The sequence below is a fragment of the Vanellus vanellus genome (genome assembly GCF_965231255.1).
Source record: "Vanellus vanellus genome assembly, chromosome: 2".
NCBI classification, from domain to species: domain Eukaryota; kingdom Metazoa; phylum Chordata; class Aves; order Charadriiformes; family Charadriidae; genus Vanellus; species Vanellus vanellus.
This window is the reverse complement of record NC_138906.1, coordinates 170,665,018-170,720,787: the sequence shown is the minus strand read 5'-3', so window position 1 is coordinate 170,720,787 and position 55,770 is coordinate 170,665,018. Positions and strand designations below refer to the sequence as shown.

The following is a 55,770-nucleotide window of genomic DNA, read 5'->3' as shown; positions in this document are numbered from 1 at the left end:
CCAGAGGAAGTCCTGGGACAGCATCTGGGGGCAGGGAGTACTTGGGAGCCCTAGGGCAGGGTTTGGGGGAGTCTGGGTCAGACTTTCAGGGTCCTTTTGCAGCATCTGAGGGTGTTTCAGGGTTGTTTGGAATGTTGGGGCAAGGTTTTGTGGGTGCTTGGGGGACCTGGGCTGGTTTTAGAGGAGGTTTTGGTCCTGTGGTAGCTCTGTGGCAAGGTTTGGGAGTGTTTGGGGCAGGGTTTAGGGTTCCTAGAACCGGGTTTGGAGGGTGTTTGGAGGTGTGGTGGCTGCCAGCTGGCAGCTAAGCCCCCACCCAGTTGCTTGTTCGCTCTCCCACAGTGGGGCGTGGGAGAGAATCAGAAGGGCAAAAGCAAGGAAAACTCACTTGTCAAGATAAAGACAGTAAGTGAAGGGACAAAAAGAAATGAAAAACAGTGATACAAATGCAATCACTCACCACCAGCAGAACAATGTCCAGCCAGTCTCCAAGCAATGGCTAATTTGGAACCACATACCCCCAAACCCCTCCAATTTTATTGCTGAGCCTGCCATTATATGGCATGAAATATCTCTTTGGTCAATTTGGGACAGCTTTTCCAGCTATGTCCCCTCCTAGCCACTTGCCCACCTCCAGCCTGTTTGCTGGGCTGAGGATGGGGGGGGGCACACTGTAAAACAGAGAAGCTCTTGGCTTTGTGCAAGCAGGGTTCAGCAGTAGATGAAACACTGGTGTGTTATCAACACGGATTTGGTCACAGATCTTAAAGCACAGCAGCACAGGAGAACGAAAGTTAACTCCATCCTAACCAGACCCAGTACATGGGCTCAGTGAAAGATTTGGGGCAGGGCTTAGGGTTTTAAAGGTTTGTCCTGAGTTATTATTGCATAAAGCAGTTAGACCTAGCAATGCAAGACAAAGACAAGTTAGGACACAAATAAGCCTTCTAGCTATAAAAAATGGTATTTTAGGCATTACTGGTTGTTCCAGGTAAAAAGACCAAAATAAACTTCATTAAAGGCAGGTGAGACTTCATGCAGATATTGGGGCCCTGCTGGCAATGGCAATGCCGTATTGACTCAACTACTGGTCTCTGTTCTTCTCCTGTGCTAGTCCATGAATCATGGGTTATTACTCACAAGTCCAGTAAGGACATTTAAATCCTCCTATGACTCCAGGCTTCTAACCGGGATCAAGCCAGGAACCTTCATGGAAGTGTTTGTGTTCTCCTTGTCACTGTGCTAACTCGCAAAGGTCTGAGGATGGCAGTCTGTAGTTCTCCACGTATAGCTCTTCCCTGATGTTTTAAATGCCTAGGATTAACACAATTTATAAACACACTTTATAAACTATTACTGCAGGGTGTAAAGCCAAGCTAAGATTTCTGCAATTGATTTGTGCAAAGGTCAACTCTGTTAGACCTTTCTGAGTCTTACAGAGTGAACCATATATGGGTCGAGTTAAGGTCAGGGAGATCACTCAGCAATTACCATCATGGGCAAAACAGACTCGCCTTGGGGAAACAAGTTTAGTTTAGTGCCAACCAAAATCAGAGTAGGATTATGAGTAATAATAATAAATTTAAAAACAGCTTCTCCCCACCCCTCCCTTCCTGGGCTTAACTTCATTCCTTACTTCTCTACCTCCCCCCCCCGCCCCGAGCCGTGCAAGGGGATGGGCAACGGGGATTGCGCTCAGTTCATCATGCATTGTCTCTGCCACTCCTTCCTCCTCACACTCTTCCCCTGCTCCAGTTCTTCACGAACTGCTCCAGCATGGGTCTTTTGCACGGGGTGCGTGGAAAAGGAACAGGAACAGACTGCTCCAGCATGGGTCCCCTGTGAGGCCATAGGTCCTGGCCAGAAGACCTGCTCGTGCGTGGGCTCTTCTCCACAGAGCCACAGCTCCTGTCAGGAGCCTGCTCCATCGTGGGCCCTTCATGGGGTCACAGCTTCCTTCAGGCACATCCATCTGCTCCGGCATGGGGTCCTCCACGGGCTGCAGGTGCATGTCTGGTCCACTGTGGACCTCAATGGGCTGCATGGGGACAGCCTGCCTCACCATGGTCTTCACCACAGGCTGCAGGGGAATCTCTGCTCTGGCACCTGGAGCACCTCCTCCCCTCCTTCTTCACTGACCTGGGTGTCTGCAGAGTTGTTTCTCTCACATATTCTCACGACCCTCTCTCAGCTGCTGTTGCGCAGTGTTTTTCACTCCTTCTTAAATATGTTATTATAGGTATCACCATTGCTGATGGGCTCAGCTTTGGCCTGTGGTAGGTCCTTGGAGCCATCTGGAACTGGCTCTGTCTGACATGGGGCCAGCGTCTGGTGTCTTCCCACAGAAGCCAGCCCTGCACCCCTCCCTCCCCCCCCCCCCCCCCCCCCCCGCAACTTGCCACATAAACCCAATATGAGTGCTCTAATTTGTCAGGAAACCACCTACAAATCAGTAAACTCTGAAGCTGTAAAATTGAAATTAGAAAATAAAAATTTTACTTTCAGGCATTTTCGATTATTCTTGTATTCAAGTTTAGATGCCTTTCTAGAAAGTTGTACTTTAGTGACAAATAGCCAGGTTAGATGAAACTTAGTGACAAATAGCCAGGTTAGATGAAACCAGTGAAACTCCATGCCCTGTGCCACAGAGGTGCCACATTTATACTGTTAAAACACCTAGAGAAACAAAATTTCTCATGTATGAGGATCAGCTTGTTTTCCCTACAAAATGCAGGAAGTGCCTCCCAAACTATTAATTTCCTTTCCAAAACAAGAAACCCCTCCATAAATGAAGGCTGCATTTGCAAAAATCCTTTCAAATGTCACAAACATTCTCATATACGCATACCCTTTCCTAACTTTGTGGGACCTGGGACTGCTTGCCAACGCATTGAGAAGAAAACCCAAATACATGGACCAGAAATGCTTGAGTAGATACTAGCAGCTAATTCCCAAGGAGGACCATGTCTTAAGTCATACCTTTTCCTTCAGCACATCCTAATAGCTAGCTGTGGCTGTTTCCCTAGTAATATAGTGGCCACTATAAATCATGCTCTTATAAGCCAAACTGCCCTTGTGTTTCTGCTTAACTGAAGCCAATAGGTAACAAAGCATGTCACAATCAGGCCTCACAACCAAGCTGGGAACTGAAGAGAGTCTTGCTGCAGAGCTTCTCTTGTGACATCACCTGTTTCATCACCATGGACACACACAGTTTACAAACACCACCATTCTTCAGAGATCACAGTTTGGCTATCAGCAAATGCTGTTCAATAAACCAGGAACTGCAAGCCAGAAGAAGCTATTTGGAAAATCTGTGAAGACCACAGGAGCAGGAAAGGTCAGTGTTTTAAAAAAACCCCACATTTTGTAGAATATCAACTTTATTTCCATGCAGACTTAGTAATTTCTCTAACATTCATACAGCTCTAAAATTGCCTTTCCCCAAAACTATATAATTAGTATTAATTCAGTTCTACTACTCGTGTGTTGTGACAGCCTTCTAGCTCTTCAGGTCTGTTTCCCGAAACACAACTGCACTGATTTCTATGCAGATTCTTATGTCTCCCTGTACCTAACTACTTCTGATGCAGCTGCCACGTTGCCATCTTGTAACCTGTTCTGCTATTACTATGACAGGCAATTTTAGTATATTTATTCTTTTTTGTTCACCTACCTACTTGAATTTTGCATATTTTCTTTAAAAAGGGTCACAAGTTGTATTAGGATACAGTAACTTTTAGTTACAAATGTTCATTAAAACCACTAGACTTATCAGACTTCTCTCCAGTTCTAAATCCTTGATTGCACTGTTCCTCTTTCGAATAAGTAGTTTAGAAATTCGGCACACAATTTACTATTACACTATTTACTTCTTTATTTTTTGATTATGTCTGCAAGAATCATTAATACTGATGCATTTTCCTTCCTTTAGTATTGACTGTGGACTTAACTGTGCCTCTTATATTGCAGGTATTTCAGCATTTTTAAAACATAATGTTATATGTTAAAAGAACTGAATGTCCTCTTGAAATGAATGCTTAAAAAATTAGCAAATTCTTAATGTAGGAGTGTAGGCATAGCGCTCACGCTGCCTAAATATATATTCCAATAATTATATTACCACTTACTGTTATTTCAACAATTCCCTGACTCATTCAAATCTATTGTCTTTTAATAACTTGATATATACAGAAGATGGATTTTTAAAGGCACAATATAGGGTATTGACCATTATTCCATCACCTTCACTTGGTATCTCACAAATGCTACAAAACATGTCTTCTAATTTACTTCTCAAATTCAGGAAGTGTTTAGCTATACTTACCAGTGTGAACCTGTGCCACACAGACAAGACGACCAACAAAACCAATATTCTGAACCTAAAGGAAAAAAAACCTGGATTTCAGACATGTACAGCTTCTATCTTGTTGCTGGGCTTCATCATTTGTTATTCAGTAATGTTTGACCTTCTGGAAAACAATCCTGTGCTCTAAAGGTGCATCTTATTGTGGCCAATTTTACTAGGAACTTGGTCTTACCATTGTTTGCACTACATGTGTTTCTTCACCTGAGGCTCTTATCTGGGATGTCATTCTCTTGCTGTGGAAACCCAGGTGTACATCTAAGAATAAGCACAGAGGTCCTATCCTCACGTGTATGGTACCCATTCCAGAGCTGGCTCTCCCTGCCACCTGCAGCCCCAACCTGTCTGATCAAAGTTATCTCATTGAGTCTTTTGCACTCCGTTACGTGTTACCCTCATAATTTCCAGCAGAACAGACAGCTCTGGCACACTACAAGTTAGCTGCTATGATGCATGTACATGAGACAAGGATCTGGGGCAGCGTTATCGTCCTTTCACAGAATCCTGGAATCACTCTGGTTGAGGTTGGAAGGGACCTCTGGAAGCCATCTGGTCCAAAAGTCCTGCTCAAGCGGGGCCACCTAGAGCAGGTTATCCTGGATCATGTCCGGACAGCTTTTGAATATCTCCAAGATATTTCAGTATTTTTATTCTTGCTCTCTGGGCCACTGAAGTTTCCCAGGATCCAGTAGGGGTATCCCTTCCATAAATGTTCAGTTTTCAGATGTAAAATAAGTGGGGGTTTATATGCAATACTGTGGGGGTTAGGAGTGCCTTTGCTACTGAGTTCACTTCCCTCCCTCCTCTCCCAGTTTACAGCTGTTTATCAGGTCAGGCAACTCCTAAGTGGATGCATAATGCTGGGGAGGGGGGAAGACACGAGAACTGGAGAAGGGTAACTGCCTGTGTGCACTGACAGTAGCACCCACTCAGCTGTGGTGAGGCCACACCTGTGGTGTGTCAAGTTCTGGGCTCCCCAGTACAAGAGACATGTAGCTACTGGAGAGAGTCCAATGAAGGGCCACAAATGTCCAATGAAGGACTGGGGCATCTCTAATCTAAGGAAAGGCTGAGAAAGCTAGGACTATTTAGCCTGGAGAAGAGAAGGCTTGGGGGGATCTTATTAATGTATATTGATACCTGAAGGGAGGGTGCGAAGAGGACAGAACCAGGGTCTTTTCAGTGGTGCCCAGTGACAGGACCAGAGGCAATAAAACACAGGAGGTTACACTTGAACATCAGGAAACAGTTTTTACTGTGAGGGTGACCAAGCACTGGAACAAGTTGCCCAGAAAGGTTGTGGAGTTTCGCTCCTTGGAGATATTTTAAAGCTTTCTGGACATGGTCCTGGGCAGCCTGCTCTAGGTGCTCTGCTTGAGCAGAGGGGTTGGACCAGATGACCTCCAGAGGTCCCTTCAAACCTCAACCATTCTGTGATTCTGTGATCTTAACACTAGCCAGACATGGTCTTCCTAGACCTTACACTATAAAATTACAGCTAGCTTTCCAAACACTTTTTCCATACCAATATTAAAAAACTCCATCAAGCACTTCTGAAGGTGTAAAGGAAGCAGCAGCCTACAACAATGAAGTCGATACTGCAAACATTAGCAAGATGCCAGTTCCTGAGGGTTTATAACCTTATGGTGAGCCAGCAAAAGGATAATATGATCTCTACCCTGCAAAAGTGCAGGCTTGGCTGAAACTTCTGTGTATGACACTGTCGTGGTTTGGCCCCAGCCAGCAACAAAGAACCACGCAGCCGCTCGCTCGACTCCCACAGCCGTGGGAAAAATCGGCAGAAAAGGGCAAAACTCGTGGGTTGAAATGGTGTAATTTAACAGAACAGACAAAGGGAAGAAGAAAGAAAAACAATAACAGCGATAAAGGAATATAGGAACGCGCTTACAGTACCACCATGTAGCACACCCACCGGACCCGCACCACCACAGCCCCGTCCCGAGTGGCGAGTGGCGAGTGCCTCCCCCTCCCCGGCTATCGCCTCTTATAGCTGGGCATGGGTCACTGGTATGGAATACTTGCCTCCCCTGCCAGCTCCTTGGGGAAATTAACCCCATCCTTGCCGGAACCAGGACATTATCCACCCCTTATTCCATACCATCTATGTCATGCCCAGATTTTTCAGTTCCCATAGTCTATGAGCCATCCCTCAAAAATGTCCATTAAGCTCACTTAGTCCATGACGGGCTCCATTGGTGAGAACAGTCTCTCAGGGCACATAAGATGGTGTGTAGTGCTGAACTGGTGGGTGCTGTATTTGAAGCTCGTGACTGGGGTACCCAATGCAGTCCATGCCCACAGTCCACAGGTTGAAGACGTCAATCTCAAGGAAACTGCTGGGTGCCAGCTGCTGAGGCTGGTGTACCCGATGCAGTCCATGCCCACAGTCCGCAGATTGAAGATGTCGATCTCAAGGAAATTGCTGGGCGCCAGCTACTGAGATCAGTTCTTATTACATCATCACTGCACTTTACTCAGTCTCATCAAAGTCCATCTGCCATTGATTTGGGTGATTCTTCTGTAGTACCATTGATAGCAATAATAATGATAACACACCAGCAAGGTTATTTAACATTTAACATCATAAAATTTATTTATTGGCTATTCTCACCCAAAATTAAATCCCCATGAGGTACACATCAGACCTCCCCATCCTCTCGCATCACCCACCAAGTGCACCTGGGTCCTTGTGCAAAAGCAATCCCACGGATGGGTTTGCCTTTGCCTGAGGCAGGGCTAACCCAGACTGTCTTCCCTAACGTATTCTTCATATGCACTACAGGGACTTTATCCCCTTCTACTGTAGATAGAAGTTTTGATTGGGCAGGGCCAGCTCGATTGGCAGATCCCCTGGTGTTAACTAACCAGGTGGCTTTTGCTAAATGGGTATACCAATGTTTGAAGGTCCCACCCCCCATGGCTCTCAGGGTAGTCTTTAGCAGTCCATTATATCGTTCTATCTTACCTGAGGCTGGTGCATGATAAGGAATGTGATATACCCACTCAATGCCGTGCTCTTTGGCCCAGGTGTCTATGAGGCTGTTTCGGAAGTGAGTCCCGTTTTCCAACTCAATTCTTTCTGGGGTGCCATGTCGCCATAAGATTTGCTTTTCAAGGCCCAGGATAGTGTTACGGGCAGTGGCATGGGGCACAGTGTATGTCTCCAGCCATCCAGTGGTTACTTCCACCATTGTGAGCATGTGGCGCTTGCCTTGGTGAGTTTGTGGGAGTGTGATATAATCAATCTGCCAGGCCTCCCCATATTTATATTTTAGCCATTGTCCTCCGTACCAAAGAGGCTTTAATTGCTTGGCTTGCTTAATGGCAGCACATATTTCTCATTCGTGGATAACCTGTGCAATAGTGTCCATGGTCAAGTCCACCCCTCGGTCACGAGCCCATCTATATGTCGCATCTCTTCCTTGATGGCCTGAGGCATCGTGGGCCCACTGAGCTATGAATAGTTCACCCTTACGTTGCCAGTCCAGATCCACCTCAGCCACTTCAATTTTAGCAGCCTGATCTACCTGCTGGTTGTTTTGATGTTCCTCAGTGGCCTGAATCTTGGGGATATGGGCATCTACATGATGTACTTTCACAACCAGATTCTCAATCCGGGCAGCAATATCTTGCTACAGTTCAGCAGCCCAGATGGGCTTACCTCTGCGCTGCCAGTTGTTCTGCTTCCACTGCTGTAACCACCCCCACAGAGCATTTGCCACCACCCATGAATCAGTATAGAGGTAAAGCACTGGCCATTTCTCTCGCTCAGCAATGTCCAAAGCCAGCTGGATGGCTTTTACCTCTGCAAACTGGCTCAACTCACCTTGTCCTTCAGTGGCTTCTGCAACTTGTCGTGTTGGACTCCACACAGCAGCCTTCCACTTTCGATGCTTTCCCACAATACGGCAGGACCCATCAGTGAACAGGGCATACTTCTCATTTTCTGGCAGTTCATTATATGGTGGGGCCTCTTCTGCACGCGTCACCTCTTCCTCTAGTGATATTCCGAAATCTTTGCCTTCTGGCCAGTCCATGATCACTTCCAGTATTCCTGGACGACTGGGGTTTCCCATTCGAGTTCGCTGTGTGATCAGTGCAATCCACTTACTCCACGTAGCATCAGTTGCATGATGTGTGGCAGGGACCCTTTCTTTAAACATCCAGCCCAGCACCGGCAGTCGAGGTGCTAAGAGGAGCTGTGCTTCAGTGCCAACCACCTCTGAAGCAGCTCGAACCCCCTTGTATGCTGCCAATATCTCCTTTTACGTTGGGGTGTAGCGGGCTTCGGATCCTCTGTATCCCCGACTCCAGAACCCCAGGGGTCGACCTCGAGTCTCCCCTGGTGCTTTTTGCCAGAGGCTCCAGGTAGGGCCATTCTCCCCGGCCGCAGTGTAGAGCACATTTTTAACGTCTTGTCCCGTCCTGACTGGCCCCAGGGCTACTGCATGAACTATTTCCTGCTTAATTTGTTCGAAAGCTTGTCGTTGCTCAGGACCCCACTTAAAATCATTCTTTTTCCGCGTCACTTGATACAGAGGGCTCACAATCAAACTGTAATTCGGAATATGCATCCTCCAAAACCCCACAAAACCTAAGAAAGCCTATGTTTCCTTTTTACTAGTCGGTGGGGACATAGCTGCTATTTTGTTGATCACATCCATTTGGATCTGACGGCGTCCATCTTGCCATTTTATTCCTAAAAGGTGGCAAAAGGCCTCCACCAAAGACCAAGATGCTCCTTACAAAACTCAAATGTAAAAATGAAGCATACAAGAGGTGGAAGCAGGATCATAGAATCATAGAATCATAGAATCAGTGAGGTTGGAAGGGACCTTTAAGATCATCAAGTCCAACCATTAACCTACCCTGATAAAAACACCACCACTCCTAAACCATGTCCCTAAGCACCTCATCTACCCTTTTCTTAAACACCTCCAGGGATGGTGAATCCACCACCTCTCTGGGCAGCTTATTCCAATGTTTAATAACCCTTTCAGTGAAAAAATGCTTCCTAACATCTAATCTAAACCTGCCCTGACATAACTTGAACCCATTTCCTCTTGTCCTATCACTTGTCGCCAGGGAGAAGAGGTCAGCTCCCATCTCTCTAAAACCTCCTTTCAGGTAGTTGTAGAGGGTGATAAGGTCTCCCCTCAGCCTCCTCTTCTCCAGGCTAAACAACCCCAGATCCCTCAGTCGTTCCTCATAAGGTTTGTCCTCCAGACCCTTCACCAGCTTTGTAGCCCTTCTCTGGACACGCTCCAACACCTCAATGTCCTTCTTGTAGTGAGGGGCCCAAAACTGAACACAGTACTCGAGGTGAGGCCTCACCAGTGCCGAGTACAGGGGGATGATTACTTCCCTAATCACACAGCTCAGGAGGAATACAAAGACACTGTTCGAGTGTGCAGCAATGGTGTTAAGAAAGCCAAAGCCCATCTGGAATTGAATATGGCAAAGGATGTGAATGGCAACAAGAAGGTCTTCTACAAGTATATTAACAGCAAAAAGATGACTAGGGAAACATGGCCTCTTAGCTGAAAGGGGCAGGGTTAGAGACCTAGCAACAAAGGATGCCAAAAAGGCCTCTCAGCACATGCCAAAAGGCTTCTCAGTGCATTCTTTGCATTTATCTTTACTAGTAAGACTGACCTTCCAGAATCCCAGGTCCCTGAGGCCGGAGAGAAAGTCTGGAGCAAAGAAGAGTTGCCCTCAGTGGAGGAGGATCAGGTTAAGGAACATTTAAACAAAATGGACATACACAATTCTACTGGACCTCACAGGATGAACAGGATGAAAGAGAAAACTTTTTTACTATGGAGGTGGTCAAACACTCAGAAGGAACATATTGCCCAAGGTGGCTGTGGGGTCTCCATCCTTGGAGATATTCAAAACCTGACTGGACCTAGTCTTAAGCAACCTGCTCTGGTTAACCCTGCTTTGAGCAAGAAGCTGGACTAGACAATCTCCTGAGGTCCCTTCCTCCCTCAGCTATTTGGTGGGGTTCTGTGAACCTGTCCTATCAGTGGTAAATGAATAACACAGACTGAGTGGGATGTATCAGACCAGAATTCTCAAGTGCATAGTGTGAAGTGGTGTCTATTTGTACACCATGTGGACAAGCTGAAGCAGGATGCATGCTAGAAAGTAATTTCCCGTCAAAGACAAAAGAATGTGGCATAGTGCTTCCACTGCAAAGCACTCCTGCGAGCCCCCAGTATGGACATGATATCGCCACCTAAAAAGTCCCTGAAACCTTGGCAGTTCAAAAATAAAACCAGGTCATTGTATTTGACCTGCTATGCAGTGCTTTTTCACATACCTACCACAGGCAGTAAATACATGGCCTATTGCAGATAATATTGTGCTTTGCAATCATTGGACAAGCATAAATAGGAAATTACAGGGGCAGAAAGAGAAGCCTCTCATTCTGCCTCAATTAAACTGTCTTTATTAAAGGACTGTTATCTTCTCAGCAAGAGAGGACCCAGACAGAACAACTCCTAACAGCACAGAAAACCAAGGCATCAGCTCGGGTACCGATGTACTCTGATAGAGCCATAACATCTCTTTCTTGTAACAGAGTAAAACATTTTGCCTTAATTTGGCCAAAACACCAAAGCAAATTTCAGGTTAATCACCTATAACAAAACCAAAATGGAACACAGATAAAGCAGCCCAGATGAATACTCTTCAAATGAATAATCCGGCATGGTCTCAACAGATTCTGAATTGATGTTCAGCCCATAATGTTCTGTACCTGTCTCCCACCCACCATCTCTGAGGGAAGAAGGCAGCCCTAGGCAACTGGGAAGATCATACCTGCATGGCACATTCAACATTCTAACAAAAACCATGGCACACATTCCATGGCTGGACCTGGGAGGATGTTTCTTTAGCCATCACCCCCTTTATGGTCATTCTTTCACTTTCTCTGTATTCATAAATATTTAGTTATCTGTGTTGTATCTCAAATGGCATTATAGTTAAGATGATGTCCAAGAAGATACCAGTTCATGTTACCCCAGGCAGTGGCAGGATAAGAATGGGGTCAGTCTTCAAAGTGAGTAAATACCTTGATTTATCATTGAAGCCCTAGGTTAAAACTGGTTACAACATTTCCTTTTCTCCTCTCATTTTGTAAGACAATACTGACTTAACTTTCTAAATCCAGGAAAAGGATGCAATTGTCTCTTCAAATACAAATACAGGAATCTAACTTTGATGGAGGAACAGGGCATAATCTGTACTACTGCCCCTAACATTTTCTACAGGTAGCTTCCAGTCCAGCGTGATGACTTAGCAGGTATATTTTAGAATTTGCTTTATGAATTTTTAAGTTTCAGGCATGCCTCTATTAGCACTTCAGTACTTACTTGCTGCTGAATTTTTATGGACAAGATCTACTGGCTACAGAGAGACAGTACACAAGGTACAGCCGTAATAATTCGCCAGTGGAATTTGACTTTGTACTCCAAACTACAGAAATAACACAACATTATATGACAAAAAAAGAAATCTTAAAAATATGAGTATTTTTAGATTAGCAGAATTACTTCATCTTAGCTAACTAGGAATGTAAAAATGCAAATACACCTATGTGCACGTGTGCTTCAACTAAAGACATAGGCAAGAAATTAAAAATTTTATGTCAAACATTTTAGCTGCCAGAATAAGCAGTTGAAAACATAAGAAAATAAGAGGGCATGACTGGGGAAAAAAAGCAACTGTCATACATGTGGCATAAATGCTCACTTAGAATTTGCAATTTTTCATTCTGTTACAGTTTGCCAGAGTTTGATACCACCAGTGTGGAATATGGCATCCAAGACAAAGCAGATGAAACAAGACACCATGAGTGCTGGGAAAAATAAACAAGAAGTAAGAACCAAGAATGAAGATATAGCCAAAGGAAAAAATGACATGGAAATACTTGTCAAAGAGAGGAAATCATACTTGCAGAAGGAATACAAGATTCTCACTGAACACCTGAACACATACATGGGAAGAGTGGAGCGTTTCCTGCAGGAAAATAAATTCCTAGAAAAGGAAGTCCACCGAAATCAGGAAGAGAGCAATGCTTATCTCTCTTACATAACAAAACACAGCCAGAAGTGCCAGAATCTGATAATAACATTAAATGACCAGAATCACACTGATCTGTCTCAAATCTGGACGCAGAAAGAGAAGCTAATCTCACAGTATACAGAAAAAGAAAAGGAGCTAAGGAGCTCGCTGATGAATATGGAGACAAAGTACTCTCTTATGAACAAGGAGGTTGAAGACCTGCAGCCTTTCAGAGATCCAGCTGTTCAGCAGGAACAGATGAAAAAGATTAAAGAGCTGGAGAAGGAATTGTTGGTCACAAAGATACAGCATTCAGATGAAATGCACAAAATCAAGAGCAGATTTCTGCAGGCCAAGGCTGACTGTGAGACGGACTTTCATCAGAAGATCCAGGTTCTCACCAAGACAGCAGAAGCAGCAGCAATACAATCTCTAATTCAGTATATCAAACAAGTAAAAGCAGAGAATTGGCATCTACGCCAGGAATTGCTCAGACTCATCCAATACTCAAAAATCCTTAAAGAAACCAAAGTTCAACTGAGAGAGCAGCAGGAACAGCTTTTTCGTGAGAACCAATACATTCAGGCCATGGCACACAGGCGCCACCGGTTACACCAGCATGAGGCACACAATGTAAATGGCAAAACCTACAGTTCTCACAGCCTGTTCAGATGTGTCCATTCACCTAAAAAAACCCCACTTCTCCACTCCTCGGTCATGCCGATACATCAGTAGACACAGCTGGACTACCAGTTGTTGCCACTATTAGTTAGGTAACCAAGTATACAGAAGTAAATATTCTGTGGGTGGATGAAAGGATTGATTGACATAGCTCATGCTCAGCACAAAATCCAGACAATAGATCTTAAAAGTAACCTCAGCTTTAAGTTTCATGACATCTGCATTAAGACATTAGAAACTGCAATCCCTTCACATCCCAAAATAAACAATGACATTTTGTCTTTGAGATCAGACTTTGATGTTCCATTATTAGTAATTTTCCATGGGCAAATTATATTCTTAGACATAGTGAGGCAATCTCAATGTTACTTTTCACTGCAAACTACATCTACTGGTACCATAGTATGAACCAATGTAGGCTAGCTCTTACTTTCAGCAACATTCATTTTCCAAAATCTCCTACATGGCAAAGACTTTATTTTACCTTCTGCTAGTCTCCAAAGAAGAGAAAACAAATATGGAAGCAACCAAATCCTTTAAGGAATATAAGCTGTTGAGATATTTGACCCTTGGTCCTAACTATCGATAAAATATATTCACTGAATATATTAATATCAATTTTTACTTTCTCCTCATTCTTTTCTTGCTTTAGTGTTTCACTTGAGAAGCAAGAGGTAGAGAGTTCTGTTTCTAATAGACTGCATTCACTTTCCAAGCTGAACACTTCTGGATTTCAACTACTTCATCAACAATGGCACCAGAGGTCATTCTTACTCTAAGTTTTAACATTCACGCAGGGATATTTTATGCAGAAGCAGACCTTAGTTGAGATTGGAAGAGACCTCAAAGGAGGATCAACCAGAGTGGGGCCATTTTCAGTGGCTTTTGAGTTACTTCCAAGGATGGAGACTCCACAGCCTCTCTGTGCTGCCAGGTCCAGTGTTCGACCACACTCACAGTAAAAAAAAAAAAAAAAAGTTTTTTCTTACTTTTAAAGGGAATTTCAATTTCATCACAAATTTCAATTTCAGAACAGTCTGGCTCTGTCTCCCCCCCCTGCTCCACCTGATATTTAAACACATTAGTAAGACCCCCTGAGCATTCTCCAAACTAAGCAATCCCAACTCTCAGCCTCTCCCTGTATCACAGATGCTCCAAGTCTTAATCATCTTTGTGGCCCTTTGCTGGACACAGTCCTATATGTCCATGCCTGCCTTATACTGGGGAGCCCAGAACCACACGAGATACTCCAGGTGTAGTCTCTCAGCGCTGAGTAAAAGGGAAGGATTACCTCCCTCAAACTGCTGGCAAGGCTCTTCCCAGTGCATCCCAGCATGATGTTAATGAAGAAGCCAAACAATACTGGCACCTGTGTTGACCCCTGGGGCACACCACTAGGACTGACCTCCAGCTGGACTGGTGACAAACCTTTGGCTCTGGCACTTTGCAAGTTTTCAGTCTGTCTTACCATGCACTTAACTAGTCTGTACTTCCTCAGTGTGTCAACAAGGACGTTATCAGAATCAGAGCATGCTGATAGCATTGATACCGTAAAACTCAGTCAAAGAAAACCCTCTAAGACTTGTTTGAAAGTTTTAGAAGGTGGCATTCTTTATTGCAGCACTGGATGCACAGGGGATCATTCCTCCTGGCGTGCACACCACATGTTGCATCAGACACAGCTTATATCATTCTGTTACATACATATGTATTACATTTCCCTGAATGATCATACAAGTTCATTCTATTTTCTGGCACTAATTATAATATTTGCCTAGTGATTGCATATGTGCCTTGAGTCTCTTAGGGTCTTCTGCGGGGGTCTTTGGTGATCTTCATGGGCCTCTAGCGGTCTTTTGGTGTCCTTTCTCTCGCTGCAACCCCACCTGATCTGCTTCCAATGCCTCAAGATACATCCCAAAGGTGATTTCTTTAAAATACCAGCCTTAGATGGTCCTGTACCCATCTTAATTCCAATAGACAGGCAAAAACACAGACAAAAAAAATACAAATAATAAGAACTCAGATTTTCAATCAAACTGGGGACTTGAACCCCTTACCAAAACCAGGGCGTTCCTCAGACTTTCGTCCTGTGGACCTTAACACCTGGGGATGCAACCCCCTTGGGTACCACACAGCCTACATCTGGGAGGCTTTTGCCACGTCTTATGGGCAGACGACCAAGTTCCATAAAAAAAGCCTTTCCCAGGGGCCGTGCTTCGAGCTCTTCCGTCCGGGGATCGGAGGTTCTCCCCAAGAATCCCCCAGTGCCGGCTGGAGGCCCCACGATCCCACGGACCCGTCAAAGCCCAGCAGTGGTGTCCCACCCGGGTCGCCAAAATGATACCGTAAAACACGGTCAAAGAAAACCCCCTAAGACTTGTTTGAAAGCTTCAGAAGGCAGCATTCTTTACTGCAGCGCTGGATGCACGCTAGGAAGAAACAGAACCGTTTTATGGTATCAGCAAGGGAAGCTCTGCGTACCGCCACAAGCGGTCACGCGCAGCAGAGCGCGCAGCGGGAAAAGGGCGGGGGAACGGCCGCGCGCGGGTTCCGGCCCCACAGGCGGCACCTCACTCCGCCGCGCGCAATACACCCAGTGTCACGCCGTGCGCCAACGCGGCCGCGAGCCGCTCTGCGCATGCGCCATACGGCGGGGCCGTTTCCATAGCAGCAGACACGCAACGGCGCGGCCCAGCGCGCCGTGCGGTGCGGGCCGGTCCGCTGGCTGGGCGCGTTGCCCGCCGCTGCGGCCTGCCCGTCATGAGCGAGCCGGAGGTGGAGACGCTCGTCTCCCAGAAGTACGAGATCAAGAGGCGCCTGGGCAAGGGGGTGAGTGCCTGGGGGGGCCTGGGGAGCTCGGGGAGCTGGGCGGCGGGGTCCGGCGCTGCCTGCGGGCCATCCCGGCGGCGCCTGTGGCTGTGGCCTCCTGGTCCCTGCCGCGTTCAGTGCTGGAGGTCCAACAGTTTGTATAGTTGAAGACAAACTGGACTTTGAAATATTTATTATGCCTAATAGGGAAAAAAAATCATAAATCGTGGCCCAATAACTTCCTATGACTTCTTATAGTTGTTTCACAACTAAATTTCAGAGAAAGGTGTTATGTTGTAGCGTGTTAAAATGAACATACCTTTAAATTCTCCACGAGGTTTTTTTTTTTTCCTGTAGCTTACTAGAGAACAACCACACAAAGCACCGACCTTGCATGTACACCTGGTTTATAGTAAAATGAATCTGACTCTCAAAAAATATTTTGGTTTTGCTTGCCTAATTCTTTCACATTTACTGTAGCCCCATTACTTCAAGTATTATGCCACATCAAGTAATTTTTCCCCACGAAATTACTTATTTTTATATGTGAGCCAACTCAATTTCTAAGATCTAGTAGTCTCTAAACCCTTCCTGAGTATCTGCTTTTCTGTTCTGGCTGCTCTTTGCCATTGTTTAGCTGTGTTGATACTAGTAGTTGAGTTGTGCAATTACAAGGGGGCACTTGAGGAAGGCTCATTTTCTTCATTATCCTCTAAGACAATGTTTTGTTTTTCTCCTTTTGAATTCACACTGATCTTTCTTATGGCTATATTTAATTCTGAGTTTGCCTCTGACTTGAGGTTTGCTGACATCTTGTTATTAGTTATCAGCTTTCTCCCTTTGACTGAATGTAATATATTACATCTTTTAACATGCTAGGTTATTTGAACAGAATGACATTATTCTTTCATCTGAAATATCAAAGAGGGTTCTATTTAGAGACTGTTCCACAAACATGACTAAATACATTCAGGTATTTAAAGGACTTAAGTGGCTTCAGGTACATCATCTAGGTATCACTGACATTATCAAAAGTACTAGTTGAGCTCTTAAGTCAAGTGGTTCCAGTCTCCTAAATACCTGTGTTTTCTGCCTCTTGGATGCAGAAAGTTCTGTATGTATTGTGTATGTACACAGCTGATGTACTTACCTAAGCACTTAAAAGGCTGTTGGAGTCCCTGAAACAGATGAGGTCTGCCCCAAAAATAGAGCAGAGAAATGCAGCAGCAAGGGAGATAAGCTGATCCTGTACAGTGACGGAAATCAAACAGTTTTTTTTGTTTTGTTTGGTTTGGTTTTTTGTTGTTGTTGTTTGTTTGTTTGTTTTTTTAATTAAAATCTGTGTTATCTACTAAGGGAACGGAAACTTCTACCTGAGTTTTCCCTATTCTAAATGACTGTATGATACTTGCAAATGGTGATTACTCAGCCTCCATTGTGGTACAGATCCAGTTTTCTTATTTTTAGGTCATAGATTTGAATCTTAACTTTCCACATTCTGGGAGATGTCTTACATCTGCACAATGGGGTCATTTCTCACTCAGAAATGCTCAGTAAACATTTAAATACTCATACAAAGTAAAACAGCTGCAATATGTGATATTGAGTGATTGTCATGCTGAAATACTCAGAGACATTGAAGCAGACTCCCCAAGAATATGTGTGGTCCTGGAGTATGGGTTCAGGTCCTTTGCTGTGCATCAGGAGGTGGAAACAGTTGGAGTGTAAGTATCTCGGATAAGTGCTATAATACTACACTGTTGGCAATTGGGATGTCTCTTGTCTCTTTTCTCTTTTCCCAAGTAACAAGTCATAGGATGAGAGGAAACAGCCTCAAGTTGTGCCAGGAGAGGTTTAGTTTTGATATTAGGAAAAATTTCTTCACTTAAAGGGTTGTCAAGCATTGGAACGGTCTGTCCAGGGAAGTGGTTGAGTCACCATCCCTGGAGGTATTTAAAAAATATGTAGGCATGGTGCTTTGGGACATGGTTTAGTGATGGACTTGGTAGTGCAAGGTTAAGAGTTGAATATGATCTTAAAGGTCTTTTCCAACTGAAATGATTCTAGGATACTGACGCTGCAGGTAACAAGTTTCTCTCCAGATTTCTTATAAGTGCCCTTTAAGCTTTAAAAGGCCAAAATAAGTTCTCCCTGGAGTCTTCTCTTCTCCAGGCTGAACAACCCAAATTCTCTCAGCCTTTCTTTGTAGGAGAAGTGTTCCAGCCCTTGGACCATTTTCATGTCCCTCCTCTGCACCCACTCTAACTGGTCCATGTCTGTCTTGTACTGGGAACCCGAGAGCTGGAGGCAGCACTGCAGGGGGGTCTCCTCAGAGCAGAGCAGAGCAGAGCAGAGGGGCAGAATCCCCTCCCTCGCCCTGCTGGCCATGCTGCTGGGGAGGCAGCCCAGGATGCCTTTTTGGGCTGCAAGTGCACATTGGCAGCTCATGTCCAGCTTCCCCCCCCACCCCCCCGAGCGCCCCCAAGTCCTTCTTGGCAGGGCTGCTCTCCATCCCTTCACCCTCAGCCTGTGCTGATACTGGGGGTTGCCCTAACCCAGGTGCAGGACCTTGCACTTCATGAGCACGTACATCTGCTATTGGCTGCTTTAGGGGCCAGGGTGCTTGACCTTGTGGACCTTCGGTTGGACTCAGTATAGATGTTCTTAGTCCTTGACTCAACCAAATATTGCTCATTGGCCTAATCTCTATTTCTTCTAGGTAGCTGGTGATGACCTCTTCTTTCAATCCCTCTGTTAAGTACATTCTACTTCAACACTGAAGGTCTGAGCTGTGCTTAAGACATCATAGTACACTGTTCATCTGTCCTTTTTTCTTCCTAGGCTTATGGCATTGTATGGAAAGCAATTGATCGCAGGACAGGAAAAATAGTTGCTGTTAAAAAGATTTTTGATGCTTTCAGGAACAGAACAGATGCTCAGGTGAGAAATTATTGTTCTAACGTGTCCCGAAAGATGTGGTGGGAGTTCATAGATATTTTCCGGATTTATGTCTCTGAAATATGTTAGTTATTTGACAATTATGCAAGTAATAATGCAGTGTACAGCTGTATTAGGATAAAAAGGAGCAATAAATGTCAAGCCTTGTATATCATGGCACCTACAAAATCCTGTTTGATATCCCTGAGGAAAAAGTGTCTTCATAGGCACGCCCAATTTTATTCTCCCTTATGTTGTTATGCTATAGTGTCTAAGCACAGAGATAGCAACTGAGTTTTTCCTAGCAGTGTTTCCTCTGCTTTAGAGACTGGAATGGGTTTAACCCTCTAATTGGAAGTCTATACTCTGTCATTCTATTGAGGTGATAATAAACTTCTTTTGTTTATTTCTAGAGAACATTTCGAGAGATTATGTTCCTGCAGGTAATGTCCATTTTTCTCCGCTCCTCTCTGATTTTTAATTATCTCTAATGTTGGTCATGTATTTTCTTCCCATTCTTTTTCAAAATGCAATGATCAGTGTTGACAACTCTGTTCATTTCTTTTCTGCACTATCTTAGCAAACAGTCTTCCCATGACTGGGCAAAAACACCTGAATGAAACAGAGAGTTGCTCTTGTTTTTCCTTTGAGACATGCCCTGTTCTTTCACCATTTTTAGCAATGTGTCTACTCTAGGATCACCATATTGGCTTGGACTTTCTGTCGTTTCTTTCTTCTTTGTGGACAGAAAGTGTTTTTCTTAAATTTTAAATGCCATGATTCAGAGGTGAGGCTGGGGTGTGGAAGAGATTTACGTGCCAAAATTTTTTTTCTCTGTCATGTGAGAAGCAACTTAACCACTTAAAATAATCAAAGCAAAACAAAAAAGGAAGCTCTGTATGGAAACACTTAAGGCTGTTTTGATGTGGTTGACCACACACTACGCCTAATTACCTTATCAGTGGCAGTGGCATTATCTGTCCATTCCTCCACAGACTTACCATGTAGAAACATCAATGTTTTTGAATAGGGATAATGTTGTTATAACTATGATTTTTCTAAGGACACAAGCAAGGCAGGGCTCATAGGAGGAGATATTTCCTAAGGCTGTCAAGTTTATGTAGGAAAGAGATGAGATTTTTACTTTTTAATCATTCTTTAAGCCTGAAATAGAAGCAGCAAACTTAAGAGCTAAAGCCATATGAGAAGTTAATTACCTGTAAATTAGATAATCTCTGAAAGTATAGCACTTCTGGACTAAATGGGCGGAGGAGGAGTTGGGAGAAGAAAAAGAAGGGTATTTCTCCTGAAGGAAAGAATTTTTGGGGGAGGGAGGTTAATGTGCCATGACACCCTTACTTTCATGACTTTTGGTGCTCAGTAGACTTAAGAATTTTAGTTTCCTCCTTCTATTTTTGAAGGTATTTTATAGCTCTTTCTTTAGGTTCAGGATTGAGAGATCAGAAAGGGAAAGACGTAAGAAATAGTATTTCATTGGAAACTGGATGTTTGTCTTAATTTGCTTGTATGCAGATTCTTTCCTGTGCCTAACGATTGCTTGGTTTAATTTGTATGTTTATCATAAGGGCATTTGATGGACTGGATGAAGTTTATTGTAACTGGGAAGTGTTGATGTAGAATCTGGGCATTTTGATGATTCTCTTCTGGGTGATACATAGTATGCTGGTCATTATGCTGCTTGCAGGTTTTATTTTTATTGTTCGGTATAGTTGTAGATCTGTTTGGTGCATTTTGGGCCACATTTTAGAATGTAATTTTTGGCAATTACTTTAGTGAGACCATTGTTCTTTAAGCAAAGATAAGTAGGACTGCCTCTGACAAGATTTTTTTCAAGGTAGAATGTTTTTTTTTAGTATGGATTGAACCTTTTTCATAACTTTCCGTTATCAGTTCAGGGGAAGAGAGTGTGAGACAATGGGGTTTTTCTTCATTGTGAAGTAAGTTCTTAAACAGTACTCAAATAATGCTGTCAAGACTGATCTGCATCTTTAGTAAAATATCCCTTTTGGGTCAAAACTTTCTTTAGATTATTTGGATGGGTATTCTGAATATTGTCCTCAGAATAATCACAAGGCTGGCTGTATAGTACTGATTTGTAAGTGTATTTTCATGGGTTGCTGCAGGTGAGCGTGTTGGTTTGTGATTTTTTTTTTTATATGTTGTACATTATAACCATTTTTTCTATTGGCCTCAAGAATTCACCTCCAGTTTAAGATATCTGTATTTAGGTATCGCTTTGTATGCTGACTGTCTGATCTCCCATTACAGTTAGTTCAATGAGTGCAGCCTGTAGAGTGTTTCAGCCAACCCTCAAATAGACACTTACCGGTTGGTTGGGGTTTTTAATTATGAATGTTGATGGCAACTTTGTTCTGTTTTCACTGCCACAATAATTCTTTGCCTTCAGTAGGAAATATGAGGTGCATAAAGTTTACTGGATTGTATTCACAAATGGTATGGAGGGATTTTTTAGAATTAATGTCTCAGACAACTTTTTTTTTATATATTACTTGGCTGGTTTCATACTGTGGAGCAAGCTTAAATCCTTTTTTTATTTATTTCAGTAGAAGCATAATGGAGGAAATAGCATGTTCATGTTTATTCTGGACAATAATGCAAAATGAGATAGGTTAATGTCCTTTTTTATGATTCACAAGCAAGACACTTGATTTTGACAGTTTGGCCTCTTCCCTCTGCAGGAATTTGGAGAACATCCAAATATCATCAAGCTGCTTGATGTTATCCGAGCTCAGAATGACAAGGACATCTACCTCATCTTTGAGTCCATGGGTGAGACTTAGCATTGCATCAGCCGTTTAAATCCAGCTTTTCTTATCAGTTATTTTTGCTCCTTACTTTGATAGTATTGTGCTGATGATTTACATGAATATTCATGTAAGTAGACATCTAAGTAGGAGCAGTACAGAGTTTATATATGTGTATCTGTTGTGATTAGATGGGAATAGCAGTGAAACTTTAAAGGGAGTAATAATTACATGAGAACAGGCTGGTTGAGATGATGGAAAGATGGCAGAGAGCAACAAATTAGCAGGCTTGTAGAGACAGATATGGAAGAGACTGTGCAATTTTATTATAACAAATATGTTATATGTATGTTATATGTATGTATGTTTTATTATAACAAATATGTATGCAATAATAGAACTGTTACTGTAGCATAAGCTGCAAGTCAAACTGATAATACAGAGAGATTTCAGTACTATTAATAATTACACTGCTAACTTCTGTTGAGGATGCACCTGAAAGATTACAGTTTGGACAATGATCTATTCTGGCCTTGCTTTGAGGAATTTATATTCACAACTTGGTAATCCTTTGCTGATGTAATATATTACAGAGACAGATTTGCATGCTGTGATTAAGAAGGGGAATTTGCTGAAAGATATCCACAAATGTTACATTCTCTACCAACTCCTGAAGGCAACTAAATTCATCCACTCAGGAAATGTTATTCACAGAGATCAGAAGGTATATTTCCCATTCACAGTTTTTATCCTTCACTCAAGTTTTCTGTTAAACACTAAATGGAAATGTATGAAAAGAATAAGACTAGTAAAAGAACCTTGATAATAATCTTCTGCCATTCAGAGAGTAAAAAGCTTGTTAATTCTCCTTTGTTCAATTCAGCCTTCAAATATCTTGCTGGATGCAGACTGCTTTGTTAAACTTTGTGATTTTGGGCTGGCCCGTTCTTTATGTCAGATGAATGAGGACCAAGGTAATCCTCCTCTAACGGAATATGTGGCAACACGCTGGTACCGAGCCCCCGAGATCTTACTTTCCTCTAGAAGGTAACAGCTTAATATGAGCGAAGGGATGGGATTCTATAATTTCTTCGCCACTGCGAAAATTTATTGTCTAAAAGTCTTAAATCTTTTCATTTTAGATGTCACTAGATGCAGTGTCATGTCAGCAGTCCATTTTCTCAATATGCATTTAAACTTCGGTTCTGCAACATAAAAATCTATTACATGTACATTTCCTTCCTCGCTTCTTAGATTGTCTGTTTACATATATTATCAACTCATCTGTTTGTCATCCTTTCTCCCACTATGCTTACTCTTTATCCCATTAAATCTGCATCTTTACAAAATTTGGTTGAGTACCTTTGTCCTCTTTTCCAAATTTAAGGAGAGTTTTTTTCCTAGACCTTCAGAAAATATTCTGTAATCAAATGTTAAATCAGCTGCCTGTTAGTCAGGCTTAGTCCTTTTTTTGACTTAAATACACAAAATCTTAGTGATCAGAAAAGAAAATAAATATAGAGTGGGTTAGTGTACCAAATTTGAAATCTGGATGTTTTACAAGCTGTCATTTACCCATTGTTTGGCTTTTACTTTGCTTAAGTAATTGTAACTGCTTTCTAGACAGATGCCACGAAAAGTCAGTTGCTTCCAAGCAGCAACTTCTGTCTTCACTGTTGGTCATATGAAAAGTATATATTACCTTCTCCTGGAATTTACCTTTAATGTATTTCCTTTTATGGTTTCCCAGAATAGACTTTTAGTAGGATAAATCTCCTTTCTGTTTTATGCTTGCTAGTTTCACGATTCCTGAATCTCGTTCACTTTATAGTTAAAACCTCTGAGCATTTGTATTCAAGGAGTCATCAGCTTGGTTTTCTAGCAAAATACACTAATGTAGATGATGGGAATACCAGGTACAGAAAAATATTTGCTTGATTTAGTCCTAACTCTGTTCTGTTCTTATTTGTAGTTACACTAAAGGCATAGACATGTGGAGCATTGGCTGTATTCTGGGAGAGATGCTACTTGGGAAACCTCTTTTTCCTGGAACATCAACAGTGAATCAAATAGAGCAGATCTTGAGGGTCATTCCTGCCCCATCCCCTGAAGGTAGGATTCTTCTATGGGGAAAGGTATTTATAGAAGAGATTAAAAGAGTGAAAGAAAGCAGCCCAGATGGATCAGGGAAGAAAGTATCTCTTGTGAGTTGTTCTAACATCTTTCCAAGGAAATTAGAGACTTAATTGTGAAATGTTAGTGTTAGAGGGAAATAAGCCCATACTTGATTAGATGAGAAGCAAGACACAAGCCTTCAAAACATTTTAAGATTTATAGGAGGATAATGATTTAAAACAGCGTATCGTACTTCAGTGGGACTTGCCTAGCAAAGGTAAACTGGACTTTTTGATCTGGAAATCTAAACAGTGAAAGCTGGAGTAAATACATGTTAAATCCAAAAGGGGGATGATGATGATTGTTGTTATTGTTATTATTATTATTGTTGTCTTCTATGAGTTCCAGTCTAACAGCCCATACACTTTATAAACTTTTACAACATGTTGATATGTTCTAACTGATCCAGAAGTTAGTTTTTAGAAAAATAACTACCTTCAGTTTAAGGACATCACAGTTTTGGACAATTTCATTCAAGCTTAAAATTATTTATATTTTTTTATTAGAGATTTGTTTGCTGTGAATGAAATACAAATGGAAATGTGTGTGTGAAAACACCAAAACAGGAGTTAGAAGAGTAGCCAGCACTAATAACAAAAAATGCTGTCACATTCTCAGCAGTACAATTGAAGAATGTGTTGATAATGTTATAACCAGAAGGTCTGTACTCTAAGACAAGCCCACAGGACAGACTACTCATTAGCAGAAGGTCCTGTATCCTTACCATGGGACAAATGCTGCAAGGTTGCAGCATATCACAGGCACAATTTCTTTTTCTTTTAGCCAAACAAGTGAAAACAAATACTTGTTCAAAACACTATTGTAAACAGAGAAAACCAGCCTAGGAGCAGCAACTTTGTGTAGGATTTATGGGGACTAAAGAAGCAAGATTCTGAAGAAAAAAACCATTCCATAGCAACTGTTGACTCTCTCGGAGTATGACAGATATGTTCAGAAAACAGTTCATTGTCACCAATCAAAAAGAACACCAGTGGATGTGATGAGGAAATCAATAGCTGGCATCCCTTGTTCTCTGTGTCCAACACAAGTGATCCTGGCTAGATCATTTGGCCTCAGATATCTTGGTGCTTCTGTGTATGTGGGGATAAGAGCACAAGTTTATAAAATCTATGATAGTATGAATAAGAATTGAGAAAATCAGGTTAGAAGATTTGTAAGTAAATATTCCATCGTCCCAAGTAAATATTCCATCTTGCTTCCATAAGATCTCCCATCAAGTTTTATTGGGATAATTTCCTATGTTAATATCAAATATTTGCTTTCCTTCATAAACTGTGTAGCTCTGGTATCCTAATCTTGGCATTAACAGTATGTTTTCATTATTGCAGATATTTTGGCTATGCAGTCAGATTACAGGGCCTCAGTTATTAACCGCATGAGTTCCCGGTAAGCCTTGTATGTTTGATGTGTCTCAGAAGTCAACAATCTACTGTATGATGTTGACAAAAACTTCCCCTGAAGTTCAGCTTCCAGTGAAGTTCACCAGTGGAAATAATTTCTGCTGTCTGCAGATTCACCTACCTCTAGGGGAAGGGATGTAAAGTTTAAAAAATAAATAATAATTATGAGAAGGCCAATGACATAATCTGGGAATAACAAAACAAAATGAGGTTGGGCCTACAGTCCAAGCTATTGTCATGTGTACTTTCCCAAAATTCTAATATTTTCCTATCCTGAGTCATTTGGGTATCTGATGTCATTGGTTCACACATGGAAAGCCTGAATCTGTTCAGGCTGGCAGCCTCATTCCAGCTGCTTATCAACTCTCTCTCTGATTTTTTTTTTCTATTACTTTTTTTTTCCCCATATATCTGTCACGATTCTTTTGGGTCCTCCAGTTATATACACAGATTGTCACATAATTCTGCATTTATTGCATACCTAATTAGTAAACATTAGTAAACTTAATGCTCTTACACTATCTTATGGCCATAGCAAATTACTCACCAGTCTCTAAGTGTTCTTTGCTTGTATCTGTCACGATACTAGTGGGGATCCCTTCTCATCGGGGAGTCTGCAATACGCATAACCCAGCTATGTGTGGTATGAGTTGCCTGAATGCTTACTGATGTGTTTTTATAGGTTTAGGTTAGGGTGGCTCAAACCATAAGCTCTGGCAAGTCCTTTGCTGTTCACGTGAACGGTGTATGTATTTTCATGCTGACTTTTGCTGACTTCTTCATTTGGCATCCTGGAGAATTCCTGTATTAATCTATGCCAGGTAGCAGAGGAACTGAGACCCTTTTGTCCTTGCTGATTCAACTGTCAGCATGGCATGTGTGTTTGACCTGGTCACAGGGAAGTGGATGGCCAGAGTATCCCATCGGAATTTCCCTTGATGCAACTTGTGAATGTTTCTTCTTGTCCTTTTGCTGTGCACCTGTACTAGGTTTGGTTGGAATGGAGTTAATTTCCTTCATAGCAGCTCGTAGGCTGCCGTGTTTTATATTTGTGACCAAAACAGTGTTGATAACATAGCAGTGTTTCAGCTGTTGCTTAACAATGCTTGCACAGCAGCCAACAAGGTTGTCTCTGTTTCTCACTGTGCCCCCACAGCCAGTAGGCTAAGTGTTGGCAAGGGACTAGGAAGGGACGTAGCTGGGACATCTGCCTCTTCTGACCAAAGAGATATTCTGTGCAATATAGTGTCATGCTCAGCAATAAAACAGGTGGGGAGGAATTTCTCCAAAGTAGCTGTTGCTCAGACCCTGGCTTTGTGTTTGCTGGTGGTTAAGTGATTGCTTTTGCACAACTTGGTTTGGGATTCTTTTTCTTCCATTTTTCCTTTTTTTTTCCCCTTCCACTTATTGAGCTGTCTTTATCTTGACCCATGAGGTTTTCTTGCCTTTGCCCTTCCAGTTCTCTCCCCCATCCCACTGCAGGGGAGAGAGTGAATGACTAGATGGGGTCTTAGCTGTCAGCTGGGGTCAACTCACCAGAGTCCTTTTTGGTGCCCAGCATGGGGTCAGAGGGATTTGAGATCACAGTAGATTTGACTGGAGTGTATTAGACAGGAATTTATAGTAGTTACACCTGTTTGGCTGTTGCTGGTCATAATATTGATGTGTTTGTTCTCCACACTGGTTTATTTGTTCCTTTACCTGCTCCATAGCATGCTTCCTCTCTTGCTGTACATCAAATTTGAGAGCTTGTTAATGGCTTCTTTCAGCTTTTGCAGTTTACTGTGCTGTTCAGCACTTTTTTGTGTTTTGCTGGGTAGAGTTATGATAAAAGCACTGGCCTTGAACCTAATCTGATATTTAGGCCCTGCATTGGTTCTGTTCCAGTAAAGTATGGGAGCCATCTTGTGGAGACAATTAACAATTTGTCCTCTTCTCCTCCAAGAGCCAATTTGTAGAGAAAATGAAGAATGGCACCTCCCCCTTCCTCTCTTCTGCGGTAGATTTTTTTCCTGCCTTGTTAGAACAGCTCTTCAGTTTCTTGAACATCCATGGGTAATTAGAATGCTCATATTGGTGTATGGGGGGAAGATAGGCTTTCTTCATATTGACGGAGTCATCCAGCCACCTCATCCACCGTTGGTCCCTCTTCCCCCCTCGTTTCAGCTGGGGAGAAACTGTCCCAGAAGGTCCAGCAACTTGAAGAGAGTATGTCCTACTCCCCACCTGTACAGGCCAGCATCTCAGCTATTAAGAGCAGGCGTTTACCTACTCAAGAGGGAGAGTATAGGGGGTACACACCACGAGGCACCCTGTGGTTTTACCTGCGTGACCACGGAGAGGACATGAGGAGGTGGGATGGACAACCTACCTTGAACTTACCGACACGGGTACGTGAGCTGCAAGGAAGAACAATCACAAAAGGGGATCCCTCCAGGAAAAGTGCTGCTCCTGTTTCCAGTAGACAGCTCCCCAGACAGAGTGGAAGGCCTGATCTCACCTCTGATCCTCTTGAAGGAACTTCCAAATAATTTCTGCAACAAGTGAGTAACGTATACTATGATCAGGATTAGAGGGGCCCTGCCCCCAGCCAGGTGGGAGAAAGGGACAACCGGGCTTATTGGAATGTGTGGATTTGATGGCCTGGCACATCTGAGCCACAGGAGTATAAGGCTCTGGTGGACACTGGTGCACAATGCACCTTAATGCCATCAAATTACAGAGGAGCACAACCCATTTGTTTTTCTGGAGTGACAGGGGGATCCCAAGAGTTGACTGTACTGGAAGCTGAAGTAAGCCTAACTGGAAATGAGTGGCAAAAACATCCCATTGTGACTGTCTCAGGAGAAGATACTTCAAGGAACCAAAAGGATACCGGTGGGCTTTTGGCATAGCTGCCTTGGAGATGGAAGAAATCGAACAGTTATCCACCTTGCCTGGTCTCTTGGAGGACCCCCTCTGTGGTAGGGTTGTTGAGGGTCAAAGAACAACAGGTGCCAATTGCTACCACAACGGTGCATCGGCGGCAATATCGCACTAACCGAGACTCTGTGATTCCCATCCATAAGTTGATTCGTCAACTAGAGACTCAAGGAGTGATTAGCAAGACTCGCTCACCCTTTAATAGTCCCATATGGCCAGTGCGAAAATCTAATGGAGAGTGGAGGCTAACACTGGGTTATCGTGTCCTGAATGAAGTCACACCACCGCTGAGCGCCGCCGTGCCAGACATGCTAGAGCTTCAATACGAACTGGAGTCGAAGGCAGCCAAGCGGTATGCAACAACTGATATCGCCAATGCATTCTTCTCAATCCCTTTGGCGGCAAGGTGCAGGCCACAGTTTGCTATGGCTTGGAAGGGCATCCAGTACAGCTGGAATCGATTGCCCCAGGGGTGGAAACACAGCCCCACGTTGGGTGCCACAAAGGACTGTAGTGGTTTGGCCTCAGCCAGCAACAGAGAACCACGCAGCCGCTCGCTCGACTCCCACAGCTGTGGAAAAAATCGGCAGAAAAAGGCAAAACTCGTGGGTTGAAATGGTGTAATTTAACAGAACAGACAAAGGGAAGAAGAAAGAAAAACAATAACACTGATAAAGGAATATAGGAACGCGATTACAGTACCGCCGCGCAGCACACTGACTGGACCCGCACCGCCGCAGCCCGCCCCTGAGTGACTGCCTGACTGCCTCCCCCTCCCAGGCTATTGCCTCTTATAGCTGGGCATGGGTCACTGGTATGGAATACCTGCCTCCCCTGCCGGCTCCTTGGGGAAATTAACCCCATCCTTGCTGGAACCAGGACAGTTAAGAATGTGATTCTGGATTTTCCTAAGGATAACTGAGTATTTGTGAGTGCCACGAAGGGATGTGCTCTGAGGTAGTCGGGTTCTGGATCACAAGTTGTGTAGGAGAATTTGAGCAGGTACCTAGAGCAATTTTCGCATCCGATGGTGCAGGACTTCACAGCCAAACAAGCGTGGCATCCTGCTGAAGTGACAAAACACTTGAAGAAAGGATGCCCTGTCTATGCCAAAGAGACACAACTTCTCACACTGGGCTGGGGCTTGGCCTACACCTACTTCAGTGGGGTGAAAGGGTCCCTGGATCTGAGGACATACAAATAGACACTGTGGTTAAGTCAGAGACCCAACCATCGGCAATATCAGTTGCTTCTAAACAATGGAAGAGGAAGTCAACTTGGTTAGTAAGGGAGGAAGAATCAGAAGAGGCAGCCTGTTCTGCAGTAGAGCAGCCACAAGAACAACTGGGGTAAGAGACAGAAATCATGAATGAGTGTAGAAACCACCCAGTCCCTATCCCTGAATGAGCTGCAAGATATGTGGAAAGGTTACAGCTGTCATCTAGGTAAGCAAATTATCACCTGGGTGCTCTGATGTTTAGGACACTGGGGCCAGTCAGGAATTAGACGGTAGGAAAGCTCAGCAACTGGGATCTCTCGCTAAGGGCTGGGGAACCAATGAAGAGATTGAAAGAGGGGCAACAATCTGCAACTACTGGAGGTGACTTATGTCAGGCATGAAGGCAAGGTATCCCCTCAAGGAAGATCTGGTAAACTACTGAGGCAAGTGGACCACCACTGAGGGAGATATTCAGCATTAGGGAGTTGGTGGTGGAGTTGATCTGCAGCAACCTGGGCAATAACCAGGGCTCCATAGATAGGGGTGAAGTCCAGTGCACATGGTCAAAAGTTGGTACAGAGCACACCGACGTTGTATGTCAGCACCTTGACAATAATTGTACAGACATTGAGGCACCAACTGTGCCAACGGGCTGTGCTGTGGACAGCCTGGCTGGCCAGCTCTGGAAATACAAAGAGAATATCTCTACCTCCCCAGCCCTATGGTCCTCTGTCTCAGCCGTAGAAAAACTGTCCCAAAAGTTCCAGCAAATTCAAAGAGTCTTATGTTTTCCTCCTTGCCCATACAGGTCAGCATCTTAGCTATTGAGAGTGTCACAGCCTTTCTCTGCTGAAAGGAACTGTGGTTCTATCTGCATGACCATGGGGAGTACATGAGGAAGTGGGATGCTGCATCTATCTCAAGCCTGGAAGCTCATGTATATGAATTGTAAGGAAAAACAGCAGCCAAAAAGGGCCCGTTCAGGAAGATGACTGTTCCAGTTGCTGTTGAGCAATTCCCCAGACACAGTGTAAGGACTGATCCTACTTCTGATCCTGGTTTCAATTACAGGAGTTGGGTAATGAATGCTCTGACCAGGAATAGAGAGACTGTGCCTCCAGCCAGGCAGAGGAAAGGCATAACCAGGTTTATTGGGCTGTATGGATGTAATAGTCTGGCACATTGGACCCACAGGAGTATAAGGCTCTGCTGGACACCAGTGCACAGTGACCCTAATGCTGTCAGGATGCAAGGGGATGGAACCCACTTGGATTTCTGGAGCAGCATGATCCAACAGTTTTCTGTGTTCAAGGCTGAAGTGACTCTAACAAGCAATAAGTGGACTTGGAGGCTCTGTGCATCCTTAGCATTGGCTATTTCAGAGACCAGCAGGAGGAAGAGACTTCCCCCGAAGCCTGAGGTGCCCTTGCAGAACCACTTCACAGCTCTGCAGAGCAAGGAGGAAAGACGCAGCCCTACTCTTTGGATGTCATCTTCTTTTGTTCTTTCCTTTTTTTTTTCCCCCAAAACGTGAAAGTGGCTAAGTTCTGATAGGTGGCTCCAGCTAGGTAAAAGAACAAGTGAAACAGTCTTCAAAACTGAAAAGATTTTTTTCTGAGCCACTCGGTCCAAATGCTGTGTTCAGTGATGGATCATTTTTCTAAACTAAAAGTATGTTGTCATGGAGTAACAAAATTATTTAAAATATGAGTAAGGATTGTATTTCAAAACTTATTTTTCAAATGTATTAGATATTCTTATGTTGATTATGTCAATTATTATCTTTAGGATTTCAAAATGCAAAACCAGATCTTTAAACTTCATCTTCTCATTGCAAATTATACAGAAATACATTTCTGTGGTCAAAGGGCTGGATTCATGTGATCTTTAACAGTTCAACTGAAACATCCAAGCTAGGGGTTTGGGCTTCCTGCATTGTCGAAAGAACAAAAGAAGGGCTTGTTTCCCAGAGGACTTATTATTCTGCTGTGTCTGATATCATCTGATATGTCTCTTTCCACTGAAAGAAAAGACTAGACTTGCAAGTTAGGCACTTCATGTAGGTTCCTAAATACTTCACTGTACTCACAAGCCCATATTTTAGAGTGTTCCAGGATTATGACACACTATTTGTGAGTGAACTCTGGAGTCAGGTGTCACCTTGCTGTAATTTCCAGAACTGTAATTCATGCCTTCACTGTGAATTATAGACTGGGAGCTTATATTGTTATTTTCTCACTTCTAGGCAGCGAGTAACATTTGAGGAGATTTTACCATCCTCTACTCCATTGCCTGCCTTGGATCTTCTGAAGAAACTTTTAGTATTTAACCCTGATAAACGACTCACAGCAGAGGAGGCTCTGCAGCATCCTTATGTGAAAAGGTGAGCATAATACCAATGTGCAGTTTCTCCTGATGTCTTCTGAGATATTATAGACCTGCTCTTGGCACAAGTTTTCTTTATATGCATGATAGAAAAAAGAGACAAAGCTAATTCTTAATTTTCTGTAACCCTATTTACACTAGAGGTCACACTAGATGATTTAGTAATCCTTTTTTAACATTATATTAATCTGTGGTGCTGTATTTAGTCTTAGTGAATTACATTATGTGTTATCATCTTCTTAGGTTTCATTGTCCTGCCAGGGAGCCCTCTCTGGATTATGATGTGATTCTTCCTTTAGGTGATGATATCCAGCTGTCTGTGGGAGAATATCGAAATAAATTATATGAGGTACTGAATTCTGCAACTTTCTTCTATTTGTGTTCCCCTAGGCTTTCCATACATGCTTACAGTTACATCCTAGTGTTTCCTATCAGTCAGTTCCCTACTGTAGTAATTTTTGAGGTCTTTAAATTTAGATTCCCACTGGAAAAAGTAAGCCTGTAAAGCATGATTTATGGGAAAGACTGTTAGAGGAAAATATAATATACTGGATCCAACAGTCCAAGAGAGGTAAGGCTGCTGCCACTCCATGTCCCCAGGTCCAGTTAATATGAAGGTGTATTCTCAGTAGGCACATGCACACAGAAAGCGTACACACTACATATACATCGCTGGCCACAGGGATCACAAACAGGCACTACAGGAGAGCTGGGGAAGCACTTTTTACTAGGGCATGTTGTGATAGGACGAGGGGGAATGGCTTTAAACTGGAAGAGGGCAAGTTCAGATTAAACATTAGGAAGAAGTTTTTCATTTTGAGGGCGGTAAGGCACTGGGACAGGTTGCCCAGAGAGGTTGTTGAGGCCCCGTCCCTGGAGGTGTTCAAGGCCAGGCTGGACGTGGCCTTGGGCAACCTGGTCTAGTGCGAGGTGTCCCTGCCTATGGCAGGGGTGTTGGAACTGGATGATCTTCAAGGTCCTTTCCAACTTAAACCATTCTGTGATTCTATGATCTGGATGGTATTAAGGCAGAAGTGGGAGGATAGCTGGAGTGAATGCTCTATCAAATATGAAGAGCAGCAAAAGCGGAAGCAAATCAAGCCTTGAGGAGGAGAAATTGGTTTTGGCTTAGTTTGGTGTTTTGGTTTGTGTTTTTTTTTTTCCCTTTTTACAGTGAAAGGAGTGACGTAAATGCCATGTTATGAGGCAAAGGAACTAGAAGATGGTGAGAAGAGCGGGAGTTGGAATGTAAATGTAGTAAAACAGGCATTAGAAAGAATCATAGTGGGAAGAGAAGATTGAAAAGGAAGCTTGGAGAACAGAAAATCCAAGACTGAGAAAGACTGATGAGGTTGTCCCGCTTCCCAGAGAGAGAAAAAGTGTTATTGCTTCTATTAACAGCAATTATAAGTGAAGAAAGAAAAAAAAAAAGTAATTTAAAAAGTTAAACCTACTTAAAATTTATTTTAAGGCCTTTAATAGAAGAAAAACTCTACTGTGATAGAGCGTTAGGAATTATGAGCAGATGAATTAGTAAAGTGAATACTGGCACAGGTAGAAAAGATATTCTAAATGTCAATAGATTGGTCACAGATAGTCTAGGTACAAGGCTAGGAAATAAGTGAATAGTTTTGAATAGTCTTACTGATAGAGCGTCAAATTTGGGATGACTCTGATTACAGGAAGTTGAGAGCAGATTGTCTGCACCAAGACCCAAAACCTTGGCAAGGATTCTGTTACTAAGTAATAGCATGTAGAGGTAGGTGAGAAATAATTATGAATTAACTGGAATGAATGTTGCTTTGACCAACAAAAGTCAGCTTTGAAAAGGTCTAGAAAGGGATGGTAAGAAACAACATAGTGTTAACCTTTTGGGCATATAGATTCTGCCTGCTCCAAGGCTAATGGCCATTTTATTTAGTGGTGTTCTCCCTCAGGATATATTCAAATTGCCTGTTCAACCAATCCTTTTTCTTAATGCTTCAGCCTATTCTTTCTTTTCATTGAGAATATTATTGCTATCTTCTTTCTAACCCTAAATTAATTTTAAAATTATACTTGTTACCTATCCTGTGAAATAAATTGCAGTTATTTGTAAGTCTTTCTCTTTTTTTCTATGTTTTGTTCCTCTGCTCTGCTGCGTAGCTGTGTTAAGCCAAATCAACTTCTCCTTTCTGTAGATGATCCTTGAAAAGAAATTAAATAGCCATCCAAAGGAGCAAGTGTGGAAAGAAAACATTCAACTAAGTCAGTCTGAATCCAGGCCGCTTCTTCCAAATTCCAGTTCTGTGACTTTACCTACCAGGAAAGGCCAGAGAGAAACAACACCACCTCTTCTAAAAACTTTGCATGTGCATGCTGGAACTACAACTACCATCCAGCCAGAAGTGTCCAGCCAGAGTGAAGATTTATGTCAGAGAACAAAGATCAATGTGATATACAATCCCATAACACACACTGCTGTTCAAAGTAGGTACTACCCTCCTATACTGAGATGTAATTCACCATGAGGCACTATTATGGGGAAGAAAGAAGAAAAAAGATTGACTGGGGAAAAAGAAATAAGGGGAATTTACATGGCAAAATGAGAGGGTGAAAGTGTAGGAGGAAAATGGCATAAGAACAAAACACTGTTGAATGAGTTTTGAGTGTATGACATTCTCTTTGGCCCTTTCCTGCCTCAGTCTTGATCCTGTGTTCCTTTCTGTTTTCTCTTTGCTTCTCTACTGCTGTTATCTTTTCCCATGCCCTTTTGAACTGGTTTTGTTTGATACTACATTCTAATTTTATTCTCAATATTTTTGTTCTGTTTGTGAGATGAAGAGAGATGTCAGGGGCTGACTCAGTTTTTATGTTCAGTCAGTGTGTTGTGTGTCCTCGTGATTTTCCTCTCTCTCATGTTTTTTCTTGTGCAGGTAAGGCAAATTCTGGTGCTGTGATCAGGAACTGTTCTATACCACCTTCTCAACAGACCAGAATCTCCAACAATAGGAAACTGGGGAGACAAATCACATGGGAAAATGCAAATGCTCGTCTACCTCCTACAAGTGTACAGAACCTTTATAATGTGAGTAGCAGTCCTACCAGAAAAAAACAAACAAACCCTTAACTTTTCATGGACTAAAATTATATAGACACAAAATCGGGGTCTGTGAACGTGATGCTGCCCCTATCTGTCTATAGAGGGCTTCATCCACTTGGTCTTCTTGGTCAGGTGGCCTGTAGCAGACCCCCACTGTAATGTCCCCTGCTCCTGATTTCCCTTTAATCCTGACCCATAGGCTCTCAGTTGGCTCTGTCCATCCCTAGGCTGAGCTCCATGCATTCCAGCTGCTCCTTCACATATAAGGCAACACCACCTCCTCGTTTCCCTTGCCTGTCTCTCCTGAAGAGCCTGTAGCCCTCCATGGCAACACTCCAGTCATAGGAGTCACCCCACCAAGTTTCTACAATGCCAATGAGATCGTAGCCTTGGAGGCAGATTTTTTGCCTCTACTTCTTTTTCCCATCTTGAGTTTTTAATGCAACGTCTTTTGAGATGTGCTGAGATGTATGACGTTTTTTCCATTGCCCTTTTTCTAGATGACAGACTGATTTTTGGATTCCATTCTGCTTTCAGTTTTATCACTTCAGACAAGTGAGCATTTGAACAGCATTTCAGATTATCACATTGGTCAGATTGTCAGCAGCATCAAAAACTCCCTTTGACTTTGAGAACCACAGATCAGTTGCTTTTACACTATCTTCAATGATGTCTTGTCCTGTCCAAAGGTAGCAAATTCTTTTTTAACCAGATTGAGACTGTTGGGTGTTCCAAACTTAGCTGAAGAATTTGCACTATCTCTGGAACCAACCTAATGCATTACTGTTGCTGAACAGTGAAGGTTTCAGTCCTGTCCTCTCTGCTCCTGCCTCTTCCCTGTTCTTGGCCACGCTTCCTTGTAAAAGTTATCTGCATTAGGTTCTTAAATGACTTCCTTGCCCCTGCTTTTTCTTTTTCCTGAGCTAGTTTTCTGTTCGCTAGCTCAAGGAGAGTCTAGCCAACACCATGTGGAGAGTCTAGCCAACACAACGTGGTCAGAGGAAGCTTATGGCAGAGGAAGAATATGGAATGAGGCACCACAGGTTACCTTGTTTGTGACACTAAAGATTGACTTGTTTGTCATAGGATTTTCTCACATCCCCACAAAAGGATATTTGAGTGTCTATGTGCTGGAGCTCCAAAACATTCAAAATGTATGCTAAGCACAGTTGTGTGAAGGGACTCCTGACAGACACCACTATTAAATATGAGTTGAGTGGGATCACCTGCTCTGCGTCAGCATGCAATATCACATTTACCTTAAAGCAAATTATTTCTTTGAACACAGCTCTGAATGATCTGAACCATTTCAAGCTAGAAACAAGCTACAGACACTGTTAAGAGTCAAGCTTGTTCCTACTGGATCTCTTCTTACTGTTGTGATTGATATGAAAACGGGTATGAAAAACTGCTAAAAGAAGATATGATTGCCAGTAACTTCCATGTATGTCCACATGCACACTTGCATGCTGTCTTTCAGTCCCTCTGATTTGGAATACCATGAAAATGTTTTGAGAGTGAGAGGAATCATTTATTCCGCAAGTGTGGGACCATTGTTCATATGTGTAGATATACATATGAGCAATGCATTTTGAAAAATCTTTAGGTAATTGTGACCAATTTTCTGTTACTTCACTGGAAAAGCATAATAGGGGGATCACCCTACACATGCCCTGTGCTTTATATTTGTTCCCTGAGAGGCTAATACTGACTAGTGTCAGAGACAGAGAAGGTCATCAGCATTGTGGCTGATCTTATGCTAAGTGAATGCTGACTTTTCCATCTTTCTTATTCAGCCTCAGCAGGACCTGAAAAGTTCTGAAAGTCCAGTTTGCTCTGCATTCAGTCTGCATTCATTTTCAGTATCCTATCAGGCTCATGAAACTCTTGTTCTCAGCCATTTGACCAGCAAAGACTCCTATAATGGCTGGGGTAACAGCAGCCAGTGCCACAAGAGGGAGTGGAAACTCCTGCCTTTCAGTTAACTATAGAGGTTCACAAAGCATAAGCTTCAGTGAAACAGCTGCAGATTCAAATGTATTGCAATGTATTATGTACTGTAATGTATTAATGTATTATTAACTTTTCCTCACAGGGGCTGATAATCACAGTATCCATCTGCAGCTTCCAACTCAGAAAGTCCCCAAGCCATTTGATTGGTAGAATGTACTGGGAGGATATACTGGGGAATCATGATGATGATGTCTCTTTTGTACATTTATTTAAAGCATTCCCTACTGTTGAGAACAAGATACTAGCCAAACAGGCCTTTGGACTTTTGCTCCAGTGCAGAATTAGTTTGTCATATCTTGCTCTGTTGCCACTAGGTCATTCTTGATACACCCATTCTTAAGCTCTTCTCCCTCACATCATTCTCACCATCCTATTCTTGATCTTACAAAACAGTCTATGTTTTGTTTATTATTCATATGATATTCATGATCTGTCCTAATCCCCAGATGAAGCAAAATGTGTGTTCCTTATTTGTATTTTAGAAAGCTGATTACAGCTTACTAACTATCTTGGCTTTTCTTTCTTGCACAGAATCCAAGAAATACTCAGTTTCACAGCAAAGATGTTCATCCCCTTCTGAAATCCAGTAAAAAGAAGATGTTCCAGATTACTGCAAATATGGGAGCTGCTGGTGATCCGAAAGCATCGATGGGCAGTTACTCCCAGGCCTATGGAACCATATGTAAATCTGCACTGCAGAGTCTTCCAATATTGAAGTCCTCCCAAAAACATGAGCATTGAATATGCAGGTGAAGTACAGCTCATCTCATCAGCTCTCTAACTGAGCCAGTAACAGCAAGTGAGAGCAAAATAGAACAGGCATTTGACAGGGAAATGCTTTATTCATTGCATGGAACAACGTACTACTTTCCTCTGGACAAACCAACAGGAAAGAGAATCTAATCCCTTTGCCTTCCAGTCTTAGCAGACAAGGGCACAGCACTATGTGCTCCCATACCATGAGAACAATTAATACTGTCAGTTAATAGTCCTCATTTGAATTGCAAAAAATTACAGAAAACTGCAATATTCTGATACTTGAATGTATTTAGACATGTACAGACTATTCAGGGCCTTTAGACATACTCAGACATATTCAGGGCACATGTGAACCTCATGAAGCTCAACAAGGCCAAGCGCAGGGTCCTGCTCCGGGGTGGGGGCAGCCCCTGCTCCCAGCACAGGCTGGGGATGGAGAGCAGCCCCAAGGAGAAGGGCTCGGGGGTGCTGGGGGGGAAAAGCTGGCCAGGAGCCAGCAACGTGTGCCGGCAGCCCAGCGAGCCCCCGGCATCCCGGGCTGCATCCCCAGCAGCGTGGCCAGCAGGGCCAGGTGGGGATTGTGCCCCTCTGCTGCGCTCTGCTCTGCTTTGCTCTGGGGAGATCCCCCCGCAGTGCTGCCTCCAGCTCGGGGGGTCCCAGCACAGGAGAGACATGGACCTGCTGGAGCGGGGCCAGAGGAGGCCCCCGAGATGCTGCGAGGGCTGGAGCCCCTCTGCTGGGAGGACAGGCTGGGAGAGGTGGGGGGTTCAGCCTGGAGAAGAGAAGGCTTCACAGAGACATTATTGTAGTACCTTCAGTACTTAAAGGGGCCCTATAAGAAAGGTGGGGACAGACTTTTTAGTAGGGCTTGCAGTAACAGAACAGGGGCAATGGTTTTAAACTGAAAGACCTTCACTTTGTTTTCCACTAATTTCTATGACTCTTCTGGGGTAAATGACCATAATCAATGGTGGCTTATTTTCATTGTAATCAAGTAGAAAAGTATTTTAAATATGGGTGGGTTCTGCTACAATATTTAATAACTTACCTACTATGTAATATTGTAATAATAAATACTTTATATTGCACTACAAAAAATCTTTGTCTTTCAGTCAATGTTTGCTGGGCATGAAAGGGGGGAAAATACAGGGGTATCTTGTTCAATGAATAATACGTTTGTTTTTTTTTCCTTTCAGAAAGCAATATTCCAAGAGATACTATTGCTGAAACATCATGAAGTTGTTACCAGGCAACAGTGGGACTATAGTAAACTTTAAAACTATATTCCTGTTTTAATGCTGATTTTTGATACATTCTACTCATTAATTTGAAGTTTGTATAAGAAGTCTCTGTCCCTGAAATTTTACTTCACCTATGATAAATGATTGTTTTTCCAGAACGTTGGGACTACAGTTACAGAGGGGATTCAGGCACTAAATTCCAACATGTGAGTACCACTGCCATTGATAGAATATCCATTTTATCTTTTAGTATCTAAACACCAAAGTCTAGTTAAGTAAAAAAAAAATATTACGTTCACTTCTGGTACCAGGTGTGGTCACTTAAGTCTGGTAATACCAGGGAGCTGGGAATGCAGCTCACAGGGAAGTCCTAGTTTATATATGGTATATTCATAAAATAGGCATTTCCTGTCTATCTTGGGTACAGGTAGATAGAGGAAAAGGCAATGACAGGGTGAACATGCTATGCACGTGGTGCTCTGTGCAGCATGTTGGCTCTTGTGAGTCTAAGATGCCCGTTCTCATGCACGGAAAAGGGAGCCTACTGCTTAATTTGGGGTTGTGACTTCCACTGAAAGTCTAGCACCTGGCAATTTGACGATACAACGCAACATCTAAGATCCTCTGTGAACCTAATCTCAGACTGAGATGTGATGGGCTGTAACACTAACTTTTTATTCTTAAAATGGCTTTTGTTATTACGAAGTGAATGCGTTATTCTGCATTATTTGTATACACCTACAACATCTGGTAATCAACATATCACTAAAAGAGATGAGTCATTCTAGTTCTGGTCAGGAACATACTTTGACACTGAACGCACCATGCTGAGCAAGATAAAATTCTACAAATATAAACAAATACAGCAAAATTCTAAAATGTTAAAGTAATCTGTAACTACAGAAAAAATTAAATTTCGAACTTGTCTGTTACAGAATGATGCTGTAGCAGGTAGCTTTGGGAAAGGCTGGGGAAGTATAGAACGATGCGAATAAGAATTACACAAAATAGGGCTAAGCATATTTATAATCGGCTATATGGATATATATCCTGTCTTCCTCTCTAGAGTAAAATAATCTCTATCTGTATCATCTAGCAGAGGACAACTGTATTGATCGTTACAGTTCATTTTGGGACTCACCAATAACTGGATCTGATTCATTAATAAGAGCAGACAAAATAAGTATACATACAGCATTCATTTATGAATTTGTACATATGTATCTGAAATGGTGTACGTTTATACAATATGGAATAAGGGTAAGAAATCCATTTCAGCTTTTTTTCCAATTTTGGCTGCTTATTACCTCCTTTTTTTCCCCTCTCTTAACTCCTTATGTTAAAATGATAATTCCTCTTGATTCTTGTAGATTTTTACCACCATCTGTATTAATATGGAAATCAGCTCAATTCTTTTTCAGATCAGACAATGTATCTGCACATTCATTTCCCAAGCTTTTCAACGAACCGTAAAATTATCATAAATTGTTACAGATATGTAAATTATGTAAAGCCTGCTAAATTATATAAAGCCTGCTACCATGGGAGCTGGCATCCTAAAAAAAAAGCTGAAGTTTTGGAGACATTACTAAAGTTACCTTCAGGCACTGATGCAGCCTCTTGCCTCCCTCTGTCAGCCAGGTACCTGAACTGGTTTGCTGAGCTTGCAGCTAGTGCCACATGTGGATAATCATGAAACCCAAACTAATGGGCATGGGAAATTCAGAAGCCTAGTTCCATGTGAGAGCACTCTTCCCGGTCATGTCTTTAGACTATGGCACGAAGATCAGAAGAAAAAAAAAAAAAAAAATCCCAATTTGGCAATCCTGCTGGATGCCAAGCAGAGAGAGTCCAAGCTGAGGAAAAAAGCAAACAGCTAAGTAACTAAACATTATGTACAGCGTTTTCTTGATAGCTTCTGTCTCTACCTCTGTCCTGCAAGATACTGTAACACAACAGCATGAACCCGCAGACTAATCCGCACTGTTTTAAAGCTGCATGTTTAAGCTTGGTACCAAACTACTGCAAGAAAGTTACACGAGATCAAACACTTCTGAGCTTGAAATTTCCAGTAGCCTTATTCCTCCCGTTGTTATGAGTCCCTTCTTTCCTTATCTTCACGTGAAAAGACGTGCTAATAAACGAAGGCCTCCTCCTCCCTGTAATCACCTAATGAATTGGAGTTACATTGTCAAGGAAGTTACTACTTGGCCAAGACAGCATTTTAGATGCTTAATTAAACTCCCAACTGAGCTGAAAAGGAGTCCTAAAAACAGGGCTTTCTCAATTAATAGCAGGTCCATCTCCTTTTCTATGGCCTTTCAGCTGATTCTTTCAGCTCATCCCTTAAAGCAATACTTCCATTATCATAAGGAAGCAAACCAATAACAAAACAGAATCAATAGGCTTAGAAAATGGTAAATATGAGAGCTGAGCAGGTACTGCTAGACAAGACCATAACCATAAATAAGGGCAAAAAGTTGTTTACAATATTTTTTCCTCCTGTAAACCTTCAAAAAGGTGCCTCCCATATTTGGTGTGTTATGAGATACAAATAAAAGATATCTGTACCTGAGAAACATTTGGTTTTTAAACACTTTTTTCCAGTTAATGCACATGTGTGTATGTGTCTGTGTATTTTTCTTTCCTGGACAGAACTCAAGTATTGAATTTTCTATTTTTTATTCTTTCCTTCTGAAAGTGGAATTGTTTTGTCTGCTGAAAACATTCCCTAAGCATAACATAAAGAGACTTACTTTATTTCTTTGTTTTAAGCATCTTGGCAATTTAATAATTTTATTTGAAACATACTGTGATAAGGTTGCCTGATACCACATGACTTTATTGGGCAAATTGTGCCATAGGAGTCTAATGCTGAACACATTTCCACTCACCAACCACGAAGAGTATTGCCTATGGTGCTTATAGTCATCATAAACAAGTTACTTCCTCATTCCCCTTTGACAGTCAGTGATTATATGGAATTAAATAGTATTTTTATGATCATTTTTTGGTCTTGAAGGTCCCCAGGATTTTGGGCATGAATTTTCCCATCTTCTTGTCTTTGGCATCCGTGTCATATTCCTCTTCACTTTGACTTGTATGTTCATCCTTTTTGCAGAAGACCTCAAATCTACTGTAGACTCGCTTCTCCTTCCGCATATTCTCCATTTTTTTCAGAAGGGTATCTCTATCCTCTGATGGTTGCCGCTGAAGATTTCGTTTCTGGCTCCCAAAACTCTCTGACCTGTGGATGTTACAGCTTTTATCCTTCTCACCTTTCCTTTCCAAGCTTGTAGTTGACTTAGAAATATCAGGATTACTAGTGGATGGCAGTTGTTTGGCCAGCTCAGCTCTGTTCTTCTGACTGTTTGCAGAGATTTGTTCCAAAATTACCTTGGTATCATCACGGAGGTTGCTGCTGTATAGAATGTTAGCTGTGGATGAAGGAAATCTCCCCTGTGTTGGCTGGCTGCTTTTGGGAGGAAGTGGTGTTGCAAATTTATGGGTTTTTTCTTCCTCTGTCATTTCCTGAGAGTCCCCTATAGAAGATCGTTTGAGAACCACAGCCTGCTTGTCAGATTTTCCACTCTCAGAAGTGGGTTCCTCCTCCAATTTCTTTTCACCTTTTGGGTTCAAAAACTGCTTCAGCCTTAGTGACCCTTTTCTTAAAAATTCCATTGGATTTTGTTCTTGTTTTGAACAGTCTTCCTCAGATTTATTGAGAGAGCTGTCAGATCCTTGACTTCTAGATAAATTTTCAAGAACTGATGTGGTACTTGTCCTAATCTGTGGTTTCTTCAGTTCTGTATTGACCAATTTTTGAGTGTCTTCTTTGAATGTCACTCTTTCCTTCTTCTCTGGAAGAGTCAATTTCTGAGTGTCTCCTACAAATATAAGACTCTCCTTCTCTGGAAGAGCAGGTTTATTCTCTATGGGGTAAAACCGAGATGATAATTTGTCCACCTTAGTGCTCATATGTGCTAGGGGATCTTTACTCAATGTGTCAACAAGCTGAGGGGTTGATGAGGCCATTCCAAATGGTCTGTCAGCTTCTCCATGCATTTTGTAAGTACTGCAGGAGTCTTTGGAGTCTAGTACCCTACTCTCCAGAATCTTATATTGCACGGATTTGGTACATTTCTTCTCTGTGTTCTGTGATTCTTCCTGTAGATAACTGGAAACAGCTTTGGTATGAGTGACTGTAGCTCGCTCTGTGTCTTTGCCCACAGCTTTATACTTCTCTAAAAGTTCTGCCACTTTAGATGAGGTGGCTGTCTTTATAGTTTCATTGTCTTTTGTCATCTCACTGGACATTTGTTCTTTTTGGATCATCTGAACCTTTTCTATGGTGGTGTTAGGCTGATCTAACTTGGCAGCACTGAAAATCAGAGAGGACCTGAGTCTTGAGCTCCTCTGGATCAAAGGATTTATTCTGGACCTAAAGGCATCTTGTTTCATTATAGGGGTTTCTTCACCTACTCTATCAGGATCTGCAAATTCTTTGGCACTTTCAATTCCCAGTGGCTTGCTATTAAAAGACATAGGGGATTTGAATGCTGGGATGAGGTCAGTGGGATGCTTTGTGAAGGTGTCCCCGAGAGCATCATTATATGCCTCTGATTCCATAGGCATTGGAAGACCTTCCTCTGGTTCGGACTGGTATGCACTAAGGTATGAAGAAATCCTCCAGTTACGTAAACCTGTTCTATTTTCCTGTGTATTCTTGTCTTCATCTTGGTCCTCGTCTTTGTCTTGTAAGAACAGGTGTTGTTCCAGGCTTTGTTTCTGTGTAGGAGAAGTCTGGCAAATAAATTTCTGTCCTATGTTCTGCCTTCTTAACATCATTCCCATTGGGCCATTGCCTGCAGGATTCAGCTGATCAGAGCCATGTCTCACTTCCCTGGAAGAATTTGAAGGTACATAATCCAGCCTTAAGGGGAAACCCTCCTGTGGAAAATTGGATTCAAGTTCAGGGTATCTGGGTCCCTCTCCATAGTCTTCCAGTTCATTGAATCCTGGCCTACCACCTCGGATTCTCTCAAAGAGTCCCTGAGGTCTGCCAGAAAGATGGGGATGTTCAAACTGGTACTGGTAGAACTGATCCTTCTGAAAATGACTAGACTGGATTTTAAATTCATCCATGTTGTTCATGAACATCTGCCTGGCATACTGCTTAGAAGAAGCAAAATTTTCAAATGTTCCTTCTGCAAAACTGTGTCTCTTAAAAGCATCCAACTCCAACTGCTTGGAACGGAGAAAACCCCTGACAGGATCCAGCTGAGAATTCTCCATTTCTACTTTTTTATACATTCGCATGGCCGACCCCTCCACAGTATGGCGCAACATGTCATCCCGCCTGAAATTTGACAGGAAGTACCTGTCTGGATCAACTCTGTCCATAAAGGAGGGAAAAAGACCTTCATCCCTCTGGAACATCAGGGGTGCTTTTTTTGGAAAGAAAGGCATGTTACTGCCAAAGGGAGTCATGGCAAATGTGTTCTCTGCCTTTGCCAAGACATTGGCTGGAGGAACAAGAGGTTCTGATTGTGCAAACAAAATTCGGAATTCTTCGTCAAAGCTGGCCACCAGCTCACCCTGGAAGATGTGTGCAATGCTTCTGTGAATCTTCTCGAAAGACCACATGAAACTACAAAGAGAAACAGAAGTAATGATAGTGTATTAGCATCAAGTAACTAGATTGTACCACTTCACATTAAACCATTTGCTTGCCTGAAGAAAATTCTCCTGATATTATTTACTCCTAAGGCAGCCATTCATTACACACTATTGTTCCCAAGCCTCATAGTTATGAATTAATTTGGCATCACATCTTTGCAGAGGGTTTTACAGGGCAATAAATGACTTCTGTTCTAAAAAAGCCAGTTAGTAGTAACAACAGCAAGAAAGTGAGCTGATGATAATCCTTAGATGAAGTAGATGTTCCTGCAGTTGCTTTGTGTTGTTAATTGTTTTTTATAACTAAAATGTTGTGCCCATCTTTAAAGAGAGCAAAAGGATCAACTAGGAACTACTGCAAGTCAGCATTACCTCAGTCTGAGGGAAAAAATTGTGGAGTAAATCTTCCTGGAAGCCATTTCCAGGCACAGGAATAATAGAAAGACAACTGGGATCAGACAGCAGGGATTTACCCAGGGCAAACCATGCCTGACCCAATCTGATTGCCTTCTACAAAGAGAAGGCTGGCTGCCTGGACAAGGACATGGACAGCAGAAGATGAGGTTTTTCGTGACGTTAGCAAGGGTTTCCACATGGCCTTTACATAAGTATCTTTGTAGCCAAATGGGAACACTGCGGACTGAATGTGTGCCACACAGTAAAGAGGAAATTGGTTGAGCTGTCTGGCTTAACTGGCGGTGGTCAGTGATCTGAAGTCTGACTGGTGGACAGTTAGAAGTGGTGTTCCTTGGGGGTCTGGGCTTGGGGAAATAGTCTTTAACACTGTCATTAACGAACTGGACAACAGGACACTGTGCACCCTCAGCAAGCTTGCAGATGGCACCAGAATGGGGGGATGGTGCAGCTGATGTGCCAGTCGGGGGACCTCAACAGGCTGGGAAAATGTGCTGACAGGAACCTCATGAAATTCAGCAAATGCAGAATCTTGCATCTGGGATGGAACAACCCCATCCACCAATACAGGCTGAGGAAGACTATCTAGAAAGCAGCTTGGCTGAAAAAGACTTGGAGATTCTGGCAGGTAACAAGCTGAAAAAAGCAGCACCTCTGCAGTGATGGTGGGTCAACACATACAGGGATGCAGTAGCAGAAGTGCAGCCAACAGGTCAACAGAAGCAATTATTTCCCCCCTCATCAGCAGTTCTGACACTGCATCTGGAGTACTGAGTCCAGTTTTCACAGAACCATAGAACGGTTGATGTTGGAAGTGACGTCTGGAGATCATCTGGTCCAATCCCCCCCTGCTCAAGCACGGCCACCTAGAGCTTGTTGCACAGGACCATGTCCGGATGGTTTTTGAATATCTCTAAGGAGGGAAACTCCACACAGTCCCTGGGCAACCTAGTCCAGTGCTCAGTCACCTGCAACGTAAAAAAGTGTTTCCTTATCTTCCAATGGAACCTCCTGTGTTTCAGTTTGTGCCCATTGCCTCTGATCCTGCTATTGGACACCACTGAAAAGGGCCTGGGCTCCATCCTCTTTGTGCCCTCCCTTCAGGTATTGATATGCATTAATAAGATCCCCCTGATCTTTCTCTTCTCTAGGCTAAACAGTCCCAGTCTTCTCAACCATTCCTCACATATGAAGTGCTCCATTCCCTTCATCATCCTTGTGACCCTTCATTGGACTCTCTCCAGTATGTCCATGTCTTTCTTGTACTGGACACAGTACTCCAGGTATGGCCTTACTGTTGCTGAATAAAGGGGAAGGATCACCTCCCTCGACCTGCTGGCAATGCTTTACCTAATGCAGCCCAGAATACCGTTTGCCTTCTTTGCAGCAAGGGCACATTGCTGGCTCGTGCTCAACTTGGTGTCCACCAGGACCCCCCGATCCTTTTTTGCCAAGCTGCTTTCCAGCTGGGTGGCCCTTAGCACATACTGGTTCACGGTTTCCCAGTTTCAGGTTTCCCAGTACAAGAAAGCTGTTGACAAAGTGGAAGAAGTTTGGTAGAGGGCTATTAAGGTAGATAGCAGGATAGAGTATATTAGGTACGAGGCAAGGCTGAAAGAGCTGGGTTTGTTCAGCCTGAAGAAAAGTATGCTAAGGATGGGGGGTGGGGTGGGGACAATAAGCTGACTGCTGTCCTCTACTACGTAAGGGTGGTTATAAGGAAAACACAGCCAGCCTCTTCCCGGAGGTACACCGCAGGATACAAAGGCACCAGATATGACTGTTAACAAGAGAAATATCAATGAGCTGTAGAGAAAAAATTTCTTCACAATGAGTGTAGTCAAATATTGGAGCAGCTGCCCAGGGAGGTTGGGGAGTCTGTATCCCTGGAGATATTCAAAACCCAACTGGACATGGCCCTAAGCAACCTTACGTAACTCGGAAGATGGCTTTACTTTGAGCGGGGGTGCTGGACAGCTAGCAGTAAACTGTGCATGAGCTACAAAAGATTTCTAATATCAGCATAAGAAAGGCTTATGTTTGCCTTCCTATATAATGTTATTTGAGGGAGTTTTTGAGGCTGCAGTGGGGGAGGGGATATTGACAGACAAGTAGATTCTGGTTATGAGCAATGATGTAAGATATGCTTTGGTCTTAAAAGAGAAAATGGGATACAATAACATAGACCCTTTGACTGAGATACTCGGGCGTGACATGGGTATAGTACAGTTATTAACAATAAAGGCACAGGGAATTCCATACAAGTAACTTGCTCCTGAAACATAAAGGTCTATTCCTTCTGCTTTGAAGGGAGTTGTTGGATTAGGGTTGGTCAGTGGTGCCCAGTAGCAGGACCAGAGGCAATGGGCACAAACTGAAACACAGGAGGTTCCATTGGAAGATAAGGAAACACTTTTTTACGTTGCAGGTGACTGAGCACTGGATTAGGTTGCCCAGGGACTGTGTGGAGTTTCCCTCCTTAGAGATATTCAAAAACCATCCAGACATGGTCCTGTGCAACAGGCTCTAGGTGGCCGTGCTTGAGCAGGGGGGGATTGGACCAGATGATCTCCAGACGTCACTTCCAACATCAACCGTTCTGTGATTGTCTGTGGGAAGGAGGAAGACGTTCAGCATTATGGCGTTTGTCTTCCCAAGTCAAGCTCTGCTTTCCTGGAAATGGCTAGGTAACTGCCTGCTGATGGGAAGCAGTGAATGGTTTCCTTATGTTGCTTTGCTTGTGTGTACAGGTTTGCTTTAGCTATTAAGCTGTCTTTATCTCAACTCACAAGTTGAGATATGTTTGCCCTTCCAGTTCTCTCCCATATCCTGCTGGGCGTAGTGAGTGAACATCTGTGTGGGGCTTAGCGGCCTACTGGGGTTAACCCACAACACCTTGTAATTACCGTGTCTTTTTTTACAGATTGTTTATGCTCTTGATGTGAAGGAAGCTTGGCTTGGTGTCTGGGCTTGTTTAATTGGTGTACCTACCTCAGTTGCAAAATGGTGTATTTTTCCTTAAAATTGCTGCTCAGTATCCTTCAGTGAGAAAAACTTTGGTCACTGATGTTCATTTGGAAGTGCCAAAGCACTGCTTTACCAATTAACCAGCTGCTTTCCCACTGAAACTGGGACACGTAATATTGCAGGGCTTCTCACCTGTAGTTGCCACTCAGCACCACCATGCAGTCCACCAAGAGGAATTTCTCTTTCACGTGGCCTTTGAAGGACATCCCTGTGCGGCAGTAGTAGGTTGGGCCAGAAACTGTCCTCACCCTTAGGAACTGCAAACCAGACAAGGCACTGACTCAGTTGGAAGCTCTTACTTCCCTCCCCTCTGCCCCTCCATCTTCCCCTTGCTCTTTTAACTTCCATCCTGCCACCATTTTTATACTTCAGCTCTGGTGATTCTGTCTGCGTACACAATGGATAGATAAACCCCTTTATTTGTGTGTTCTCAGCCTTCAGCTCTGTATTGTTGTGCCAGCTCTCCTAGCTTTCTTCATACTCATCTTTCACTAGGCTCTGGCCCATTTTCCCCTTTCTCAGGTTTTTACTGTCATAACAGCCCTCTCTGTCCCAGGACATATCCCCCTCGGGGCGCGAATTAAGGGCAGGGCAGGTCTTTGGTTTGCTCACCTCCACATAGTTAAGATTGACTCTGCATTTAGCAGCTGTATCAAGGAAAAGCTGAGAGTTCATTTCATCCAGCAAGATGTACACAGGCACTCTGCGAGCAGCAGCATCCAACACCTCAAACAGCAGATCCACATCAGTGAAAATGTCCATCACTATGGCTACCACCTAGGAAAAGAACGCAAGAAAGACATCGGCGATCTGTGCCTGCTTATTGCTTGTCTGATCACATTCACCAGCCCCTCACATTCTAAAGCTGCACTGCCTCCAGTTCAACTTCCTTTTTAAACAGGAACCTTCCCATTTAAAGATTCCTTTAAACATTGTGGGCCCCAGAACTGGAAACAGAATTGCTGTCTAAGGTGCATGTTCTGTATGAAGGTGAGATGTGAGGGAAACACCTCACTTCCACTGAATGTTCCCTTACTCATTAATCCAATGATAGCAGGTATTTTTTTGGTCACGTAACCACACTGGAAGGTTGTATTGACCTGCTTGGCTCACCCCCTCCAACACACCTGTGCCATTTTTAGAGAACTTCCTGGCCAGTGTTCAGTCAGCCACAATATAGCTGCATCTATATGCTGATAATTTGGGAAGTAGCTTCAAAGCTCTATCTCCCTGTCCTTCCCAACTCTTATTTTATCAGTGAGTATAAATACCTGACAGAAAGGTGTAAGAAGGATGGAGCCAAACTCTTCTCAGTGGTACCCAGTGAAAGGACAAGACATGAGACACAAAATGAAATATAGGAAATTCCATTTAAACATAAGAAAAACCTCTTTTACTGTAAGGGTGATTGAACACCGGAACAGGTTGTCCAGAAAGCTTGTGGAGTCTCCATCCTTGGAGATACTCAAGGATATGTCCTAAGTAACCTTCTCTAATTGACTCTGCTTTGGGCTGGATTAGACTATCTCCGGAGGACCCTTTCAACCTCAACTATTCTGTGATTCTGTGAGCTCTTGGTATATTTTAGCGTGGCCTTACACACTTTTCCGTGAGACCAGAGAGCAGACACTAGCTTTGATGCAGACCCTCTGTCGGGTTCTGGGAGCAAAGTTAAAGGGATTAGCAGAGGACCTGATGCACTGTGACATTCTGATTCATCTTTCACACACACATAATTTTATCTCTGCCATAGTTGGGCTCTTCACTGTCTCACCTGTTGAGCTGCTCGAATCATTCTGCGAGCCTCCTCCTTAATGCTGGGATTGTCCGGGGCTGGTGGTTGCACGAGGGTTGTCACCTCTGTTCCCCTGAACCCAAAGACCATTGGCCAGCCCAGGTCAAGCTCAGGAACAGCGAGGTCTGAGTTCATGGGCCAGTAAGTCCCAGAGGATCCATCCATGTCATTGTCACCTGCAGTGTCCGTGCTACCTTCCTGATTGGCATACTGGGGCTTCTGGAGATTCTGTATGATGTGATCCACCTCTGAGTTGCAAAGAAAATCGGGGGCTGCTTCCTCTGCCAAGAAGCGTTGGTAACTTTCTTTACCCTCTTCAGTAAGCACATCCAGAGCTAAGCGGTAATACTCCTTGTAATGGGGAGGAAGATAGTTAGGGTCAAGGGGATTGTCCCCCTGTGAGGAGCTTTGAGATCGACGAGCCATGAGGGGAGGGAGAGCTGTAAGAAAAGAAAAACCAGCAATTAGAGCAGTTTCACTCCAGTGACACATCCGTCCTCATAAATGGTGAGAGTTGGGGGTTCACGACAGCAAAATCAAAAGGGAAGAAATTCAAAGCACAGAGTAACGTTGGAGAAAGTTTATTCTGAATGGATGGGGAGCCAATTTAGGCACAGGTGGTAATCACTTAAAGCACTACTTAAACACAGTTCAATGTTTTTGGACAAAATAAGGAGCAAATGAAATTGCGCAGCCCTGTGATGAACAAGGATGATGCATCTAACAGAATGCCCAACTTTCTTTTTCAGCCTGCCAATTGCTAAGCTTAATTTGTCTTCTGTTTTAAAGCTACCTTTATTTTTTTCCCCTTCTAAAGAACAATGCTGCTGGTTGTTATATGGACTCCATTAAAACTCATTTCAATGTGCTACAAAAATTATTTACTGTGTGTAATATGGCACTAAACCAAAAAGCTTATACATGTATACAAATGCACCCTCTGAATCCTTATAAATTGCGTGTTATAAACACCTCAGCATATGAATAGAAGCAGGGTATGAGTGGAATGCAGGCAAGTATAAGGGTATCCTGCTGCTGTAACATGATCAGAAGTCAGACAAGTCTTCATGAGATCCATGACGAAATAAAAAGCAAGGGACATGACTGCTTCTTCAGTCTCTTGATGTTCGGAAAAATCTAAGCTGTAGGGAACCTATTATTTGAGACTAAAGGCAAATTTGATTTTAACCAATTTTTGGAAGAAAAGCTTGTCCTGCCACAAATACAACTCAATAATACCCTACTGATCTGCAAGGAACGCCAAAGCATTTTGGCATCTGACCCTCAATTAATATCAATGCTTGGACGTACTTTTCCTGGGCTCCAGCACTGACATGCCAACTGAGGTGTCCCCATAATCAAAAAAAGAGCGTGGCTGTCCTTGACCACTCGTGCAAAGTTACATTAACGCCAAGTGTGAATGTAGAGGGTGAAAGTGGCTGCTGTTGTCATTGCCATCCAACATGTCTCCTCCCAAAATGGAAGGGATTGCCATGGATGTGGGAGTAAGAAAAAAAGACTTCCAGCCCATACTATCACTCTCGTTGATCACTGTAAGTATAAAGCTAGAATAGCTTCAAGATAAAGCCCAAGTGGACTTTCTTATCTGACTACCTGCAAAGCACAGACCAGTACTATGTTACTCCTGCTTCAAACTCCAAGCTACTCCTGCTTCAAACTATAACTCACAGTAGAGCTGCGTGATACAACAGGAAAAAATATGGTCTTAATAGGATAGCAACTGAATCTAACAGGTCCCTGTGCAAAGTATTCCTATAGATAATCGTCTTTATTGTCTACATGTAGCCTTATTTGTAGTTGTAATTGTCTAGATTTATCTTCCCACTCTAATTCTCATTCTATCTTTTTTCTCTTAAAATAAGAAGCACTCCACTATATACCTCCATGTTGGTGTGCTCAAGTCACCTATGTGCCTGCTCTTAACTATTTTAGTAGTGTCTTTAGCATTTCATTTATGGAATGCTCCCACAGTTCCATTCATTCTTGACAGCATTCACGAGAGCAACGTATTCAACATATTCAGATATAACACTAAAGGGGATGAACGGTCGTGCAGACAGCAAACTGTTCATAATGCTCAGAACAGGAATGGTGAAAGCCAACTACAAAAACAAAAAAGGAAGAAGCAGAAGAACCTTATGATACCGACTGGACAATTGAAATGGAAGAGGGAATATAATATTGATAAATATAAAGTGGTGAAACCATCATTTTTATATTTCATTGATTAATATAATTATTTCAATACTGTTATAAATCAAGAAGACAGACCTTTAAAGGAAAAGTGTCGGCTAATGGTAAGCATTATTAGGTAAGGAACAGTGACAACACCACTACACAGATTCAGAGGGAACTCACAACCTGAATGTGTTGTGAATACGAAAGTCTCGTTCCTCAGATCTTGAAAAAGGCTATTATAAATCTGAACTGTGACTCTTTAGCCCAGAGAAGACATCTACAAAATATGACCAGGGACAGTTGTCCTTTTTCTCCTCCAGTACAAGAACTAAAAGAGCATAAAATTAAACCCGCAGTTAGCAGGTTCAAATGGAACACTTTTTCTCAGTTTTACTTATTCTGCCAAACTCACTCCCACAGGATGTTTTAGGAGCGTTAGAGAAAGTATATACGAACCGGACAGGCATGTGGTGCATTGTCAGAACACTTTTCCACCATCCCCCAATTCAGAAAGGTGGGTGAGGAAACATGGGGCAAGGCCAAGTGGGATAGTCTGGACAGCAAGAGGAGTCACTTTAGTTCCCAACATCTGTGGTAGTCAATATATTAACGAATAAGCAGCAAAAATAGTACCGGTGAAGAAATAAATTTGATGCAAAAGCAAAATGACCCTCGTGGTTTTCTCTAAGCCACGGGGAGAGAAGAAACACGGGGCTGGAGGAGTCCGGGGCGACCGAGTGCGGCGGCGGCGGGCGAGGCGGGACGGAGGGGCGGTCGCCGCGATGCGGGGGACGCCGGCGCGGTGCCTGCGCTGCCCCCGACGCGGACGGACACCCGACCCGCGCCTGGCCGCGCCGTCCCAACCACCGCAGCCCCTCGGGACAGCGCCGCCTCCTCCCGCTGTCCCCGTGTGCGCACCGCGGGGCGGCGGGGCCGGGGGCGGCGGGGCCGGGGGCGACAGCTCCGCCGGCGCCTCCGTTCGGGCCCTCGGGCTGCTCCGCCCGGACCACCGCCCGCCGAAGGCCGATCCGAGCAGCCCCCGAGCCCCGACGGGGCGGTACGCGGTGAGCGTTGACCGCGGGACCCCCCCCGTCCCCGCCGGGCGGGCGCGGCGACACCGCACCGGGGCCGCAGTGAACCCCCGGGCTGGGTCGCGTCAAGCACCGGAGCAGCAGCAGCCGCCGCCCGCCGACTAACGAGGGGGGAAGCGGTGCACCGTCACCTCTGCGGCTCCCGAGGAGAGCGCTACAGAGGGAGACGCTGTCTCAGAGGTTAATACTGAGAAAGCGCCGTCAGATCCCGCGTGGAGGGAACCTGCCGCCCGCCGAGCGCGGCATTGCGGTGTCTGCCCGGGTCATTCTGGTCATTAACCGCCTCGCTTCCTTCAGGTGGTTTTAATTTCTCCCAAAATAGATGCACAAATCTGACAACTGTGAAATCAAAAACAGAAATTATGTTTCTGCCACCATAGGCCTACGTAGCTCACGACCTGCGAGGATATAAGGACAAGTCCCTAACAAGTGGGCTCAAGAAATTTAAGAGTAGCTACAATTAGGTGTCTTTAACCATTACACTGTTCCCAAGGAAATGCAGGAAAACTGTAAAAAAAGATCTTTTTGCCCCAAGAAGACCCTAGATTACCCGGAGCCTAAGTTGTGAGGAAATTCCAGTTTGCTCACTTACAAAGCATAGCTGTCATGTACTTTGATCCCCATGACCAGATCTTCATTTTTATTTTAGAAACGAAGTTCAGGAAGAAGCTGAAGTTTTCCCTTTTGTCTGTATCGTGTGACAACTTGTTTGCTGCAGCAGTTGTAACGCGGAGCGGGCAGTGTGCTGCACTCAGTGGATGCACTCCACTGGGGGTTCAGTGCCTGCGGGCAGTGCCAGGGTAACAGCACCAGAGCTACACAGAACCTCCATGTGTGCTGTGGGGGAATACACTCAGGACACTTGTCACAGCCCCATGGGTAGCACAGGTAAGCAAGAGCAGCAATTCCAACCACCTACACACACTGCGCTTGCTGCGTATGCACTGGAGCGTATCTCTTCACAGCATCTGTGACAGATCATTTCTGGTTTGAAACAGCTTACATGATAAATAAGCAGAACTTTAATTTGAAAAATACCTTAAATATTCTGCAGCTCTTAAGAGAAAACTAACTTACTGAATAGGATTCCAGAGACTGAAAGCACTTGACAGTTCTTGGGAATTATCTGGAATGCGTTCAAAAAGACATGGTGCTGTTTGCACTTGTGATGCTGGTACGTCAGAAGTGGAACAAGTGTCTCCACCTTATGTTTGTGCGAGACGGGAAGCTGATGGTCTACTGATACAGATTTAGAGTCCGGGGAACAAAAAGTTTCAAGAGTGACTGGTTGTGTCTACATCTGTAATATTACTGTAGCTTCTGGATGCAACTGAGAATCGAAGAGGCTGAAGTTTCTGCATATAAGGAGAAAAAGCTTGAGCAAATCAAGATCTGTGTATCTGGTACTTCAAACACAGAGGCAGCTGATTTCCTAGTCCACAGGGACACTTATATGGGCAGGGGGTTGTTCACAGAAGCAGAGAGGTGTGCTACAACATTTGCTTTCATTCTGTATGGCAGTTTTCCTTAAAGCTACTCACCCAGACTGCTTTCTAGTTAGTAGCTATTAGCATTTATACAGCTAAAAAAAAAAAAAATAAAATGGGCAAGGTGATGTGATGTGTTTTGTGTGCTTTTTTCAGGCTGCAGAATTTAGTATCTTCATCAATGACATGGAGAGTGGGATGGAGTGCACCAGCAGCAAGTTTGCAGATCACACCAAGCTGAGCGATGCAGCGGATTTGCTCGAAGGAAGTGATGGCATCCAGAGGGACCTGGACAGGCTGGAGGAGTGGCCTCATGTGAAGCTGACGGGGCTGAGCCAGGCCAAGCGAAGTGTCCTGCTCCGGAGTGGGGGCAGCCCCTGCTCCCAGCACAGGCTGGGGATGGAGGGATGGAGAGCAGCCCCAAGGAGAAGGGCTCGGGGGTGCTGGGAGGGGAAAGCTGGCCAGGAGCCGGCAACGTGCGCCGGCAGCCCAGCAAGCCCCCGGCATCCCGGGCTGCATCCCCAGCAGCGTGGCCAGCAGGGCCGGGGGGGGTTGTGCCCCTCTGCTGAGCTCTGCTCTGCTTTGCTCTGGGGAGATCCCCCCGCAGTGCTGCCTCCAGCTCGGGGGCCTCAGCACAGGAGAGACATGGACCTGCTGGAGCGGGTCCAGAGGAGGGCCCCGAGATGCTGCGAGGGCTGGAGCCCCTCTGCTGGGAGGACAGGCTGGGAGAGGTGGGGGGGGTTCAGCCTGGAGAAGAGAAGGCTTGGGGAGGCCTTTCAATACTTAACTAATACTTTAACTAATCTGATATCCTTCTATGATAAGGTCATTCACCTAGCAGGTGAAGGGAAGGTGGGGGATGTAGTTTTTCTGGATTGGTAAGGCCTTTGATACTGGCCCTCACAGCATCCTTCTGGACAAGTTGTCCAACTGTGGGATGAGCAGATACACAGTGTGCTGGGTGAAGAACTGGCTGGATGGCAGGGCTCAAAGGGTCATAGTGAATGGGGCTACATCAGTCTGGCAACCAGCCACCAGTGGTGTTCCTCAGGGTTCCGTTCTAGGGCTGGTTCTGTTCAATATTTTCATCAACAATCTGGATGCAGGAGTTGAACGCACTGTTGGGGAATTTGCTGATGATACTAAATGGGGAGGTGCTGTTGACTCTCTCAATGGACATGAGGCCTTGCAG

At 43.6% G+C, this 55,770-nt stretch overlaps 3 protein-coding genes across 3 annotated transcripts; 2 read left to right on the top strand and 1 right to left on the bottom strand.

Moving 5' to 3' along the window:
- Positions 1–12,241: 12,241 nt before the first annotated feature.
- CCDC166 (coiled-coil domain containing 166) lies at positions 12,242–13,189 on the top strand (the record flags this gene model as incomplete). The annotated part of the gene is made up of 1 exon (XM_082499272.1): positions 12,242–13,189. One exon carries the CDS (start codon positions 12,242–12,244, stop codon positions 13,187–13,189), a length of 948 nt encoding a protein of 315 aa, XP_082355398.1.
- Positions 13,190–15,898: 2,709 nt separating this feature from the next.
- MAPK15 (mitogen-activated protein kinase 15) lies at positions 15,899–37,627 on the top strand (the record flags this gene model as incomplete). Its single annotated transcript, XM_082499271.1, has 13 exons — positions 15,899–15,967; positions 18,788–18,886; positions 19,297–19,326; positions 21,604–21,694; positions 22,263–22,393; positions 22,553–22,716; positions 23,642–23,781; positions 25,194–25,251; positions 31,652–31,789; positions 32,035–32,140; positions 33,972–34,260; positions 34,707–34,858; positions 37,418–37,627. 13 exons carry the CDS (start codon positions 15,899–15,901, stop codon positions 37,625–37,627), a joined length of 1,677 nt encoding a protein of 558 aa, XP_082355397.1.
- A 4,231-nt stretch (positions 37,628–41,858) lies between these two features.
- FAM83H (family with sequence similarity 83 member H) lies at positions 41,859–50,236 on the bottom strand. The gene is made up of 4 exons (XM_082479931.1): positions 49,781–50,236; positions 48,619–48,783; positions 48,139–48,263; positions 41,859–44,536 (listed from the first exon to the last, which is right to left on the bottom strand). Exons 1-4 carry the CDS (start codon positions 50,225–50,227, stop codon positions 41,890–41,892), a joined length of 3,384 nt encoding a protein of 1,127 aa, XP_082336057.1. The 5' UTR covers positions 50,228–50,236; the 3' UTR covers positions 41,859–41,889.
- Positions 50,237–55,770: the final 5,534 nt, after the last annotated feature.

What these genes read in the sequence shown, in the direction of transcription:
- FAM83H (XM_082479931.1), bottom strand. Translation starts at nt 50,227, where the DNA reads ATGGCTCGTCGATCTCAAAGCTCCTCACAGGGGGACAATCCCCTTGAC. An exon ending in TGATTCGAGCAGCTCAACAG is followed by an intron (nt 48,784 to 49,780) that starts GTGAGACAGTGA and finishes TTCTTTTCCTAG; the next exon opens with GTGGTAGCCATAGTGATGGA. An exon ending in GTGCTGAGTGGCAACTACAG is followed by an intron (nt 44,537 to 48,138) that starts GTGAGAAGCCCT and finishes TTCTCTTTGTAG; the next exon opens with TTTCATGTGGTCTTTCGAGA.